This window comes from Nesoenas mayeri (genome assembly GCF_963082525.1).
Source record: "Nesoenas mayeri genome assembly, chromosome: 7".
NCBI lineage: Eukaryota > Metazoa > Chordata > Aves > Columbiformes > Columbidae > Nesoenas > Nesoenas mayeri.
In genome coordinates this window covers 12375399-12447487 of record NC_137551.1, presented here as the reverse complement: position 1 = coordinate 12447487, position 72089 = coordinate 12375399, and the positions used below count along the sequence as shown (strand labels likewise).

The following is a 72089-nucleotide window of genomic DNA, read 5'->3' as shown; positions in this document are numbered from 1 at the left end:
TTGTTTGGAATACACGAAGGAAAATTACAGTATTTGTTGATCAGCATGCTAGCACCTCCAAAACCCATAAAAACCTCTCCTCACCCCACAACCTGCTCTACATAATCAGCCCACCACTCCTGATTCAAAAGCATAGACCTTTTTCAGCTTTCTCAGCTTCATACGGAAAAGCCTGAAAATCTTCTGAGGGCCCTTTTTAAAGCACGGTATTCCTCACCTCCTTTTCCTTAGCACCCTCTCTTTTTCTCAAATTACGGGGCTGTTTGGCATCTGATATCAGCTCCATTATCTTTCAGACAGCATTCACAGTCGCTTTGAATTTCAAGTGGGACTGGGAACCTCTCTTCTTGTAATCATTGCACTATCACTTGCCTTTGTCCCCAGGGGTAAAAGGAAAATCAGTGGTACCAAAAAGGGATTATAATTTTTAAGAGGTCTATTGAGATTTTTCAGACAGGAGCTTGTTTATCTTCACTAAGTTTTCAGAGAAACGGCGTAACTCGGAGTTCAGTGTGGTGAATCAGAGACTGATAGCTTAAAATAATTGAACAGGAGCTCGAGTGTTCCTGTTAATTGCCTGCTGCAGGAGAAATCCCGTGCTGCAGCCTCGCGTCGAATCAGCGAACAGAGACCCAATATTTACCATCAATCAACATTACAAGCATTTAATAAAAAGTTTTCATAATGGAAAGGTTGATGGAGCTGAGATGGATCATTTTCATTAACCGATTCCTCTCCACAAGCTACAACTCCATCACCAGAAGCAACAGTCTCCTGTTCTTTTAAAGGTCAATTTCCTCCTGGAAATCAAAAACAAACCTGCAGCACATAAGAACAACACAAAGAGCAACGCCTTCTTGCATCTTCACTGAAGTACAAGAAGTTATTTGGTACAAAAGAGATGGGTTTTGTTTGTTTTAACAAGGGAGCCCAGGAAAAGAACTGAAAGAGGTGCAAGAAAAAGGATGGGAATGAAACCCCTGACTCAGTCAAACCAGCTGTGATAGACAATACATTTCAAATTAATTCAAGAAAAAACACTGAACACAGGACCTACATTCCTGTAAAAAACATTTGCTTGGCAGAAGAATTTAGTTCTGGATTGTGTGCCTGGCAAAGGGGGTAATAACAGGACTCCTCACCATTATGTACCTGCTTGTTTTCTGAGTTAGGAGTACTGTAGGTTTGCAAATGAAAAATGGAAATCAATTATACAAGTGAATTTACCCTTAGTAGAAGCCCTTTAAACTCAGTTGAGGACAAACAGAAAAAAAAAAGAAGCCTTCAAAGCAATCTAATGTACAACACTGTCTGGAAATATCAAGTACGTGCTAACTTCAGCATTCAAAGCAGATTGCTAATGTCAGCCGGTGAGGCTGCACTGATCCACACTCAGCTCTCCATATCTGGAAGTTATCCATGCCCACATTCCAGGAGTAACCTACCCTACTGTATTTATGTACACATTCATGGTACAGGTGTCTTCCCCAGAAAAACTCACATCTTTTTACTCACACTTTCCCCATAGATATATTAAATAAGAAAAGGATTGGTGGGTATAAAGCAAGGGAAGACTGCTGGAAGGTGAGAACATAATCCAAGTAGAGAAGAGGAAGGAAGTATATAAGCACTTAGAGAAAGTCAAACAACAAGATTGACTGTGCATCAGCTAGCCATCTGCATTACCAATTAGATGTTTGTCTAAGCTATCTAGACCACACAAGTTTTTGAATTATTGTCATCATATATTTTCCACATTTTTGGCAAGAGAAAAGAAACCTTTGAAGGACTCTCAGAGACTTTAGTCAAAAGGCTCATACTGTCTGTTCTTGGCTAGAGTTTAAATGATGACATTACAAAGGATTTTTAGAAACATGTCTGGCATTAAGATGAATAATCAATGGTTAGATAGACATATTATACGCTAGACTATATTTAATAATTATAATATAATTTTACTAATACAGGTATTTGAAACAAAACTATTACAGGTTTATAAATAATATATTGGTTAAAATTCTGTAACCTAACTTACATGTAGATTTCTAGGGACATCACCATCTCTGAAGCAGTGTCAATGCAGTGAATGAGCTACCAGTAGATGAATCTGGGTCAGTCTTTATCAGATATTTATTTTTCTTTATTTATTACAGAAGAAAACGCAAGTAGTTCAGTCGTGTTTATGATTGTTTTGGAAGAAAATAAACAGTGATAATGATTTTTCAAAATATAAATGCTTAGGCTATATTGTCTCTTCCATTAATCATGTCATTATGGAAACAAAAAGCAAGACAGTTAAGCCTTATACTAGTCCAGGAGAATCAAATTGAAATAGACTATCAAAGTGAAAGAAAATGACAAATCTGACCACTAGTTCAGTAAGTGTAGAGCAAATTAGTTAATTAACATTACTTTAAGTGTTATTAATAATGTAGAAGGATAAGCACTATTTTATAAAGTTTACTGTTATATTTATCTCCGCTGTGTACAAATATTGGATGTTTGTATTAAATGCCCCAAAACCTAAAACGAATCATTGGAAATGATTGCTTTTGGTAGCTGCATCAAATACATAAGAAAAGTTAACATGTTGAAGGAAGGGGGGGGAGGTAGAGCTGGAGGAAGACAAGCAAATCACACTGGACACCTGTACATGCCTGGGTACTTGCTTGCAACTCTTCAGCAATTTTGCTTTTATCACAGCCATTCTGTGGGGACACCAGCCATGCTGAAGGGGCACGTTACCTGACCTTCAGCCCTTCCTTTTGTTTGTCCGTAAAATTATTCTGATTAAAATACCATTATTTCATACACAGACAAGGAGTCTAACTTAAGCAACAATCTAAATATTGCTCTGACACAGCAGAACCAGAAAAATTACACCTGTAATTCCAAGATACTAAGAATGGTACAATAACCAAACACTGGTTATCACATTGCTCTTTTCTGTCCTTCGAGGTCAAGAAGACCAAGCAGAAGATCTGACATAAACCTTCTGGGTGGGGGTTTCCCCTCTAAGAGCCTCCACAGTGCATTTTCTACAGCAGTTTAATGAGTACAATAAATTAACTCCGTCTCAGGACAGTTACCCACATTTTCTGTAACAAGGGTATTTTCAAAGCTGTAATAATAGCTAGCAGGCAGCTGCTGGGACAAAGTAGGTCTGTCTGAAGCTGCTTCTAGCTTTCTAGTGGTAGATGTGAAATACTGTAATTCCTCTCTATTTCTGGTTATTATTTTTTATTGGACTGGTTATAGCTGTGTCCCAAGAAAAACAGGGCTAATCCTAAACCAGGTAGAAGAAATGACCATTTCTGGGAATATTTGGGCATTAATCTTGATATTAATCACGGTTTCGTACTGCATTGGTGTTTCTCCTTTAAGAAAAGTGAAGAAACATTTGTGAATGTGAATATACTCATACATGAGCTGTGACTTTCCAAAGGAGACAATTCATATTGAAAGACAGAGAAGAGTGGCAGGTGCAAAATAACTGAAAATAAATATTCCAAAATGGTGGTCCCTTTAAAATACATTTGTTTGAAATACATGTGCATGGGGAGGGTGAGGGTGGCCTGGACTGTTTCCAGATCCTGTGCTATTAAGTGCAGCCAGTTACAGCATCTCTTAGAAACAAAACAAAAACAAAGGTTTCTACAATTTCCTCAGCTTTGCTTTGTTACAAAGCACATGTATTCCAGGTCAGGCATAGGCCACTGTGTTCCCAAGTACTGCATGTCCTCAGCTTTCAACTGGGGTGCTTGCTTAGGTCTCTTTGGCAGCCAGGAATCCCTAAAGATTGTGTAAAAAAAAAAAAATAAATAAATAGAAGTGTACTCTTCTACACTAGGCAAGAATGCTTCACTATTTGTCCATCTTTATCACCATATGGTCAACTTTTCCAATGCATTCTAATTAAGACTACATCCTAATTAGAGCTATATCATTCGCAGTGACTATCGTGCAGTGGGTCTGTTCACCAAGACAGCTCTCTCTAGTTTATTTCCAGAGGATTCTCAAATTGCTGAGGCTGAGAGAGATGTGTTCCATCATCTGAAGCTTTTTCAGCATTTTTCTGCTCAATAGACTGGAGTAAAACCAGACACAAATCAGAGTAAGATGATACTTAGCTTTCTGAGGGCTTAACACATTGCAGGGTGTGATTAGAAGTAGTGCAGTAGAATACAAGCTGTGTCTAGAGGTTCCCTCTTCTAAAAGCATTGTCCTCCTTTCCTGTGTGTGTGGACTCCAAAACAAAGTCCAGACCTTCCTCTAAGAAGCATACCCTTCCTACTGGCTTGTTGCTCTGAGTTTTGAATTCATCTATTAGGCTGGTGGCTGGAAAGAGACAGAAATCAGGTGCAAAGAGAAAGAGCAAGGAAGAACAGAGATGCAGGATGACTACAGCACTTAAGACTGCTCTTGACTTCTGCCCAACTGTGTGTCTATGACACCAGTGTGACTGGAGTTAACAAATCCAAGCAGAAAGACTAGCCACATAGCTACTGAAGCAAGGAAATTCTGATGATAACTGCTGGAACATGTGCTCAGCTATTCATACTAGGTTTTCTAGGACAAATGCAGTGCTCCTGCAACAACCCAGCAGCTTTACCCCAGTTCTGGAGCATCAACAATACACAATAGAGCACACTTGTAAAGCCACAGCATAGATTTGACACTCAGACTCTCTGCAGGTGGCTTCCAACACTATAGTAAGCCAACAGTTGTCTCACCATATACCATACACTGCTTAACAACAGCACAAGAAAGTCATCAGTAAAAATAAGCTATTAGATGTGGACAGAGGTAAAAGAGGGAGGTTAGTGCCACCTTTACAGAGCACCCCCAACTGCAACCCAGCAGCCTTTGAGAGTAACATTACCCTGCCAAGCAGAATGCTTCCTTTGCCTGTGCCTGGCTTTCTTACAGGAGAAGTGGTTAATAAGGAAAAATATGCATGTATTTTTTGGCAGAACACTGTATAGAAGTACAGTATTTATAATCCTACTAAACTGGTCAGCATTACTAATTACTAGTATAATTACTGTTAGATTTTATTGGCAAATACACTTATTTAAAACTGTGTTATAAAGGGAGGGATGTACACAATATCTCATAGAGAAGACACATGAGTTTATTTCCTGAGACTTTTCATTTTATGTGAGTCTACCAACCAATCTTGAAATATGCATCAGTTTTTTGGGGTTTTTTTTTGTTTTTTTTGTTTTTTCCAAATTTGTGATGTTTCCTTTATTTTCCACCCCCTGGACCTTTTTCTAAAGTTACTAAGTGCTATAAAGAGTATTTACACACCTTTAAATGAACTACACATTTCACACTACAATATTTAATCTTCCATGATATCAAGAAGATGCACTCTGTCCTTTGAAGGTAGCAGTACATCTTACAAGTTATTACTAGAAAAGGTCATGAAAAGATCAATATATGCCTTATGCTTACATATCTTACTATAGGAAATTGTCCTTTAGAAGCAGTATAAAAAATTCCCTAAGAAGGAAGCAGAATCATAAAGAATAAGAGTGGTAATTAATAGAAGGCAGATGGAACGGCTTGAACTTTCAAGGTTTGATCATGTGCAGCCTAAGAGGAGAGAACATCCATAATAGACTCTTAATAACACCAAGCAAAGCTGTAAGTAGAGCTGACTAACTAGGAAAAGGGAGGGGCATGGGGGAACCTGCATGTTTGCTTACTGAGAAGTGGATGAGAATATAATCAGCAGATTAAACAAAATTGCTTCCTTGCAATGTCCCACCCATGTTTTGGGGGTTGGGTGTTTTTTTCTTTTTAATAATGGCATAATTCTCTGCTCCTTCTAAGCACTGACTGCATCCCAGAGCCACTGAAAATTTTATTCAATAACTAATTCAAAGGAAGGAGATTTTACTCAATAACTAATTCAATGCAACCAGGTTACAAATATAATTTAAAGTTGTGGTGTGGTGCAAGTCATCAGTTGGTCTAAAGCCTATTTCAATGATGTGTTGCTGCTACTGTTGTTCTATTAGAGTAGATGGGCATAACCAAGAATCAATCCTTTTCTATCGTATCAAAGACTTTGCACAGATTTGCCATTACAGATAACATTTTAAATCTGTTCCCTTCCAACATTTAAGCATGAACATTTTGGCTGAAGAATTTTATCACATCTTCCTTCTTGTGTGGCTGTGACTACCAGGAAATCTGCACACTACTTAATTATTCATGTCCTTTTCACACACAGAAAAAGTGAGGTACAAACCAAATCAAGTCCAAGGTCCAAGAGGGATTTGTGCATTGAAAGTTACCAAAATGTAGGTACCTAAGCCAAAATTATAATCTTCAAAACCCCTGTTCACTTACTGCCTAAATTCGTGCAATATGTTAGTTTTCAACATTTAGAACTTTCCACATGCTTAGAGCTTGGCTTCCACACATTCATGTTGGGCAGGTGAGGAAAGCTGAGGAATTCAGAACTTCGCGGTTTTATCTTGTTGAAACTCACAAATCAAAGTAGTTCCACGTAGTTTAGCTGAAGTGATGGTCTAGTAGGCATTCCCATGCTATGATAAACAAGTTTAACTCACCAATAAAAGTAAGGTTTATCTATCAACTTCAGCCCCAATGACATGCCTCATTCATTCTTTTATAGGACATCTTAGCAATGAGAGCACTCGGCCAGGAAACAAAAACAGCTCTTGGTCTGAATACTTTAAAATTAAAAGTGATTTTATAGGAGTCATCACCACAAGGACAAATTTCCTCCTACAGTACATAACATTCACCCCATTAATTTCCCATTTACTCTGTTTGAATCCAGGAGTCCCTTCTGAATCCCAGCTGCAACAGGAGAGATGGAAAACACTCCACACAACACATCTTCCAGTCAGACAAGGCACAGCTTCAGTGAGGATGGGGGCTGAGCCCTCACCAGACAGAGCAAAGGAGGACTACACTAGTAACCACATACCATCTCTAGTTGCTCCTGTTTCACCAAAGAAAACATTAAAAAATTTAGTGCTTTGTTTAAAAGAAAAAAAAAAAAAATCCCTGCATTATTGGCAAAAAGGATTCCCAGTTATAAAATCCAAATGGATTGGGCAGCTTCCGGAATGGAAATAAGTTTTAGTGTACACTTGTGCAGCTCAGTAGACAACTGTCTCCATCTGTTGAATTTTATGTGGCTTGCTGGGAAACCAAGGTATCTGTTCTCACTAAGGCCCTGGGACTGTCACCTGTACGCCCACACCCAAGACAGAGACAGCTTTCAAAACTGGATTTTCAAACTTGTATCCTGACTTTCAGGGATTTTCTCAGAGTACTGTTATTCTGCTCCTTCTTTGGTAGGTTCTTGTACATTTTGTTCCAGTTAAGTGTATCCATCTGGACTGTCCAGGCAAGAGCCTCTCACTGGTTTGGGCACTAGTTCACCATACCCAGCTGTGACAGTCCTACCTCAGCTCCCGATCCAGACACTTGTCCAAACAGACAGTGTTAAAACAACTCTCTCCACTTTCTGTGTCTGGGGGCAGACCTGCACTGCTGCAGAGGTCAGAGCCCAAAGCCAGGCTTGTGAAGGTGGCAAACACCCCCAATCCCAGCTCTGCACCTTTCAGGAGTACAGAGGATTCTTATCCTCTAATTGTTTTGAAAGGAAGGTTATTTGCACTGTCTACAGTAGGTCGTCCTGCCTTTTATTTTTTATGGTTCACAACACTTAACTAACTAAATAATATGGCATTTTCCACACGGTGTCATTCATATCCTATTACTACCAAGTGACCAACTGTCAGCATGTGGCCATGTTTACTTAAGCTGTCACCTAGAAACTGCTGTGTTTTTCCATCTGGAGTTCAACTACATTGCAACATAGACAAACAATGAGATAGAAGCATGTCAGCAAATAAGCAGCAGCCTGCCTTCAGTACGTTACACCTACTGTTTCACTTCCCATAACCAGTGATTTTTCTTATTGAAATAATTGTGGGCCAAGACATGTTGTAGTGTGACCAAAAAAATCAAAAAAAAAAAAAAATCAAAACAAAATAAATCAATCTCCTGTGTTTTCAGGATTCTCTTGGAAAATATTATATAACTTATTTTGTCCTTTCTCTAGGGACACATAGTCCTGAAGTGTTTTATTATTATAGGCTTGTGGTTTTGTTGTTCAAATTCTGGAAACAGAGTCAGTTCTCATTTTGCGTTGTTCCTTTATTCCTGAAGGAGCATAAATGCCTCAAAATACAGGTTACATTTTAGCCTTTTATTAATAACTAACTACACACATCAAATAATAATTTAATTTCTGTGACACTATTAAATAGGGGCATTGTAACTGCTAACTTCTCATCATGGGTTACCTAAACGAAGCGCCCAGCAAAGACTGGGTAAGCAGCCACTCCTGGTGAGAGAGCAGCCCTTCATTCACTTCAGTGATTCAGAGGAAGTTGAGGGAACTGAAATTAAACAAAATATTGATTTTTAACTTCCATTATTTCTTAATCTTGGTAGCAACTCAATGCACTTTAGACACAGATTTTCTTAGGCCGTGAACAGGCACAAACAATTCCTTTTTTTGTGTTCCTCACTGCAGCATGTCAGACTCGGAAAGCAATAGAGAAATCAATAAAAACCACACACAACTTTCCTGTTGAATGTGAGCAGCCCCCACACATGCGCCCAGACTGAAGGTTGCCTTCTGAACCAAGCGTCGGGCTGAGACTCTCACCTATGTATAGACCTGTAACTGTCCAACACTTTGAAAAGCAATTTTCCTACCAGAGGCTAACCATAGAGAGGTTCCAATGACTGCGTCCAAGGCTTGGTTTCCTTAGGCTAGCCTAAGTAGTATCTGTTTTATTAAGTATAGATATGGGCAGGTAAAACTGGGCAATTTACTTTGCTGCTAGAACTTATTAAACACATTTTATTACACAGAATCACAGAATCGACTGGGTTGGAAAAGACCTCAGAGATCATTGAGTCCAACCATTGGTCCAACTCTAGTCCGTTTACTAGATCATGGCACTAAGTGCCATGTCCAATCTCAGTTTAAAAACCTCCAGGGACGGCGAGTCCACCACCTCCCTGGGCAGCCGTTCCAATGCCTGACCACTCTCTCTGTAAAGAATTTCTTCCTCATATCCAGACAAAATTTCCCCTGGCAGAGTTTAATCCCATGCCCTCTTGTCCTATTGCTGACTGCCTGGGAGAAGAGACCAATTCCCACCTGGCTATAACTTCCCTTCAGGTAGTTAGAGAGAGTGATGAGGTCACCTCTGAGCCTCCTCTTCTCCAGACTAAACAACCCCAGCTCCCTCAGCCTCTCCCCATAGGTCTTATGTTCAAGTCCCTTCACCAGTCGTGTTGCTCTTCTCTGGACCCGCTCCAGCACTTCAATGTCTTTCCTGAACTGAGAGGCCCAGAACTGAACACAATACTCCAGGTGTGGCCTCACCAATGCAGAGTACAGGGAAAGGATCACTTCCCTTGTCCTGCTGACCACGCTATTTTTGATACAGGACAGGATACCGTTGGCCTTCTTGGCCACCTGGGCACACTGATGGCTCATATTGAGCTTCCTGTCAATTAGTACCCCCAGGTCCCTTTGTGTCTGACTGCTCTCCAGCCACTCTGCGCCCAGCCTGTAGCGCTGCAGGGGGTTGTTGTGACCAAAGTGCAGCACCCGGCACTTGGCCTTATTGAACTTCACCCCATTGGAATCAGCCCATTTTTCCAGTCTATCCAGATCCCTCTGCAGAGCCCTCCTGCCTTCCAGCAGTTCGACACTCCCTCCCAACTTGGTGTCATCAGCAAATTTGAGTTCCTTTGTCTTTTCTGGACTACAAGCCTCACAGCCTGGATATTACATACAATTTCAGAATGCTCAGAGAGAAGATTCAGTATCTTCAGTGGGGGTGAACTTTCCCTGAACATGCATTAGACCTCTCCAGCCACTCAGCAATTTTTCCATTTGCTTCAGTTACATAACCACTCTTGAAATAACATATGGATTTACTATAGAAATTCAGTTGCTCACACTGACTGTGTTCGAAAACGAGCACAATCATTGACCTTGGACTACCTCAGCAATATAATTCTATCTCATTTTCTATGAGATAAAAATAAATAGTCTATCAAGATATGGTCATCAGAACAACTCAGATACCTAGGCATATGTCATTGCTAAGAGTTACTTTGCATGCCAAACTTTGCTTGGGGTGTAGATGGAAGAGCGTATGTGTTATTATACTATATACAGGTGCCTTACTCAATCTATGCAAGAGTAAGCTTTAGTGAACAAATGAGTTTGTCTTGTTCTCAGAGTGAGCTTATGCTGTTAAACCAGCATATCTGGTCAATATTTAATTTACAACAGACAGCAACACAGAGCAGACTGATTGTTTGCCCAATGGTTGTAGCAAATTATGTACAAAAGAGCACAACACAAAGAAAGTGAGAAAAAAATACAAATGTCAGCTCTTGAAAAACAGTTTCATTTCTTGCTTCTCTAGCTGAATACCAGAAGCAGGAAACCAGAAGGTTTCTTCTGAAACCAAGAAAAAAAAATAGGCAAAGAAAAATGACCAAATTGTGACATGTCCCCATTGCCTGATAAATATGTCTCCAGCCATGCTAAGCTTATATTACACCCAACTTCAAGTGTATGGAACACAAAGAAAACATCCTTTGTAAAAATATCACCTGTATAAATTCAGTTAAGGTACACAAGAGCTATACAAAAATAAACTCCAGTTCTGTATGCACCTGGGGAAAAAAAAAAAAAAATCAAATTGAGAAATTCATATTGAATGTTCCTGGTATTCCATATGGGTTAGTAGTAAGCAAGGCTGAGAATAAGCCCAAGAGTAATGTGAATGAGGCACTTTAAGGTAAAGTACACCAAATATACCAGCCACTATTTTAGTGGTAATTTCACAAAAGGGCAGGAAAACATGGTAAAATGGATTTTGAAATATTCTATTGATATTCATGAAAATACGGTTCTAAACACAAAAAGTTTTGGTTTTTAAAGGCTCATCCATGAACATGTCTTTCTTTCTGCCCCCCGCCCACCACTATTTATCCCCCTTGTTGTCTACCCATTCACTTTTTCCCCAGAACAGTCTCCTGAATCTCTATTCATGTACTTTCTTTCCCAGACAAACTCTCTCTCTCCATTTGTTCTGAGACACAAAAAGTAGCCTGCATATTGCCCAAAGATTATTAGCTTATGGCTAATAAATTCTGACTGGTACAAAAGAATCGAAGGGAAACATTTCTTTAAAGTGGAAGAGAGTATGCAGATTAATTCAAAGTTTAAATATTTAAAACTGGCTCACAAAAGAGACAAAGAACAATAAAAATCCAGATATTTCAATTTTTAAGGAATCTGCTGCCTCACATTGTCTTCCATTACACATTTTACAGCCAAAATTTGTCAGGTTTAACATGCTCCCCCATCCCCAGCGCAAGACAACTTTACTTAAGCATCCAATTTGTCTGCCATTCATCAATGCCCTCCACGTGAACCTCATGGCATCACAGAGACATTTCTATCCCCTGCATTCACAGTGCTGGAGTCTCTTGAGCCAACAAACTGTCAAATTAGTGCCAACTCATGACAGCTTTATGATATGTAATCTTGTTCACCAGCAAATGGTCTGAGACCCCCTGCTTGCTACTGCTGTCAAATGAGAAATGCTTTTCTGTGTCTCTCTGATAAATTTATATTTTGAAAGGAGATCCCAGCTGGGAAAGTAGTGGTTTTGCCTCACAAAAATCTTGCATAAGCACACTTAATTCCTTTCGCCATGTGTTACTTAAAAAGACGCTTTAAGGTTTTTGCTTGAAAAAGATAAGTTAGGAAATAGCAGATTGGCTTAGATTAATTCAAAATGTACACTGTCCTGCTGATTTAAAATACTTATTCACCTAACAAGCAACAAATAAATCCTTACTCCTTCAACATTCAATTACAACTGACGCAGAGCTAAAAATATTTTGCCTGACCTATGTGGGCTGTAAAAGCCCATGTATCGAAAGCTGAGGTACAGATAAACCCAGTTTATTCAAACATATTCAGAAAGAGAAAAAGTTGAATTCACAAGAGAAACACTTCTTCAGATTTCAAGATGAAAAACACTAGATGACAGAACAACATGGAGAAGTTAGGAAAGTAACACATTCCCTTACATAGAGAGTTATTTAAGACAAGAAATGAGTCGTCCCTTTGCATGTCTTTACAATAACTTTATTCCAGTCATTGCAATATAAACCAGCAAGAATATACTAGCTGAGTTAAAATAATCAGCTTTTACATCCCTTTTTGTAGAAGTGATCTGACAGTAGCTGCCTTCATTTATTTCTTAATTGGTGGCAGAATGAACCACAAGTAGGGAAAGGAAAAAAATAGTGTGTGAGAAATGCTTAAAAGCAAGAATGTTATTTTCAATTTGCTTCATTTATAATTCAACACATATAAAGGGTACAATTCTGCAAAGTTCCCATACAGAGTACATTAGTGAAGTCAGTGGAAACAAAGGGATTTACAGACACAAGCCCTGTAAAGAGGGTCTAAAAAAAATCAAACAGCCCAAGAGCTGCAGGGAGAAAAATTGGGACATTAGGAAAATATCAGTGGTAACTTTAATTTTAAAAGATTAGTTACACTGGTTTTCCCACAGCTGTCACCCTTGCGCTCGGCTCTACCCGCGGAGAAGGACAGTGGCCACTGCCAGAACTTGCCACAGCAGGGAGCCCAGCAGCAGGGCAGGTGCTGTCCCAGATAACCCCCAAAGCTATTCCATTTTGTGTCAAAAATTACCACAGATTGTCTCATGGAAGAGGATTCTGCACTTTTAGATCAAAAGCCATTGCAGATATTCCACTCTTATTTTATAATTGAAGCGAAGATACTTGGGCAGGGGGAAGAGTACTATTTAACATAGTTGATATTAAAGCTCAATAATTGATGGAAGAGAAGAATCTGCAGCTCATCCTGTTTTTACCTCCAGTTTATTTGAAAAAGTTGCTTGTTTCTGTACCCTGGCCAACTAGTGCTATATTGCATTATCTGAAATTGGTTAGGTATTGACAGAAAACTTGATAGCACAAGTAAGCGAGCTTCCATATAACATCTAGCCATACAAACTAACCAATTCAAGTGTACAAAGCCCACAGTTCTTCCATCCTTGCTCTTTCTGGAAATGAAAATATCCGTATGAATTATGATAGATTTTTGCAAAATACTTTGTCCACTGGAGTTTCAATTAGCAGAAGAATTGCCAGCTAGTAGTTGGAATGAGGTATTGGCAAGATAGAACCTCAGAAATTGTTTACAATTCATTATATTTAGTCATGTAGGTTAGCATTTTCTGAATTCATATAAGAATTTTTAGGATATGAACAAAGAACATAGTATTTCCCATACAGCTATTCATACTAATCTGTCTTAAAATTATTTGAATTAATTTTTTAACTAAAATCTCAAATTCATTTAGGTTCATATAGCCAGGGACTTCAACACAACTGAGAATTTGCCATATTACAAGAACCAGAAGCAATATGCCTAACGCCAGGCAATATAGTCAGTAGCTCTGCATATACAACTGGCTGCCTATGAGGAGCTAAAATGTGCTACTTGTTCTTTCTTTCTGGTCATCAACAATCCATCTTTCCCATTTACCTGCCATCTAATAAGAAACAGAAAAGTGACCTTTCCACTTGCAAGTTAACAAATGAGAATTGTTGCTCACTTAACAGGACAGACAAAGACTTGAGCAAAATACATGATCTACAAATGGATTTCAATAACACAAGGTGTAAAGTCAAGCAGGAAGATGCTTTTTTATTAGTCATCTTTTTAGCAGAGAAGCCTTTTGTTGTGAGCCAGATAAATCCCTGTCACTCCTTCCTCTGTATTAACACACCAGTACCTCTCCTACTTAGTGCCAATTTACGGTCTAAACAGAGTTGAGGAAGAGAGAGAGGGGAACACAAGCTTCTTGAAACAGTAAGAAATGGAAGCCCATCTCTGGTACTCCTGCTGAGATGTATTCTTTCACCCTCACTGCACGTCCTAAACAGATATAAAGGTATTGCAGTGTATGCAATATATATAGTAAAGTTTGTATTCATAAATAATATATATACGCCAGTATACTTATAAAATATGCTTAGTCATTGTGGTCTATGATCCTTGCATGAAAGCTGCTGCTCTAAAGTTGCATAAAACATCAACTGAGTATAGGCTGTGCCTTGTCACAAGCCAGGCGGTGACTACACCCTGCTGAGCTTGAACCTCTCTGTGCATGACCTGTGTTTGCAAACTTGTGTTTGTAGTTGAGGGAAAACTGCACAGACCTCCACAGACAGTATAATATGTACTCAACCTTTAATGTCCACTACAGTTATAAACAGTGACATTCACAGCTGTCATTGACAACTGTCAAATAAGTCCTAACAAATAAGGAATGGATCACTATTGCAGACTTTGAAGAAAAGCATTCTGTAAATCCTTCAAATCTCAAGCTGCTACAGAAAAGCAATAACGACGACAACAACAACAGAAAAAAGAGCAAGGAGGAGATTATGGTACATTTGTTCTTCGGTGCCACCTGAGAAAGACTCCTAAGAACAATCTATATCTATCACAGTTGCCAGACTCAAACTTCAGCATATATGCCCTGTGTCCTGAGAGCATGTAAATTGCTTTCATGGAGAAATCAGTTCTGCAGGGAAATCAGATCAATAAAGCCCTCAAAATGTGTCACAGTTTCTTGCTAGCTTTCCATTGCTTGCCATTCAATAGATGAGCATTAGCCAGTCTGCCTTTCCTTGATCAAGCATGTATAATATTTAAGTCCCCCTAAAATAAGTATTCGGCCATGCCATACCAGACGTGCTTTCCTCTAGGGGATCAGAAAGAGCCAGCATTCAGGCATCGCTTCTCCACTTAGAGTTGAATTTGTGTTCAGACTCTAGATGAAGCAAGAAATGAAAACACTACCTCTAAATAAAGAAAAGCATGAATCTCATTCACACTGTCTTCCATGAAAAAGCATTAAAATTAATTCTCACCACTGTGCTAATGCTTCACATTTGTTTTCAAAAAGCACTGTTCAGTATTAATAACAGATGCTCCATCCAACTAATCCTTCACATATCCTGTCATTTGTTTTGGCTTTCAAGCTTGCTGCTCTTAATGGATTCTTTTTTGCTAGTAATGCACATCATCCTAGATGCTGTGTCACTGCCACAGACAGAGGTGCCTCTCTTCTTCCTCCTGCCACATGCACATTTTCTGATGCACCTTTCCCAACCTAGTATCATACAGTGTTAGAAAGGATACACACACAAGAAAAAAAAAAATCTTACTTGAACAACAATATGTTGTACCTGTAGGTGAACATAGTTAAGATATTAGAACAGGACACACAAGACCTGCATTTAGTTCCAGACTCAGCCAGGGTTCTCTTACAGCCTTAGGTAAAAATTCATAATCCTTCAGCTTTCCTATCTATAAAATGAGAATAATTACATTGTCCATATAGTTAATTTATTTTTGAGCAATTTTAAGACTTAGAGTGTTCTTTATTTGTCGATGCCTGATATCTAACACCTCAAAATACAGATTAATAGGGGTCTTTAAACATTTCATGGAAGAATAAGAAGAAAAGCAGAAAAGAATCCTCGTAAGTCAGCCTGTTCCTTTTTTAATTCACATGTATTTATGGAAAAACTAAGAGTTTTTGTTCTTTCATTGCCAGAAATCAAATGGGATACAAACTCTTTGACACAATTAGAATGAAAGTGTGACTGACAGTTCCCTTCATGAAATGATTAGACACAGTTGGAGGCAGGATCATCTCATTTGTTCTTTTCCACTGACAAGATCTGTGATCCATTGCTACATAAATCTCACTCTTTCTCTGAGAGTAATTATATAGATATTGTTTGATTAGACATGTATCTAGATAGGTATTTATATAGGTATATAAAAATTGCTCACAAGCAAAATGTGGTAGCAATATGTATCTTGGTAGACTACATGAATATAACCTTCTAAAGAAATATCCTTTTGTAAAATTAAAATGCCATTCTGCTTCATAAGATAAATTTTAGAGGAAGCAGTATTGAGTTAATATAACAATAAAAACATAGATATGTAAAATATTCTGATATATATACACACATATACACATACACTCACCTGACATATACGTAAAAATGTGTGTTTAAAAGCCCAAAGCTGCACCTCCCATTCACTAGGTAATATCACTTGTAAATTTCATCATCGCTGTCTTAAAATAAGTTGGTAAAAGTACAGGTCAGATGTACAAGAAAAGGAAATCTGCCCATCATATGAAGTAATAGTGTAACAATATTATGATTGTTCTACATGCATATCTCTTCCCTTATTGATTGCTTTGACTGACATTCCAGGAAGGCAGTGCGATCTTCATGTGAAGAATTATTTCTGCATTATTGCAATCATCAATAAACTGACAGTTACGTAGTGTATACATAATTCTACATACATGTGCTCAACAGAAAGTACTCTAGCACCATTCTTGTATGATCCAGTTGAGCATATGCTTAATTAAAATCCCATGCTTGAAGTTAAACATGGATTTGTGTCCTTCATGTAGTCAGTTTAAATAACTATTGGAGGGAAATCTGAATTTTGCTTGATCCTGATTTGGGCTGACTCTGTGCAGAGCCCATCACATACTGTGAACTCTGTCACCTCCTTATAAAATGGTATGAGATTTCAAGTTATAATTAAAAAGCAAACCAACCAGCCCACAGCTGTCGCTAGCAAGGGTACATAAGGGAAAGGCAAAAAAGAAAAGGTAAAATGAGATATGAGTATCACTGGCAATCTTATGCCATTTTCTATGCATTTCATAGTCTCTGAGTGTTAAAGGCACCTGGAAAAGACAGGCTTTAAGCTTTGATAGTTACCTGTAGTTAGTCTTTTGCATAACTAACCATTGACATCTTACATCATGTGAAGGGGAATGCCTTAAGGAGAAGTAGTAGCAACACACACAAATACATATTGTCCGTTGGTTCTGAGAAATTCCCCCACATCGGCGCTCTCTGAGGTAGGTGAGACAGAGTTTAAGACAGACAGTATGCTAATAAAGAGATGTCCTTGACTGCCAAGTTTCCTGTTACTGCGAGCACTGGCATTGCTCCTGGAATGGAGGGGAAGGACAGTCTGTTAAAGTACTGCTGTCCCCGACAGCTCAAACATCTGCAGGAATAATGAGGGGATTTACTTTTCTTTCTCCTTTCTTTTCTCCCACTTCTTGGCCACTTTCAACTACAAGCATTTGCGATGTTTATGTATATGCCATACTGCAATATTGATTTAAATCTGACAGCAGAAAGCCCCAGTTATTTATTTAGTTTAAGCTCATAACACTATGTTTCTGAGGCAGCTTTTCAAATCATTATACTGAGAACTCATAGAAAACAGAATATTTTAAAACCTTTAAAAAAAATCCTACAACCTATTTAATCACAAGGAGTGGGAAAAAAAAAAAAAGCAGCATCCACATAAGATTTTATTACATGTAGCTGGCCATTTTTCACTGTTGAAATTAAAGCTTTGGAGAAGGCTACAGAATATAAAATCTAAGTAATGTTTCCAAAGTGTTTGAAGATGTTCCAGAATTAAGCTGAATATGTGAATATATCTAACACTGATTTCTGTTATAAGTTTTGTTTTATGTAATTGAAAACACTAAGACAGAGTCTTTTCAGTGGTTGCATAACTTCTATGCCACACGAGAAAGAGATCTTAAACAACTGTTTTTAAAACACACATCTATTTTAAAAATATACATAGTGCTTCACCCAGAAACTTACAGGATTCATCTTTCATGAATAACAATGGATGTTGAAAGACCTTAGACTTAGTCAATAGACTCAGTTCTCACAAAAATGATTTTGTGAAGCATTGCAAGCATAGAAACAAATTGATATCATGGAACTCTAACTGAAATAGTTCTAAACTGGTGCATTATCTGAAGCGAGATATAAACATAATCCAGTTTGTCACCAAATGCCATGCTAGCTCATGTTCTGAGCATCCTGGTTGTAGTGAAGTATTTTTGCTCTCTTCAGAAGGTACATACATCTCCATTTCTTAGCCAACAGCATTAAAACTAGTATTTAAGAAATAGAACAATTTAACATGCGAAAAAGTGAGTTAGTCCTCATATGGGACTAGTTTAAATAGATCAAGAATGGATATTTACCTAAAAAAAAATATGCTCAGCCACACGTTGTGGCGTCAATGAAGAAATCACAGGATGAAGCTCTGTATCACCAACTCCTACAGCAGATTAGACCATAATGGTCCCTGCTGTCCTCAAAAATCTATTCCACTAAAAAAAAAAGTTAAAAACACCTCATCATACAGACAAAATATAAACAAACAAAAATACTGCCAAAACCATGTATATAGCACCTGACTCATTTTACCATTCTGTAGTTCTATTTCAGAATTTAGCTGGCTTAGGAGGGGGAATGGATGTCTTCCTAGTTACGATAAATCAAGTTTTCATCTCAGAGAACTTTTAAAATGCATCACCTGCAGCATTCAGACATGAAAAGTGTCTAGCACACATGCCTTGACTGTGTTAGATGCGCTTTCCAAGCTTAGACATAAGAGTTCAGCTCCCCTCTCATTTCTCAGGTCAGACAGGGCTAACGGGACTTCAAAAGGTAGCACATGCTCTCAGCTGGATAAGTTCTTTCACTGTGGGGGGAATTACAGTCCCAAAGGAAGATCCTTTCTTCTATTAAAAGCAGAATTATTGGCTGCTGAGGGAGGCAGAGCTGTGGGAGAAGATTTTTAATGAACTCAAGTAGAAATTGCGTGAATTAACAGCTGTGTCACCGGATCGGGAGTCAGGAGAGGCATGCTCTATTTCTGGCTTTGTGACCTCTAGGCAGATCAGTTTTACTTAATAATTACTGCACTACAAGTAATTGGTAGGCAAAAGAGCTTGTAATGTAATACTCACATGTAGTACTGTTCGCCATTTTGTGTTGCTTTCAGTTTAGTAGCAAATGAGACAAAAGATGTCTCAGCCCTTCTGAAAGATGAAGCGGTAAGAGAAACAAAACCCAGGACCTGGTTTGCTGGGTGCCACATGCGGGCGCAGTGAGTGAACAGGCAGACAGCAAGTGAGAAAGAAATCAAAGAAACTGGAGTGTCTTAGCCATGCTGACCAGGCACGGAGTAGCATCCAGATCATCCCATTTCCAGGCATTTCCCCTTTCACTGGGCTATGAATTTGTCTTTTCCTGGTGCTGTTTCAGTGGCCTCACGGCCAACAGCTAAAGGATTAAACAGAAAGTGAACAACCTTAAAAAGAATAATGGCAAGCAGCAAATACCATCTCCTTCTACTCAGTCTTTTCGAAAGATGTGAGGTGTCTCTTGCATCTTTTTAAGTGCAGCTCAAAGCAACACAAAATATTCAATGGTCACTACTGCAGAAGAAACTGGAATAGTGATTTTTTTTAAAAAAAATAGTAAAAAAAAGAAATTAAAAAACCCACACAACTGGAAATTGTCAAGCATTTTAACACCACAAGTCCAACAAAGTCACAGAATTGTCTAGGACTTTGCTGGTCACAATGTCAAGCATATTTAAGGAAACCTAGTGAAGTGTAGCAAATTGTACATGCCATGGGTCATTATCTTGCCTTCCAAAAGCAGCATGGATAGCTAAAAGTTTGGAAAGGGGAAAGGATTGTTAATTCTCTATAATACTCTTTTCAGATTCCTGGGAGACCTTATAGCAGTTTTCCAGTACCAAAAGGGGATCCGCAAGAAAGCTGGAGAGGGGCTTTTTACAAGGGCAGGTAATGATAGGACAAGGAGCAATGGCTTTAAATTGAAAGAGGGTAGATCTAGATTAGACACAAGAAATAAATTCTTGCCCATGGGGGTGGTGAGGCCCTGGCACAGGCTGCCAGAGGAGCTGCGGATGCCCCATCCCTGGCGGTGTTCAAGGCCAGGCTGGACGGGGCTTTGAGCAACCTGGTCTGGTGGAAGGTGTCCCTGCCCATGGCAGGGGGTGGAACTAGATCATCTTCAAGGTCCCTTCCAATCCAAGCCATTCTATGATTACAAGACTATTAGTCACTTTGTTATATATTATAAAAGAAAGACTAGATCCCTGGACCCTAATAAAATTTAAAAAGACATTCTACATCCTCCTCCCTCCTGGTTTTGCAGTCTTTCCCCTGCTGGTATTAACCCAGACAACCTGTCTTTTCACATTACCTTCAAGCTACCCCTAAGCTCTCAGTGCACCCTGGGTAAGAGATTTCTGTTCTCATCCTGCACCTTAACCAGTAAAGTTTCCAGTTCTAATGTCAATATTTCCTCTAGGTCAGGTCAATATTTGATATCTTGGCTTTCTTCATAAATGAAACTAATACTGCAGCATGAAAAAGCCCTCTGAGTTTCATCAGTTTTGAAACATAAGCTCAAAAAGGAAATCTCAGGCACCCTTTGACAACAGAAGAAAAATATCCAAGCTATGAACTTAAGACAACGTTTATAATTTTTAGTATCTACCTATAATTACAATTCAAAAATTATTTTATCTAATATTTTTCAGAAAGCTGCCCCTAAGTATAAGGTTACATTAACCTCATTTGCTGCAGATAGGGGGAGGGGAAAAAAAAAAAGGCATGGGAAACCAACAACTAGTTTCCTGCTGTGCTGCATCGTGAAACAATGTTGTACAAAGTAATAAATGTAAGATATTTAAAATAACCTCTGCCACAGATAATTCAATTGAGCAGAAGTTTCTCTTTCCTATTGATCTGCAAGTTGGCAGGCTAGATATACCACATATAATGTTTGCTCTGTCTTTCCCCTTCTATATATATATTTATGGGGCTAAAGAATTTTTTCATTGAAAAGCTTGTTACAGCATAAATCCTTCATCAGAAGAATTAGCTCATGCCAGCATCTCCTGTTCTACCTGATATCTAGCTGAATTAGCAGGTGTTTACCACAGTTCTCATGTGTGGTGTCATTTGCCATAGTGAAAACAAAAAGGAAAAACAAAAACCCACACAGCACTTTTCAGCTATAACTTTGCTACACAGAAAATGGTGAAGTGTCCTGTTGTGGGGTAACAGAGGCACACAACATGTTCTCAGTGGACAGGAATGATCTCAGCGATGAGCTCAGACTCGAGCACAGCTCCAGGCTGGGTGTCTCAGCGCTGTGACAGCACACACACTCAGTACAGGTTGGTTCTCTGCACCCTAGGAACTAAGGCAAAACCTTGTTATCTGAAGCCCTCTTCTCTCCAAACACATCAGCACCTTCAACACCTACAAAGCATTGGCTTAAATCCAGCAGCATGAGGAGAATACCTTCGTAAAAGAATTTTAAGCTTCAGTCCAGTAAAATCAGGTTGCTCGGCTAAATGAAAAACACTTTTTATGTACCACTCAGCAACAGTTAAGTTCATAATGTACTCAAGCTAGGAATTTGTAGAAATCTCATATTTAATTGCCAGTATATGGAACATCTTTTTTCTTTTCCTTTTATAATATTCATCACCAACATACAACCATGCTCCATGCAACACTATTGAAAAACAGTGAGAACAAATAATATGTTTAAAAGATACACTTGCTATTTGATTGCAGAAGTAAAACTATAATGGAGTTTGCAAAGACTGAAATATTTCAATTATTTTTTACGGAAATGAATTTAAAGTGTTTTATACTTTTCCTACCTTTCCTGCCTTTATATGCACAAACTTTGTTGAAAGATATCAGTCCTGGCTTTTCTAACAAACCAGAAAGGTTAAAACCTCATCTCAATACAAAAATAAACAAATTAAAACTGATGGATCACGTGTGCTGGTGCAGGCACCAGCACATTTTAGACAATGGAAATTCTCCAGTTCTATTTTACTTCAGTAGTATTTGCAAGAATTAAGTAAATCTCTAACCACTTCTCCAGTAACATGATAAATATGAACCATTCCCTTAAGCAGTAAAACACAAAGAACCCTGGTGCAGTGATAGAAGCCTGCAAGAGTCAATGTGAACATCAGGAGGTAGAAGCCGGGCAGAGCCAGGAAAGCCCCGCGCCTGAGGGCTTGCCTGTGGTGTAAGCCAGGCTCAACTGCCTGCCTTTGGCCATTCTTTGCACCTACCAAATGTTCTTTTGCACCATGAGTTTCCTTCACAGAGCACGGAATAAAGAGATTACTTCAGTTAGTCTCTTTTGCACTTTAACCCTGCTAACCAGGGACACACTTCAGTGGGTAGATGACATGCTCTGGTTTTGGTTTCACACTTCACAAGTAATCGGAACTAAGACCAGTAACAAGCTCAATGTGAAGTCACATGTCACAGAATAGAAACACCCAGCTCATGTGCCCACTCAAGAAAACCTAGTATTAGCCAAAATATAAATCACTAGTATATGTAACCCCTGTAAAGAGCATTTCTAGATCTACTTCTCAGCGCCCAGCAGGTCAAAAGATGCTTCCATCTCACCAAAAGAAATCAGTCTGACTTCTCTTGCTGCATTGAGGAGGGCTGATTCACAGAACAGGAGCTACAAAATTACTCATGACAGTCTTTGTGTTGGAGGCAAGAGCTCTGCACATGCTGGGGACTGCAGAGCAGAAGGTGACCCCTCTTGGTGCTGCCCCACGTGCAGCAGTGGCCGAGAACCCCCCGGGCATCCTGGGCTGCCAGCAGCCCCTTCTGCCAAATGGGCAGCTACTGCCTGATGCCCCACTGGGCGACAGAGGGGGGAATGTCATGAAACAGCAATGTCTGGGGAAAGAAGCAGCCTGCTTAAGTGTATACAAACCTGATTTCCTTCCCTTTCCTCCCTTCAATAAGGCACGGCTTTATTACATTACTCGGCAAAGAGCAGCTTGCTCAACACAAGGGCAATTAGCTTAAATTTTTCTGGGTAGGAGCTTAAACCAGCATTTGTTAGTGAATCCCTGAAATCCAAGTCCTTGTTGCTTTCAGCAGAATCCTGACTGGAGGTTAGAGGTTCTGTGCAGGAACCAGTGGAACAGTGCTGTTTACTTACTGTGTGTGCAGCCAGTGACCAGCCAGCCTACTGCTCACACTTGCAGGGGACCAGACATTTGGGACTTCAGCTACCACCTCACAGCAAAGTGGAAAAATTGAAATATATCAACAAGATTCCCCCCTTTCTTAACACAAAAGGGAGAAAAGGACTTAACTGAAACAGCACAAGTGTCACAGCACTCTTCTTCTCTGCCTTCAGATCACAGTTTCAGAAAGCAATCTGGATTACAGTAAAACACTAGTGATTACTTAGTTGCTGCTCTGAAAAATGCAGACTCTTTGCCTCTTGCGGCCCTTTTCCTGTGTTTCCAACAAAAGACTTCATAACAGGAGACCTGACATCTTCATTTCTTTTCATTGATGAAATACTGCTCAGGCTAAACACCTTTAACAGAAATTAAGTGTGATCACCAGCATGACTGAATATCATAGACAATACCTAATACTGTGCCCTGTAACGAGCCGTGGATTTTAGCTCTATCATATCCGTTTGTGCCAACATTTGTAATGGAGATAATTTAGGAAGACAGAGAGGATTTAAAATAGTTCACACAAAAACCTGGCAAAGTACTAATCAGTAATAAACCAGCTGCAGTCCAGCTCTCAGGCTCTTTTTAGGGAATGTGTAAAACTGGTCAAGACTCTCAGCCTGTCATACAGAAAGAGTGTTCCCAGGCAAGCCCAGCAGGTGTTAACCCAGATCTTCGTCCAAAGGCCAGAGAGCAGAATGGCTGTATGGTCATATGGAAGCAAACTGCTTCAATGTCTACACTAAAAAGCTGCAAGAGACAATGAAGGGTGTTGACCTTAAAACAATGCTTTTTAAGAGACAGCAGTAAAAAGAAATACTATAGCAAAGCTATATTGCCCAGGTGAATTAAAAAAAAAAATATGTTCCTTCAAATAGGGACAGCACGTAATGTGACTGGGTTCAGCCAGATCAACCCAGTCAGCTAAAGCCCATCACTGAAGTCACAGCCATTTCTCAACTACTTGACAAAAGCACCTCTCTCCCACTCTGCTGAGAGGGCAGCTCATTCTGGAGTCCCTGATGCAATTTCATCCATGGCTCTACTCTCACACTTCCTAACCCACTCTGGAGCTGTATGGCTGCACACTCTGGTCACAGTGAGACTTGTATACATATGTACATACGTACACCTCTCACCAGTCAGGATGTGTGTCTTGGGAAGTGCTACACCATGTCTCACTGGACAAGGCTGAACCTCAACAAAATGCCAGATGGGTTTACCGGTCTAAAGACCAAAAATGTAGGCTGACAATCAAACCTTAAACATTTTCTGAAGGAGAGTTTCAGGCTGATGGTGCAAGTCTCCAGGCTAGCCATCTCTCTGCAAACAGTATTTCTCAAAAGGCAACCGAGAAGCATACACTGGCCTGTTTCTACCTCACATTTATTACACTCTAAAGTGAATAAATCTTAATATCTAAGAAAAAAAAAAAATGTAAACTTATTACAAATGCATGGTTTATGAACTTATTTTTAGAAGCTGGTCAAAGCATCAGGGGTTTTTTTCCTGATTTTGTTTCCATTTTTTCATTCCAAATATGCCAGTGACTTCACTAACAGGAAATCCAAGACAGTAAAAGTTTGTTGAAAAATGACCTTCTTCTTCCTGACAAAACACAAAGTATTTTCAGAATACTGAAAAACAAAACAGAACAAAAATAAAACAAAACAAACAAAAAACACAAAATAAAAACAAAAAAACACAAATAAACCAAAAAAAAAAAAAAAAAACAACCAACACAATTGTAATATTATATACCAGGACAAAAGAGTTAAATTCGCCTGCTGTTTATTATTTACAATATTTATTCAAAATTCTCATGGACTTAGACACACAGCTGAAGGTACAGTGTGGGTACTGATGAAAGAATAAACATAAATCATGGCTTTTCTTTACTACCTTACACTGCACATCAGGCATCATTCCTGCCCCAACACTCTGGCAAGAGGCACCAGCCCCCCTGTGCAGCTGCTCGGGGATCACCAAAGGTTCGGTGTGGGGAAGGGGACCCCAACCAGAGAAAGAGGAGAAGGACCTGAAGATCCAGGGTTGGTCTGTCTGCTTTCTCAGTTCCAGGTCTGCCAAGACACATCCCCACATTTCCTATCTCTGAGCACCAGCTACTGCTCCTGCAGCCATGTTTCTAGATTTTCCTTCTAACAAGAGTCCCTTTGCCATCCGAGCACAATAATTCCATTCACCTCAGGCAAATGCAGTCACTTCTGCACCAGAAATTGCTTCAGAGCTGCATTGTATTTGTAAAACAAACCAAATGAAAGAATCCTCTGACCACAAACTTGCCCTCCTCAGAAATACTCATCCTTAACTCTTACAATGTATTTTTCACACTGTATTATACCAAACCAATAGGCTTAGAATGAAAGTTTGGAGGTGGGTGCCACTCTGTTTGTACAATTTATTTTATCCAGTACATAGCATTTTCTACAGTTGCAGCACCATATACTACCTTTCTCCCTGCAGAATAAGTATTCCTAACCTCCAAGAAAGCTTAGGTTAAAGAGCCCTCTACTGAAACCTGTATTTTCTCACAAGTTTGCTACCCTCCATAACTTTCCTCTCTCTTCCACATGTCTCAGAGCAGTTGCATTGATAATTTGAGACATAATAACCTCCCTGCATAGCTAATACTGTCAAACACTCAAATCCTGAAGACATTCACTTTCTCTTCTGCTGACAGTAACAGTGCTCACTGAACTCTTATTCACCCAATGTAATCGGAGAACAGCCTTCAAGGTCTACATTTAGTTAACTAAGCTTATAAATTGGCATACACTTAGGTGTTCTTCAGGCAAATGAGAAGAATATGTAGTTCTTCCTCCAAAAATTTTACAACACATATCATTCCAATCACTTTATTTGGAGAAAAAAAAAATGAAAATAAGTTATGGAGTATAAGAGTATGGATGTTTCCAAATTTTACACAAAATAAATTAAAATCCATTTCAGTACAAAATTGAACATAAAAAAATATCAGAAATTACCAAGTAAATTGCATGCAAACTTTCCACTGATCGCAACTGAAGAAAAAAAACCACACAGTTATCTGACACACAGAAGGTTAAGAGGACAAAAGAATGAATTGGGTGGACATGAAAAATTGAAGGAAAGACAAATTCGGAACTGATGTCAGGCCACACATTTTAATTGCGGAACTGCATGCCAGATATTAACATAGAGCCAGGGTCATTCAGAGAACAATCAGAGGGCACTTGGGGGACACTGGACATGGGGGTGCAGCAACTTTCTACAGAAAATCTTACTAGTCTTTACTTGCTTCTACTATCGCTGTGTTATTTGAAATAGCTAGCATGGATACGGTGCTCCTGTAGAAAAGAAAAAAAAAAACACACACAAAACAAACAAATAAAAAAACCCAACACATAAAGGAAGAAAATAGTCCTACTATTGAGGTTGTCAATCATAAGCAGGAAAAACCACAGGCATTCAAAACAAACTGCCCCTTCGGAGCTGAGGTCACCTTGTCAATATCAATCTTCTCATTTTGATGCACATTAAGAGCTATTGGAGTGTCCCCTTTTATCCCATGACTGTGAATTGACCTTACTGACACTAGTGAATACAATATGGTCATTTAAGGATGTGGTAATTATTGGTAACCACACTAACCAAGTTAGTAGCACACAGGACGTCATTGCTCTGGCTTGTATTGCCACCTGGCTTTTATTTTAAGAGATTTATTCTGATTTCAAATGCCTTGACTTAAACTATATTCACATCAATCCTTTATTTACTGTTATTTTCCATTGGACTCCCATGACAGCTTACACTAAAAAAGATTTATTTTTCACCTAAAAAAAACCTTGTTGCTTTACAAATTTCAGTTAAGCCTATAAAAGCTCATACTATGCAAACACAAATACCTTTAGTCTCCTTTGTCATAGCACCATTCTGCATTCTCTATTTTTAAACATTATGTCAAGACACTAATGGAAAAAATGCTGCACTCGTACTATCTTGCAATTTGTAAAAGAGAAGAGCTTAGTGGAGAGAGAGGCACATCTGTGAAGCGCTATTGAGAGTATTATATATATGCCATTATGCCATGATACAATGTGCTTGCTAAACTTCAGCTCTTTAACAGAAGCACTGAGATCACCCGCATGCAGAGCAGCACCAGTTTAATGACCTTGATTTAGTTAAAACAATGTGTGTAGGACCCACTTATCAGTTTGAAGTATGGAATGAAAGGAAGTCTGTTCAATAACAACTTAAAATACGATTCATGCACAAAACTATGAATCTAGCGAAAGAGGTTTAAAATGTGATTAAAAAAACACCTCACATTGATTGTGCATTGCTTTGTATGAACTTCTTGATTATGAATAGCAATTCTCAAAAGGGAGTACTTTGTGTGCACTGCTACATTCATCATGATATTAAAACATTCTTTGTCATCTCACCTTTACTCCAACAAAAACACTTGCAAATCAATCAAACAAGACTTCTGTCAAAATACAACAGAGGAACAACTCAACTGGGTCAAGAATGAGACCTCTTGCCATGAGTGTCACAGCCTGTCACTGGAGAGGTGACACGACACACACCCCAGCACCACTGATATGCACCAGCTCACCAGAAGCAAAACCGATGAAGCTGCAGCGCCCCTTTCTCTGGGATCGTACTTCACTTTCAAAGTGAATCAAAAGGTAAACCAGCCTGTCTCTAAGACACGAGACTGGGAAGCACAGGTGCCTAAGATACACACACATGCTCATTTTTGAGTGACTTCCAAGCAGCTACAGCCTTGTGAGCCCAAGATGTGGCCTTGCTGGGAGGACACAGGTCAACCTGGGCACACACACCAGCCCCTGCACTGCTGCCAAGCACAAGCCACAGCACCACTTCCTCATGTGGTAGCTTCCTTCAGCATCAAATCAGCTTTACTAATGAAGATATATATAATGTGATCACCACAGAGATGACTTTTTCTTAAAAGGAACTAAAAAAAAAAAAAAAAAATCAATATTAGTTTGGGCTGGAAAGGGACCTTGGAATCAATTTGGAGATGACATGCTGGGCTTAAGCCCAAAGCAGAGATCCTGGCCAAACAGAGTCTAATATGCCTTTCAAGTTCATTTAAAGATGACCCCAAATTAAATTTCCAGTTGTAGGGTTCTAATTCACTCCAGATTGTTTAGAAACACTGTTAAGGAAAAAAAAAAAAAAAAAAAAATCCAAACACAAATATCCTTCTGAGGTTTTGGAGTTCAACTTAATACATTTTTAATCAGACCTTGTACATCCCTCCATGCTTGTTCACTTTTGTTGCTATAGGTTGTCGCATTCTGTTAACCCAGCAGATCAATAAGGAGACAAGCTTCTCTGACAGCTTGCAAACACTACTGTTTTCTTCACGCTGTTTCTATTCAGCACTACTTCTGCCATAGATACACCCACATTTTTAAAGCCATTTATTTTCCCCAAAAATAAAGACAAAATAGCATAACAAGGAAAAGGCACAATGCTCCACCTATTTAAACTAAGCACCCACAAATATCTTGCCTAGTTTTGCCATATCACAAGCCAGACTTGAAAAGTTACCTGGCTTTACAGATTGCCATACGCTCATCCCTTCAGCCTGCAGCAGTCTCGTCACATCGGATTCATCTGCAGTGCAGTCTTACCTGCAAATTCTGCCAGCAGCCTTTGCTTTGCAATTGTGTGAAAAGTGAGAATAAACCATGTGCTGATGACCCATCAAAAGGTCACTGAACCTGGCCCTGCTGTGAAATGCCACTGTATACATCCAGGAAAAGATCCAGAGCAGCTTTAGCAAGCTGAACAGTACCTTTTGCAAATTTCTCAATGCCAAAGTCCTAGTGCTTACCTAAAGCATCACTCTACAAAGATAAGGGCAATGAGGCGAGCAGGGAAGGAGGAAAAGGGGAAATAAAGGTGACAAACACTTCTTTAATGTGAGCCATACTCACTTTGATTGTGGCTTCAACTGTGTCTTGACAATTGATGCTGGATTTTCACACTACCACTCATTTGGCAGAACATATTTAAGCCAATACAAAACACAGATTGGATTTCAAATTAGCAAGATCACCAATGAATTACATGATGAGAACGATAGCAAGTCTGTGCTGGCACCAGGCTTTGGCATGCCACCTGGTATTCCAGATTGCACTGATCCCAGCCTGTGCTGATCCCCACCACCTGGTGCCTTGCAAAGTGCCTCTTCTGCAGTATGGCAAGGCTTCCCGAGCAGCCTGCTTGGAGGGAGAGCCCTTCTGTTTCCAAGGTCACCCACGTTTCCAAGAAACAGCCTTGCAGAAAGGCTGCTTGGCTGAATCAGACCTTTATTTGCATCTCAGCACTGCAAGAGTTATACACCATTTTAGCCTGCTGACTGACCAATGCTTCTGACACTCCAGTCATTCTCATGCCCAGGACTACTTTCTCATGCCCATTCTGCTCATTGAGAGCAGACACACCCAGACACAATGCACAGCGAGCACCCCCACTCCAAAAGACCATGCACGCTTCTGCCCAAATTAGCTTCTCCTTGCTGCTTTAGTGCTACTATAATTTCACTGCATACAGCATTGAGCTTCAAGTCTACAAGAAAAGAATCACAGAAGCAAAGGTTGTTATTGTATCCTCACAGCTCAACAGAAAAATAGCTCTTATGGACCATCTGCTTTCCTCCCCTGTTGAGACAGTTTGCACAACAGCCCGTCCCTGTTCCCTGGTCACGGCTGAGGCCGGGCCATGAGCTGAGGCACGCCCAGCACACAGCGTAGCAAGCCGTTGAAGGCACCTTGTGCTGTATCATCTGACCAAGAAACAGAACTGCTCAAATCTGAGCAGGCGAATTTGCTCACAGAAACTGACCAGGCGAAAGTCCATTGCTATATTTAGCTACAGATAATTTTGTAAGTCCAAACATTGACAAAATGATCAAGTGTATAGCAGAAAAGGTTAGATATCTGATCTGTGTTGATGAGAGGAGGGCAATCATACAAGAATCCAGCCCAGCTTCCCCACAGAAATCTCACTTTTAGCAGGAACAGGTTACCACTATTGTTGCACACAGGCAGCTCTGCATTGGTGTTTGTCTTCTTAAAAATGGTCAGCAAAAAGCTCCAGAGGTGAGGATTGAATAAAAATAGGCAGAGGCTACAAGCTTTGGCCAGGGCCCCTCCAGAAGCACTCACAGGGGCACAGCACACAGTATCTCATGCTCCAGCCCTTGCTACCCCCTGGTGACACATGGCCAGCTCAGCCCCATGCTAGAACACAAGACACAGCAACCAGCACCATCTACAAAATCGGCCCAGCCCATCCATCCCTTCTTGCTGCACATATAAAGTACAAAGATTGATCCAAAATTCCTTTAAACAACATACTTGGCTTAGAAAGCTTTTTTCTTACATTAGCCAGTGGCTTCTAAGGAGACTTCCAGCAATGTTAGTGAGTAAGCAGTGCAAAGGAGCCTTCTCACTTACCTGGCTGCACCACTATCCTCCAGCTGCAGCAGTTTTCATGACCAGCTTCAGCCACTCAACTCTGAACAGCTTTGATGCTGAAACATCTGCAAAACAAGGTGCAGTAGATCAGTTAATACTCATCTTAATCAGAAAAGCTCGCATCTCATCTGTTAGACCAAAGAGCCCTAGCAAATTTTCTGGGTTCTAGCTAGCGTAACAGTGGGGAGGAGAGCCAAGGGACTGCCAGGGACACACAGATCCTGCCTATGTGAGCTGCAGTGCTGGCACACCAGCCGAGCTCCTTGAGCAAAACAAGCACAGATGAGCAAGAAATTACTTGTAAAAACATTGGTAGAAGGTCTGGTTGTATACTGGGAAACAAAAGGGATAAATGAACTGGAATAAAATCTGCCAAAATTAAGTTAAATCTTTATGACTGAAAAAAAAAATAATAAAAGCAACACACATTTTGACTGATAGGATAAAAATATATGGAATTATTGCTTTGCATCTCACAGCTACAATGTTGTAAGTTCAGTACCAGGAACACTACAGCACATTGTCATGCCATTGTTCTGTTTCCTACCTTGGCAAAAGGAGATAATTTATGATCACTCTGCTATCAGAGTAGCTTAGAGTCTTCTTACACTAACATGAGTAAAAAACATTGAGAGTCTTACAGGGAAGGTAGAATAAAAATGCAAAATATATCCACTCTCCATATTAGGTATGGCTGGAAGGAAAATGGGAGGCTCAGCAGACTAATTGCTGTATTCAGTACAGCAAATTATCCATTCCAAAAGGCAACTAGTGGCACGAAAATAATAAGTGAACGCTAGAGAGCATTAGCAGAGGTGCAAGAATTCCCTACCATTAACAGTGCCGGTTTATGCTTTTAAATTTACAGTAAATTAGCCATACCTTTCTAAAGCTTATCAACACTTCTCTCTCTAGAAATTAAACCTTGAACCCTAAAATATTGGCATCTCTGCCATTTCATTATAACAAACGTTAAACTAATACTTTTCTGTAGTGGCTAGGAAAAGGCACTTATTCAAATCATGCAACAGTAGCTTCAGAGGCAAAAGTCCACTCCCCCTTGCCTCTCCTAATATATGCTCATTTGCTTCAACGGGAACATGAGCACTCAAGAGCAGCCAGATCTGCTTCACCTGCTTCAATTTAGCAGAGAGGCTGTGTTGGAGGCTCAGCTGAATGCTGTCACACAGGCTGCCCTCAGTGGGACACGCTGTGCACGCGTGGCCGCGTGTGCTCCAGCCTCTGGCACAGGCTGGCACGTGTGTGCTCGGGGCCCCAGGGTGTCAGCGAGGTGGAGGAGCATGGAAGGCTCTTGGATAACGTGCTGTGGGTTTGAATGGGGTTAAGTTACTTGATACTGTGAAATGGCCACAGAGAAGTCACTTCTGGGCTGGGACAGCAAGAGGCTGGGTGAGTCTTGCTTTACACAATTAGGCAAAGTTAAATGAAGGGCACATTTACCTAATGAGCCCTTTTATCCCTGTAGCAACAGGATGGATTATGTCCAATATATATATATTCCAGTTCACTGCTTGAGAAGATTAAAATGGTATATTTTAGTTTTCCAGAAGTGAAAAGCTGGATCACTATCTTTCCCACTTGCGAAGCCTCTGGAACTAACAGGCATCACTCCATCTGGGAGACAAAAATCTGCCCTTCCAGCTGAGACCATAACCCTCGAGTATTGATCAAATGTCCACCTCCCTTCCACATAATAGAATTTCCTGGTGAACTAACTGTTTTTATTTCTTTCATCTCCATTAATGAGGTCAATAGCAAGGACTACGAAAGAATTACCTCCAAGTGTTCTTGTCTTCAAAGCAGGAGGAAACAGAGCTTCGAGATTTTGGAGAGTGCTGAGCAGGGTTTAAAAAGCCCTGTGGGACCTTCCAAATATCTGAACCTAGAATTGCTTCAGCTTAGGACACAGCTTGCCTGCACTGCCCAAGGATTTGTGCTTTCTATGTCTGCCATTAGGATGTGGCAACACCACTTGTGGGTCAGTGGTGGCCTTAATTCACGCTGTCCCTCTAACACTGACAGGCTCCTCAGCTCCTAAAGCATCTTGTAAAAATGCACAAAGATTCACAACAGATGTGGAGGCTGGCAAGCACCACAGCACGTATCGGGGCCTCATCCCTGTCACCATCTGCCTGCAGTGACAGAGCTGAATGGCACCTCCTGCCCCACAGCTCTGCGGTGTGCAACTGTAAGCGAGGCAAGGAAGAGTGGGAACAATGCAGATTAGAGCATGTGGACATACACTGACATCAGGCTTATGGAAAGGAAAACTGAACCACCAGCAAAGATGTGAAATGGCAGAATTCAAACCCAACTCTCAGAAGAAAAGCAAGTCCTTTGGATTTCTCTCCCAAAGCAGTTATGATTCTCTGAGGTCTGGCCTTTAGCCCTCCTCACTTTTTTCCCCCCACACACATAGGCACATGTCCTAAATCAAGGCTTTTCCCTGGGTAATAGTGCAGTTTTCCACTGTAGATTTTAGATAAAGAGTTCAGCAGCAAATTAATTGCTTGCCCATCCATACCAGCAGAAGTCTGCAGGTGTCCATCTCACGTCATAATTTCTGATTCTTCGTAACACTTCTGCCTGTAATAACTATGCTATAAAATGTATGAGACACTTATGAGCCCATAGGAGTTTTATATGTGTCTGGTTTTCAGTTTTGTGGGTTTTGGTTGGCTTTGGGTTTTTGGGGTTTTGTTTGTTTGTTTCATTGGGGGTTTTTGTTGTTGTTTTGGGTTTTTCATTTGTTTGTTTTTAATACATGAGAGGCCTGTTAGGAGACAGGGTATCTCCTAGTCATTTGTAGAAAACAAAAGGTTTATTTATGTTATCTTCTTTATGTCTTTCTTTGAAAAGAATCTGCATAACCAAGTGCACTGTGAATTAAACCATGCAGTATAAGTAGTTTCATATATTAATGTCCTAAATGTCCTTGTTCTTCTTTGCTTATAGAGAATGTGTCCTGGAATTATCTTGTTAAAATACAGCTAAAACAGAGCAGAAGGCAGTCCTTTGTATAGGACAGGCACCTGCCATCAAGTGGTTTCCAGTAGGAAGGAGAGTAATCAATCTGATACCTTTCAGGGACACACCAACACGCAGACCTGAGAGGTTCTCGAAGAACAGGAGTTGCCTTAATCCATATTACAAGCAAGTTTCAAAAATATGTTTACTCAGAAACTATTTTACAGCAACTCAGAAATCTGTGCTTGTTGAGATATCTGATTTTACTCCTCCAATTTTCATTCCAGCTGCTAACATTCAAGCAAATTGACACTGGTACCTACAACCTTTTTTCATACTGTAAAGCAAGCTTATAAATACAGCATTACCATGCACAGAGTGTGGGACTATGGTGGGTCCTTGAATTCCCTGATGGAGGGCATGGGAACAGAAATTAGCCTTGAAGATATTAAGGCCTACCTGTGAGAAATATGGGAATAAAGGAGTATCTGGAAATGTTAAGGATGTACCCATGAGAGAGAAGGGAGTAGAAGAGTAACATTGATGATAGCAAAAATAGCCAATGAGATGTTACTGCTGTAACTTATAACCAACAGTGAAGAGACACATGAATTGGCAAAACTGTATAAAAATGCACTTGTGGCAATGAACGGCATCTACTACTTTCATCCTAGAAGAACTTGGTCTATGACATTTTCCGTCTCAACCATGACAACAGAGTGATCATTTTCTTCTAAAATTAAGATTAAAAGTACACCTACTATCACAGAGTTACTTCCCATATTTTGAGAATAGCTAGAATTGAAAATAAATCATGTTGCTAATATAAACAATAAGAGCAAAACTTCAGTTCTACAACAGAAAGATTGAAAAAGAAAAAAAAAACAACACCCACCTCATCTTTGTATACAGCACAGCAAGCACAGCCCATATTTTTCTATCTCTGAGGCCAAGCCCTGTGAGACCAGCAGTCTAAATGCTGGTTGCACACAGTGAAGCCTCTGGCACGTTCAGGGCTATCACAGCATCTGCTTTACAGCCCTCAGGTTTATGCTGGTTCATAACTGCCCAAGTACAAGACAAGGTGGAGCAGTCAGACCAGGGCTGAAGCTTCTGGAGGTCTCAACCACCACCTCTGCAGGGCAGGAGGGAGGAGGGCTCCTCTCCAGGTGGGCAGCCAAATAACCAACAGGTGGAAACACTTTTACTTTCCCTCAATCAGAGCAAGACAAAACTCAGTGCTGGAATTCTCAGCAGTTTGCTGTTCCTCCCTAAAACACTAACGCTGCAGAAATCAGTTTTGCGTTCTGGAAAGATGTTTTTTAAGCTAAGCTCTGATTTTGTGGAGTTTGCAGAGATGACCTTTCAAGAGACAGAAAAGACCTAGCAGATATTACTGCGGTACCCTGTCCTCAGGGACTGGCCCCCATTAACCAAAAGCCGCAACACAAGTACGGTCAATGGTAGCCCAGAGTCCAATGTTTGTAAAAGGATTCTGCAAAGCAAAATTGTTATGGGAATCTTCCTGGCACATCTACGTATATCTTCAGCACATTGTTGCCAGAAAGGATACCTTATAGAATCTAAAACCACCCTAAAACATACGCAGCTCAATTCTGGGAGTAATTTTTTAAAGCCTGTTCCTTCCTGGATGGCAGCAAAGGTTATTATGTGTCTAGAATAGATACAGTCTAGACAGATGGAGCATCATGGGGGGAAGAGGACTGAACTCATGATCTGTTTGTTTCCTGAAGTGCCTTTTGTAATGAACTTTGTGAAAAGCTTTTTTGTAAATCCAAGTGAATTAAATTGCTTTATATAGCACTGGGATAAACAACTTATTGACAATTAGATTTTTTTAAATTACTTAAACTATGGATGCTGGAAACAGATGAACAAGCAGGAAAATTTGGATAAAATAATTTAAAAATATACACATTCCAGTAGGCTGGAAATTAATTCCCTTAAAAAAAAAAAAAAAAAAAAAGTGTTTTTAATTTAAACCATGCAAGCAATCCCATTAAAGTAATGGTTTTAATATTTTCAGGAATAAAGATCTCAATCTTTCTTTTCAGGCTATGACCAGTGTCAGATCACAGAATCATCTATCAAGATCTTCCATAATCCATCTCTTGCCCTGCATTGATTACTGTCTGTAATGAACAATGTGCCCTAGAAACTATTGCACGATCCAAAGGCCTCCGAACCTTTAACAGTCTGCAGCTTTGTAAGATTTGCAGCCTCTCTTGCCCATTTTCGGAGGAGCATACAAAACTACAAACACATTCTGAAAAACGGAGCATAAAGGAGAATTGAGAATTCCTATAACATAGTTATGAATTTGGGTTTTGTCTGGCATCAGATATATATTATTAAAAACAACAATGAAAACCAATCAACCAACCAGAGCCAAACCAGAGAAAGAGGAAACCTGAGACAATCTTAGCAGGCCTGATGAGACTGAACTGATCTTCAGCTATAGATGTTATTTCAACCTATCTTTGTTTGCATCCTTTAACCCGGTAGTGGCACAAAAGCCATATTCTTCTTCCTGCACTGAAATGCCAGGTTTGGTGCAAATCCCAGATGGAAAATAAGAGCATGTTTCAGTTCAGTCACAACTATAATATAGCCATTTAGTAGCCTGCTGAATCTCTAGCACAATGGATATTCCTTTTCCCTCATCCATATGGAAGGAACTCCAGCAAGGCAGAGTAATGGGTTCATGAACATTCTTTCAGCTCTTTCCCCCAACATGGTGGCAGAACTTCTGTCTCGAGGTCCTTCCAACTGTTCTTCTCCTAGGGAAGGAAAAAAATTAATGTGTTCAGACAATTCAAAGTAAAAACCTACTGCAAATATACAACTTGTATTCAAGTTAACTCTTGAGTTAGTTAGTCTTTACTTTGTTTTGCTTACATTCAGGCTATAATCTTCTCCTACATGAAAAAATCTTGGGAACTCCTTTATAGATATTATCCACAGATAATTTAAAATGAGGCTTAAATGGCAACCTGTTTATACCACAAAATGTGAAATTAGTAAATGGATAATACTGTAAATAATTCAGCTAGCTTTAAATATTTAATTTCTATGGATCACAAGTTTGTTTCATAGTTCCTATGAAACCTGCCCTCAATAGTAAGTAAAAAAGAATTACAATATCATTCTTCCAACATCTGTGTTGGAATGGTAACTGCACTGAGCATGAGGGGCTGCAGCCACCGTTTAATGAGGTAGTAAAAACAAAAACTAGCTCAATGAATTTGCCCCCTCGTCTGCCTCCCCATGAGTTTTTACCAAAGCAGATGACACACTGAGTTGTGCCACGCAGCAAACTGGAGCAGAGAACAGATCAATGTTAAAAGTACCTCCCCTGTTTCTTTCTGTAGACACCACTGAAGAAGGAAACCAGAAGCACTCACTTGGGATTACTATCCAAATGCCCATGTCCTTAGGCCATAGTCTGAAACCCTGATTTTGCATCTAGGAAACCTGGCATTTAGAAACAGAAATTCAAAGCCAAAGAGCCAGTTGCTCCAGACTGCATCGTCACAGATGACCTGTCTCAGGTTCACTACTAAGTTACCTTGCTGCCAAGTCAGTTTTCAGAAAAACAGCCTTCCAGCGTAGGAACTTGAGAACCTCCAGCATAGAAAAACAGAACCCAGAGGGGGAAAATAAAATTAAAAAATAAAATAAAATAAAAAAAAAATCTGACTATATCCAGGAATATCTTGGTGAAAAAAAGAAATGGATGAAGGAAAAAGTTGTGGATAGCTCGTCATCTGATTTGATACAATCAGGGTAGAAATGCTTTATCAGCCCCTATGATACAAGCAACGCAACATTTCTAGTACTATATATAAGAAAAATCTTTTTTTTGTACTAAAGAAAACAAATTTTAATCTATTTCATCTGTTTCCTACATTCAGGCAGTGCTTAAAACATCGATCTTCCATGCATTTCCATTTTCTCCACTAATACATTTCTTATAATTGGAATGAGCTGCTCTGTTAAGCTTCTTAATAGATTCTATGTTCTCAAAACCCAGTAACTTAAGGACAATACATTAAAATAGATAACAAATTAAGCTTGGTGTTTGCGAATGTGAGGCCCCATCAACAGTGACCTTTAAAGCCACAGCAAGGATGCTGTTTAAAATTGCTTGCAGAGAAACTAATTGTATTAGTTTGTGTCAATGCTACAACACCCTGAGAGTCTTTGTAAACAGTTTGTTGGTGGTCAAGAACAAGTTACAGTCTGGATATGAAGCAGGCACAGACACGTCCAGATGCCAATGAAGTCACTTAGAGCTGTGGGTCCATAGCAGTTGAGAAAACACCCAGAACCTCTGTATTTACCTGCATCACCTTGCGCAGACACAGCCCAGTTTGAGCAATGAAATCAGGACTGGCCTTAGCTTCGTATATGCAAGAAACACTGAGCATTACACATAGCACAAGTGTCTTGACAGTCTAACATAGTTATTTTAATTCTATCAGTTGAATCCAATAACTATGCCGTAATATCACATTAGCCTAGTCTGAAATACTATGTGAATGGAGGTTTTATTTGCAAACCATTGCAAAATGTAATTCCATTTTAAGATGGCAAACAATATAAAATAATTCTCTCAAAGTTAGTTAGCCCTGGTATTGTTCCTACCTCCTCCCATAGCTATCCAGCCAGCTACTTTCACATGTATTTCATGCTATCTCTTAGTCAGTCAGAGAGTTTTCCACCACACATGAAGAACAAGGTGAGCTGACAATGTGTGAGGTGAAGTCTTGAACATGTGAGGAGCAGCTGAAACCAGGGGAGGGGGCCACCTAGACAGACACTTTGCAAACCGCTAGAGTGGGTATTTGCCAGGTATCCATCCCACAACCCACCCTCTAGAAGAGGGCATGAGACCTCATCTGCCCTGGTATATGTATCACCAATTCCAGCTGGAAATCACACTGAAGGAGCACAAAGAGTTAAGAGAAATGAGGCCTAATCCCTGTAAAATTAATCCAGGTAGTTAATCCAATACGGAAAACATTCTTCATCTACCCTTATGTTTCCTAGGGAAGGTTTTCTTTAAAAAGCCAGCTCCTAGCTGCTCTTCACCTAGCAAAAGCCTTTGCTAACCCTTTGCACAGATAGCACCATGGGTGACAGACCCCATCAGCAACACAATTGCCCTCGATTGTACCCATCACACCCTCACATCATCTATTTTTAATTCTAATTCAGAACTACATATGGCCTGCTTCTTTGCAGTTTCAGTTTCTCTCCCACGTTACACATTTCTGCAGCCTCATAGGTTGAATCCTTGCTGTTGAAATCCCCTTGCTCACAGGCAATTAGAACCCTCTCCTAGGTGAAATATTTTGGGATACAGTTCATTTTGCATCACCCTGCCTGGAAGACCTGTATGATGCCTTATACCAGCAGATTACCTGTTTTTTTTTTTCCTTTAACACGGAAATAATTGTACAAAAGACTTTGCTTTGGTTGCAGGTTTTCATGTTTGCCTAGGGCTTAATCACGAACAAGACTACTAATTATTTGTATCTCCCACAGCGCTGACTGGGTTTATCCAAGATAAGAACCGTTCGGCCCCTTGTTCCGCCACCTGCCAGCACGGGACTGTTGCCAGTGATTCTCTCTGATAACTCAGGCTTTTTTTTTTGTGGTTAATGAGAAGTAGCAAATATCATTTTTGTTTTCCTAGCGGGCAGTTTTACTTGGTGGCTGCAGGAGGGGACACAGCCTGTGGGGCTGGCGCTGGCCTCACCTCTTACCCAACACGCAGGTAAGACAGCGTGAGCCGTGGGTCTGGCTCTGCAGAAGGAAAGGGGTTTCTGATGACCGGGGGAGGTATTTGGGGGTATAAGTAACTTTGGGGGTTACTCCACACAGTGCAAGGCCCTCAGTTTCTGCAAGGTGGCTCTCCAGAGCAAACCACCCTCCACCACAGCTCCCAGGAGCTGCCAAGCACTTGGTGCAACTGTTCCAGCACTAACCCTGCCCTTCCATATGCCGGGGCAAAACTGAAACACAAATGTTAAAAACAGGTCAAAAGCACTATTAGAGATCACTGTTACTACTAAAACCAAGGTTTTATTTACTCTTTCTGAACAAAAAGCAAATACCTTCATTACCAGGACTGGTGGTTCTCCTCACATGCAGCATTAACATCTCCCCCAGCTACAAAAGGCACTAGCACAGTTGTTATTTTCAGACTAACACCACAATGATTTCAACCTGTGTGCTGTGCAGGACAGTCCCCTCAAGCTGGAGCAGATTTAGTATAATCAGAACAAGCGTAGTCTTCACAGGTGGAGCATTTTCATGCTCGGTTGGCTCTCTGAGTGGTTCTCTCCACAACAAAAACAAGCCTGAAGTCACCGTTTGCCCATTTTTGGTTTTGGCAGCACTACTATGAACAAACTGTATCAAAATTATTTATCATTACATATAAATAGCAGATGTGAAACCTTAAGTCAAGTGTTGCAGTGGTAATGTCTCAGGAGCTCAAAAAAAACCAAACCAACTACTTGTCACACACGAATGCATGGAAGATGCAAAAACCAGCACACAAAATGGAAGTTTACTCACAACAGCATAAAACCAGGATTAATAGGAAATGTTTCCTTGATGGTTTAGATTAGACCCAGCCTAGCGCAGTATGACAGAAGAGGAAACAACTCTGCAGAATAAAGTCATGGTGGAGCATCTTGCCCCACTCTGTGGGGCAAAAAAATCCAACAGATTTGTTGTAATTCTCTGAAGACAGAGGTTGTCTATTCAGCAGAGAATCTTCAATTATTTAAGCATAAATCACGTTTTCATATTCACGTGACCTCAGCTGAATCTCATGGGGGAAAAAGTTACTGACAAATTAATTTGAGCCAGGCTTCAGCCCAATATCATACAGGCAGACAGATGCATTAGAATTTCAATACCAGTACACAGAACATTATGAGATTAATTAACAAAATCCTGAAATGCTAAACATTCACAAAACAGTCCACAGCCCCATTCAGCAGAGAGCTTTTGTTCGAGGCAGCCTGATCCCACATGGGTTCTCCCATCTGAGATAGCAAATATTACTACAGTGTAATAATAATGAATTTTGGCTTGAGGATAAAGAGTGAACTCATTCAGGAAGGAGACTAAGAAATTACTGATGTTATCTGACCCACTGCCTGTTCAAAGATGAAGTATTAAAAAATACGTATATCACAGTAACTATTTGATGCCATATACGGCATAACAAATATAAATTCCTCTGCTCTTCCAACAGAATGATTGTTCAAAGTCTCTTGTGATGCCAAGAAAAATTTCAACTCTCAGTTAATTTAACAGGACTGAAAAAAATCTACCTCTTCCTCTCCATTCATACTAAGAAATTCTAACACCATATCATCTAGCCGAGCTGGTTGGACATAAGAAGGTGTTCTCAAAGGAAGCAAATTACCCTGTCTGTGCTTACCCCACAGAAAATCACCAAGTAGTTACACACATTTGAGAAGGTCTGATACTGCTTGCCCAGAAACCTGCAGTCATTGAGGGATCTCCTGACAATCTCAGTGTGCTAAAACTGGTCAAGTAACAGAAGATCTGGATGGAACACTGTTTTGAAGATCTGCTTAATATCTAGTGAGATGTGGAAAAAAATGAGATGCTTTCATGCAGGACCAGATGATCTACTTACAGGAGTGAGCTGCGCTGGTGGCACCTGCTAGCACATCCAAGCTAGAGAATCCAAAACTCCTGCCCAGTAACAGCTTATCTTCATGCCTTTTAATGGAAGACTTGCCAAGGGCAAAACTTAGGCAATGACTCTGAGTACTACCAACACAGAAGCACATTCAGAGATATCCAGAGGAGTTTTGTCTCCCACAGAAGTCCACTAAACGCTAAGACAAAACAATATTCTGTAATTGACATTAAAATAGTTTATTGGATAGACAGAATGTGCAGTATGGATAGAAATATACTAAAATACAAAGTCCTCTGGAATATCATGTAGAAAAAACACAATCCATACTTCCACATCTTATTTTTATATACATTGCCAAATGTACTCAAGAGCTTGAATAAGGACATATTTGCATTTTTTCCCCAGTGTAGTCCAAGGCCTTTTTGTTTCTTCAACACAAAATTGCACAGCTACCCTATTTCCTCACTTGGCCTAAAATCTGATTAAATTTTTACATATTCTTCTCTCCCTTGCTAGATCCTTTCAAGCTTGACTTCTGCATCTTTTTCTCCCTTTGTCCCAGGATGCGATAGATTTTTTTCTTAGCCTCCTTTTGCCTCTTGAATTTCTGTTCATCCTCCTTCTGCTTAACTTTGAGATACTCTTTAAGCTGTTCCCGATGTTTCACTTTGGCTTTCTTTATCTTGTAATTATTCACTGTACTCAAAGCACTGAGCAGAGCTGATATCTAAAACAGAAAATAAGAGAATCAATAGACAAAGAGTTCAGTTTTGGTGATCAAGTAACAGTTTAACCTCAGAGAGCCATATAATGAATCAGAAATTCAGGGTAAGTTCCTTATTATTTCTGCACCTTCTAAAATGGTTTAATCATTTCAGTTATTGGGAAGTTACTCAAAGGTTGAATTTTTGTGAACTCTGATTTTTTGTTGGATGCTATTTAGAAAGCTGTGCCTGATTGCTACTATAGACACTTAAACTTAAGTTTGGATTTTCTTGGCTTTGCAAGCACCCTATAATTCCTAACTTTTGAAGCAGAGTATTCGCTTCAAGTCCTATCTTTGTGAATAATATATGGCAATGACAACTCAAATAAAAGACTGCAGCTGCCAATTTAAGTCACCCATAATGTGAGAGCACTATATCCAACAGAAATGTAGCACTCCATCCATCCTCTGACAAGGACAAAAGTCCTACGTATGCTTCAGGTGACCTACTAGTTTAAGAAGTAGACACAATCCACTCAGAGCCTGTTCCACATGCCAAACAGAAACAAAAGAAATTGCAGGTGATTATATTTCACTAGAGGCATGTATGCCTTTAGCACTAGCAGTAGCTTCAAGTGCTAAAACAATAGTTAGAAAAGGTCTAAGCAACACATTTACCCTTCGGGAGTCCTTGTTTCAGAATAAGTGATAATTACCTTCTTTTCATGAGGCTCCCTGATAACAGCTGGTCTCCACTGGTCTTTTGGAGTCTTGCCTTTCTTCTCCAGATTCTTAGGCTTGTTCTTAAAAGGCAGTGCCTTCTGCAGTGCTTTAGGAATGTGGAGCTTATTGAAATGCCTTTTCTCCCTCACAATGGGCTGAAAGAATGGATATAGAATGTATATAAGCTTTTATTTTGTTTTCCACCTTTCAGAAAAAAACAAACAAAAAATCCACCAGAAACAAAGAAAAACACACACACACACACACTCCCCAAACAAACCACCACCACCCCTCCCTACTCCCCCCCAAAAAAACAACAAAAAAAATCCCAAAATCAAAAAATAAACAAACAAAAACCCACACCACTTCCACCAAACACTCAAAAAAGTGTTCCCTGACACCCTTGCACCAAACTGTGAATGTAATGTTTACCACTATTTTACCATGACCAGAGTCTCAGTAAGCTTTTGGAGAAGACTTCTCCCCTACGGATTGCTTTATAAACTCTCACTGACCCACAAACACCTGTTTTGCACTGCTTTATTCCCTGTCTCATGCCAGGAAAGACTGTGCCTTGTGGATAGAAATATGAAGTCACACATGTGTATGTATGAACATGTATTTAGCTACTCTCAGTCTGCACAGGTCTGAGGCAGAGTGCAAATCTGGCTGTGATCACTGGTTAAAAAAAAAAAAAATAAGACTTATCAAATATACCTTATAGAGAGAATCTTGGTTTTGTTTCAGTTTGATGCCTCGTTCATGCCTCAGCTGGCCTGTTGTCTTCATTCCACTCCAACTATCTTTCTCACCCGCTGGCTTCAGCAAGGATGTCACAGGATTATAAAATGTTGGGATAGAAACAGGATACCAAGTCCTCACAAAGACAATATCTAAAAGAAAACAAAACATTACTTGGCTGTATAACGATGCGGTTCATCACATGCACACTTTAAACAAAGATTGCCTGGATAGAATAGATAACACCTAGACCACATGATAGCACTCTGTTTGGTATATATACCACATCTCTTCAATGTCAGGCAAAAGCAAAGTAACTATTTGTACACTTGGATTCTGCACATCCCCATAAAGTCATAACCAGTACATACTCCCAAAAAGCAGCCAGCTGAATACCACACTATTCATTATTCATGTACAATTAAAGAACTAGCAACAGAGTTCATAGACATATCTGTACCTCTACTACTACTAACAAAAAATTATTTGCTTTTCATATGCCTGTTTTTATAAAAGGACTAACTTGCCTTTATTTTGCACTATGCATAATTTTGATAGGTTTAGGAAAACAGAGGTCATATAAACCCAAATAAGCATAAACTCATGTTCTCAACAAGACAGTTGACACTAAGCAAACACAGGAGATCACTTACGCATATCCCCTGTATAATTTCCCCAAAAGGTTAGGGAAAAAAAATTAACTAGAGTTACAATGCCTGTCTCGATTTCTCAGAAAAAAAATGCCCTTCTAACACTTGTACCACTAAATACAATTCATCTTCACATTCAAGGAGAAAAGTGAAGACACTTTAAAACACTCAGAGAAACAGGCCTCCAAGACAAACCTTTCCATCTGCATACTATGACTTCCGTGTATAAGTGAAAGAAACTCAACACAAAATCTACTTTTAAAATTTCCTTCTGCATCTCACCAGATATTCCGTTCTCTTTGTATTCACATCTCAATTATCAGATCCCAGAGATTCTGAGACATGGCTTTTCAATCTGTGAAGCAGGATGAAAGTTGTGTGATAACTTCCATGGAAAGTGCAACTTACCACTCATCAGCAACTTGTCTTCAAATGTTGCCCTGAAAGCACCCACTGGAGTTCGAAGGGCCTTTTTGATCTGTCCTCGGATACCACTCACAGTACGAATCGCTGCACCTTCAAATTTAGCCACTTCCAACTGAGAGTTAAACATTCCCTGCAAGTGTGAATTACCACCATCATTCAAGGTGCTAAGTCTCTCTCTGTGACCTACATAGGCCACAAAACCATAAGTAATTCCCACAGGCATATCTTCTAAAGAAACAGGAAGAACATAACATTGTGTTTATCCTAAGAGTGTTGATCATACCAAAAACCTACTGAGCTGACTTTGAGGTAAGCTACTGAAAATAATCTGCTTAAAGTCATATAGCACAGGCAAGGCTTCTCAACATTAAACATATACATTGAGAATTCTAAACAGAACATACTGAAGATGATCTGTCCAGTTCTCTTTTAAAACAATTTGCTGGAACACAGCCTATCTTAAAAGCAAGTAAGCTGCCTGAATTTGCTGGCTGTGAGACTCTAATACAATATATCTCTCCAAGTGTTGTGGTTCTTTCATAAATCACAAGGAAGACAGACAAAATTCTGTGTATGCTTAGTGCAAACACTTGAGTGCTTCACTGTTGGGATTGGTGCTTAGTTGCTTCTTGTCCCAAGTACAGAAGAAGCTACGGTCAATGAAAATTCACTTCTGCAGCACTTCTTGCCCCAAACCCTTTTGTAACTGTAATTGTGAAGTTCTACACACTGCCAGAAGTCATCTTTGATCCCAGAGCTGAACTGAGTGGGATGAAACTGCCTGAATGACACCAGGGACAGGTTCTCATTCTCTAGAGGTATCTGCCACTGTGGGAAGATAATCAGTGGGTTTGAGGAAGGAAGGGGAAAAAAATAAAACAAAACAAAACAAAAACAAACAAACAAAACCACACCAAACCGCCCCTCCCGAATGTGAGCCAGGAGACTGTTCCAGAATTTTTGTCGGGTTAACAATAATTCATATTTGTTGGATAATGATCAGTACCTGTAGCTGATGCAGTGAAGAGAACTCAAAAAAACCCAAGCAGCTACTGAGATCCAGAACACTATGCAATAATAACAGGGAACTTCTGCAGATGGACAGACAGAAGTCCCAGGTTGCATTCCTTCCTAACATGGGTACATGTGGCTCTACAGTATACATACCTACCTTAATAAAACAAGTGTTCTTAAAAATTTTGAATGGAAAACCAGTTAGCTTTAATTTCTTCACAATAGTTATGGATTTATCTAAATCGAGCACAACTCCTGTCGCAGCAATCCGGAAATCAGGCTGAAACATAGAGATAAAAGACACTGCTTAATGTATGTTTACCAAATAGTGAAGAAAACATTTCACTGATAAAATGTCACTGCTTTTTAGAGTCGGAGTTCAGAATTTATAACCTTTACAGGAATACAGCAGCATGACAAATGTGAATGGACTTCATACAAACTAGTTGAGGAGCTGCTGACATAACATCCCTCCCATTCACTAATGAGATTTTCAGAACTGCCATTCTAATTACCTTGGAAGTAATCTAAGAGTCCTTCTTATCTACCTTACTGTGTTCTCATTACAAAACAGAATCTTATTCAGACAGAAAGTCTCAAAGGAGAAGTGCTTTTTGCACCGCTGTAAATCACTATATTGTACCAGGGACACACGATGAAAATAGCCTTTTAATACATGTAACACGATGACTGTGCAATAGGACTTAAGGCATTTTTTAGGAAGGAGGTAATAGTCACCACTCTGATTACTGTTCTACTCATTACAATGCCATGCAAAGCTTCTGTTATACATTCTTAGTAAACACAGATTTACCTATGGGTAACACATATGTGACAAAGATCATACTTGATAAATACTGCTTTAACACTAGGTAAATTAACTCAGATACCCATAAACATTCTAACAAGACGGAGAGAAAACACACTGAAGGCAAACTTTTTCAACAGGAACATCAGTGTCTCATCCTGTATAAATGTTAAAAGTTATATAAATACCTAGTACCTGAAAATCATGTAGGTATAAATCCTTCCATAGAAAATAATAAAGCAATATTTGTCATTTTCAGTGTCGCAGATGAAAATTGTTAAAAAATAAGCACCTCCACCCAGTTTCCTATCTTATCACAATACACGTTCCAAAAGCTTGTGTCCACCTGCTTTCTCAGCTCCTACAATATCATCGCTTTACCATATGTAAAACTTCTTCCCCAAATCTACATATTTTACCAAAGACCCATGGAAAGCAATAATCAACGTCTTGTCATAACAAACCTACCGTTGTGCCACTGACAGACTGAACTGCCAAAAATCCTGTCCCCTGAGGAGTGATGGGCCCTACAAGAAAATGAAATTTGAAAATTTGTGAAAAGCTTTACAACATCCAGCCTCTCTTTAAAGTCAGAAAAAGCTTATAAATAAATGCCAAATATTATCACTAAATAAAACGAAAGAAAAGGTAAATAGAGCATTCAACCCATTACTCACATATACAGCCCCATGAAAGTTAAAGGAATGGTTAACAAGAAGTTACTCATGTACAGAAGCATCTGCAGAGCTGGTCCCATAGTGTGTACAAGTGTCTCTCTAATGTAGCCAACAAATAAGGTTCCTCTTTGATACAACACAGCCTAGCAGAACGCTGAGAATTTGATTAAAAGCCAAATAATTAAAAATCATTACTCAAAAATAATAGGCAACTGCCTGTTTTCCCTTAATATTTGGTGTTATTTTATGTTCCACAGGGAAGACAGCTTTTTAAAGACTTCTCATTCCAAAAGATACTGGCTGTGTTTCCTGATACATCCTCCAAAGCCTGATAATTCCATAATGCTTACGTGATACCGGATAGTAACTCCAGAATGCTCTCACCCCAAAAGGTGGCTCCACAATGCATATGTTCTGGCGTGTACTTCAGAAGCCTGTGACGTCCATTGTGATCTTCAATGTAGAACATGGGGATAGTCTGAAATCGCCTCCACCCTAATGAGAGGATTAAAGGATCACGTGTCTTAAGTATCTTCTTATACCATCGGTGCTTCTTCAGGCGCAACTAATTAGAAGAGAAGATGAACAATGCTATTACAGGGTAATAACATTAATTCTGAAATTCAAGCCTTAATTTTCAGGAATGATTGAAAGCAACTTCCATCTGAAAGATTTTTTTTATTCAATACACTTGATATCTTCAAACATCCTCATTAACACTAGGTTGACTGGAAAGATAAAAGCTAATCAGTATTTCACTCACTTTGAAGTCATGTTTGTATGCATCTGAGCTAGTATTATATGAAATATGTATATATGTGCTAGTAACTTTTCTATAGGCACTTGTCCACAGACCATGAACCTCAGAGCACAAATTATGTTTGATGTTTGCAATTTAGCAATCATAATATCAGACTTTAGTCCTGAGACTTCTCTGAAGATGAACATTAAACAATAACTTCTTCCAGTTATCCAGTCAAGCCTGTAAAAATCCATTGTCTGCTACTGTAGTGTTAATTGTGTCAAAAGCAAATCTCCTATTCCAGAAACAAAGATGAAGGTCTCTCTCTGTGTTTACTGTATCTTTAATAAACAAAACAATAATACTAACTCAAGTCACCCTGAAATACACCCATACTGACATACAAGTGTACTCACAGCTTTGGCTACATACCTGTACGTATCCAACATTTCCTTCACTGTTGCCTAAACCACCCAGGATAATGGGATAATGAGGGTCAAAATTCAGGACAAATTCACAAGGGACATTCTCAATCTCTATTCGAACATACATCCCAGGCCGGAAGCCCTCATATTGCACTCTGGTCTCATCATCTTGGTCTTCAAATTCTGCTCGATTAAGCTATGTGCCAAAGAGAAAGACACCACGTGTTTTACAAAATTCAAGTATTAACAACTTGTTCATGAGCTGCCAGTTCTATTTAAAACATGCTAACATTTATATAAATCTTTCAGGAATGATCTAATACGTTTTGTGACTTTTATTCAGAGCAAGATCTCTGCCACCATGAATTTCTTCCAATTTGAAATCCCAAGTGGGCCTGTTAGTCTACTTGAAAGACAGTACCCAAGAGAAGCAAATGACTGAGTGACTTCTGATATACCTTTCATAATGGTGACTTTGGATTTTAAAGATACAACTGTCAAAAATACATTTTTGATTTAGAAGCTCAAGTACCTTTTAAAGTTAACATCCTGTGCTTTAAGGTGTCACTTTATGAGGAGGCTCGGCTCCTATCTACTCAGCAGCTTAAAAATATTTCCGTGCATCCTCACACTGTATATCGTCAAAAGGGTCTTTTAAAGCTCTTCTGTTCCATATTAATGCAGATATTGTGTAAATATTTAACAATATAACCTGGTGAATAACAGAAGCCTCACATTCCTATTCTAGCTCCTGATGTTCAGCTACCTATAAGATGCCACGCTTAAGCAAACTAATTATTAATTTCATTTCCCAAGGTACTGAGATATGGAACAGATCTTGTGGTCCAAGTTTATTTTTTTAGAAGGTTTCACACATCCCCATTTTGAGATCCTTGCACTTCCATCCTGCAGGAATATTGCTGACATGTTTTCTGTAACAGACCTCAAGTGAAACAGTTGTAAATCACCTTGTACACTTTTACTGGAATGTCCTTCCTTATGCTTTAAGTGCTCTTGGTAAGTACATCAGCATACCAGAGCTCATATGATCACTTATGACAGAAGCTAATGTAAAAAGGTAATGATTAATTTAATGACTATTTAGGGCAAGATTTTGTCAGAAAAGAAGACAGTGAAGTTATTAGCAATGTAAGGCAATGTTCTCCCAAGTCAGCCAAATAAAGAAGCTACCTTTAAGCTTACAAGACTTTATCTAAAAACCAAGGCCTGGAACCAAATCAACACCTCCAATTCTGAATACAGGTACCCTGAAAACTCCTACCACATCTACCAAGCAATGGTCATCACTTATTTTCTCCTCAAATCAACAGTTTGATAAAACAACTGCCACACAGAACTTACTTATCTGTTAATAACATTGCAAAAATTGTAGTAAAAATAATACCAGTAAAATTTTGGACAAAACTTAGTATGAGAAAGATTTTTTCCTTCCTATACATACAAAGATGCCTTTTTTTTTTACTGCTCCTTCATCCCCACTATTCCCAGAGGGGAAACTTCTCTCTCATGTTTTGGGATTATTTTGAGACCTGTCATGCTAGTTCCACCACTAAGGGACAAACAGATAACTGTCAAAAACTTTTAAGTAGATAAAGTTGACACATAATGACTTATGCAGTGATTTAGAATATGGTTAACCACTTAAGTCAACTTAAGCTTTCACTTGTTTGGTTTGTTTGCTTTCCATCTAATGGAATAAAAAAGTTAAACCATAAAAAACTGGCAAGCACGTGCTTCTTTGTGTGTACTTTTTCAAGTAGCTCCTGAATGTCATGTTTATCTCTAGGAAAAAAACTTTGGGTAAACTCGATTTTTGAAGATGTACAGTAAGATAAATTGCCAGGTTAACAGTTTGTACCTGTGCTTGTCTATGCATTTCTTCTTTAAGATTATCAAAGTATGTGGCGTCTCCTTCATCATATTCTGCATCAAACATTTCTTTCAGTTTCCGTTTCTTGTCCATGCGCTCCTTTTTCTTTTCTTCCTCCTCTGGATCTGGTTTGGACATTTTTTCATCTTCTTCCTCTTCTTCACTTCCAGACTAATCAACAGTCAAATACATAAAATGCTTCACTGAAACTAAACTATCCTGATTAACAGTTTAATACGTATTGTTAATTTGTTATAATGCAAATTATTAAACACATTAAAAATATTTCATTTTTTGACAGAAATTAGTTAAGATATTCATGCAAGAACATGTAACTTCAGTAATGACTAAGACATTTCATGATCTAATCATATCCCTCTCCACAGAGAAAATTTCTTAACATTTATTTTAATGTCTGGGAACAGACCACAGAATTGACCTGTTATTCTATAACTAAAATAAGCACACATAATAAAAGCGGAAAAAAAAAGTAATTGTTGATAGCACTGAGTAATACTGCATGAGTAATACTACTGGAAGGCAGCATGCTAGAGGCCAGACAGGAGGAAGTTTGTTCACAGATCATTTGAAAGCCACCAAAATGACACCATTACCCTCAATTTTATAATGAAATGCAAAGCCACCATGTTGCTCAGTCCAAAAAATTGTTGATTTTTCAATCTGCATTGTCACAGACAACTACAGCTGTTCCTGGAAGATATCCAAGTCACAGGATAAAATTGCTTCCACCAGCATAAGAGGCAAAAGGAGGAAACTCTGTCAGTTTCTACTGACAGCTCTGTAATATTCTGTATCAGATGAAGTGACATAGTACAAACAGTTATGATCACATTTGGTTTTAAAATACTGCTCTCATACCTCCAGAACCTCCAGTTCTTGTTTAAGCCTGACACCTACTGTTACATAAGTGAAGGTGACTTTTCCTACATAATTAACTTTAAATAATTCAGTTTGAGACTAAAAACGTGCCATTCTAGATATGTGTAGATTCCAAGGACCGTAATATACATAACTTTTCTCCCTTGTTCCCATTGATTTCTTTCCTATCGATTCATGAAAACTACCTTTATTACATAGAAAGCCTATCACTTGATCAGAAACTCATATAAATGTACGTTGCTAAAGAACAAACATATACAGGCCAGACCTCATCTCCTTCAGCAGCGGGCTTTCCTTTGTGCACAACACCCGTTTCAAGATCTTCAAAATCTCCATACAGCTCTTCTGCAACAACAAGCACCCAAGATATCTGACAGTTAACCATTCTGTTATATTGCAGTTCACCATTCTGTTGTGTTGTTCCATACAATTGCTCATACTTTCAGTACTGTGTATCTCTCAGTACTGCTTTGTATATTAGTTTCAGCCCAAATATTTCTTCTTCCCAACAACAGTTTTATAAGTTTGTTCTGCCTTCTCTATAGTTCCAGCTGAAAATTCTCAGCTGAACTCCAGTGGCTCCTCCTTTTTCCTTTCAATGTCTTTATGATTCCAAAAAATTAAATAAAGTTTAGATCATTCTACATGACCACACAGCACATTAGTTAGAACTCTAATGACACAAGAAACCAGCAAAGCAATCAAGCTTCTATCTTTAATTTAAAAAAAAAATAAAGTTAATTAAAAAATTACATATAGCAGACAATTTTTAAGTTAAAAACAAAAGCTTACGGAAGCCTGTGAAACCCCAAATCATTTTGCATATAACATACGGCCATATTATTAACATTTTCTAAATATTTCCTACTTCAAACAAATACAAATACCACCTCCAAAACATCTGAACAAAACATCTCACTTTTCAGCCCAATGTCAATGACAAATGTCTTATGTAAATGTTTGTCTTCCCATTAAAAAATATTTTCTGCTTGTTTTTACCAAGACTATCCAACAGAAGAAACCATACATAGAGTAAATAGCTAAACTGGAATATATATCTCAAAGTTGGCACATCTAAGTGTTCACTAAGCACTCCATTTCCTAATTTAAAATATACACTCTATTTTTCAGAAAGTAAATTTCCAAAACGTCCTTCTTGCCTACTGTTTGTACAGAGATTTACAGTGATGTTTAATCATATTAGTATCTGCATGATACTTCAGGCAATATTTTGAAAAAATGTGCAAGTGTATGACTAATGCAAAACATTCATAACTATAAAGCCATACTTTTCTTTAAAATTCTGTGTACATTAATAATTTTTACAAGTCTTACACATACCATCTTCCTGCAGTAACTTTGCTGCATCTTTGTCATCTTCCCACTTTCCAGTAACAAAGCAGTCCCGAATACTGCTCATAACCTGCAAAATAAGTGTTACTGCCTTGTACAGTTACAGCTTATCATCAACAGAAACATTCTCCAATACATTCGCCACTCCTCCATCACCTTCCCACCTCAGAGATAATTTGATATTCTCGTGCACAGTTCCACATTAGGACATGAATTACCAAAACTACACAACATCTCAGCAAAAGCAGGAATGGGAAACCAACTCAACTCTTGCCCAAAGGTCTTTACTCTAACAAGGTCTCTACCCTGCATCACATTTTCATTCATGATTCCCCTGCTTTTTACTTTTCGGTAAACAAATAGCGAACTATGATCCAGCAAATAGTTAAGAGAGCCAAGCATTATATTGGTGTCCAGCGGGACCTGGACAGGCTGGAGAGTTGGGCGGGGAATAACCTAATGACATTTAACAAGGGCAAGTGTAGAGTCCTGCATCTGGGCAGGAACAACCCCAGGTTCCAGTATAGGTTGGGAAATGACCTATTAGAGAGCAGTGTAGGGGAAAGGGACCTGGGGTCCTGGTAGACAGTAGGATGACCATGAGCCAGCACTGTGCCCTTGTGGCCAGGAAGGCCAATGGTACCTGGAGTGTATTACAAGGGGGGTGGTTAGTAGATCAAGAGAGGTCCTCCTTCCCCTCTACTCCGCCCTGGTGAGACGACATCTGGAATATTGTGTCCAGTTCTGGGCCCCTCAGTTCCAGAAGGACAGGGAGCTGCTGGAAAGGGTCCAGCGTAGGGCAACGAAGATGATTAAGGGAGTGGAGCATCTCCCTTATGAAGAAAGGCTGAGGGAGCTGGGTCTCTTTAGTTTGGAGAAGAGGAGACTAAGGGGGGACCTTATTAATGTTTATAAATATATAAAGGGTGAGTGCCATGAGGATGGAGCCAGGCTCTTCTCGGTGGCAAACAATGATAGGACAAGGGGTAATGGGACCAAGCTGGAACACAAGAGGTTCCACTTAAATTTGAGAAAAAACTTCTTCTCAGTAAGGGTGACAGACACTGGAACAGGCTGCCCAGGGGGGTTGTGGAGTCTCCTTCCCTGGAGACATTCAAAACCCACCTGGACATGTTCCTGTGCGACCTCACTTAGGCGTTCCTGCTCCAGCAGGGGGATTGGACTAGATGATTTTTTGAGGTCCCTTCCAATCCCAAACATACTGTGATACTGTATTCTAACTTTCCATTCCAGACCTTGGAATCTGTCAGCTAGTGAATACTTCTAAGGACAGCAAGCAGCAGATGTGACACTCTGGCCATAGCTCCCATAGGTCTGTGGCAAGGACAACTCAGCAGCACTTTATGAGATGCAGCCAGGACATAACCAGTCCGGGATAAGCAGAAACAACTATCCAATGATTATTACCTCTTCTAAATCCCAATCTTGTGGCTTTTCTATCAGAAATTTGGAGCAGTCAAGAGCATCAGCCTTCTGTTTGGATGCTTTGTCTGGACGGCTGACACGAAACAAACCTCCAACTTCATCACCTGCATCCTCACTCTCCTGGTCCTCATCCTCAACAGCTAAATGAAACATACAAGCTGTGATTATTTCCCCCACAGTACCTGGATTACATTCACTAACAACCTCCCTTCTGTCTTATGTTTCACAACACCTGCAGTAGTTCGAGGAAAAAAAATACGCAAACTTAAAATAGTTTTAAATATAGACAACTGATTAAAAAGGTTCACTGATCCAGTGTAAAATTAATACCCTCACAAGAACAAAATAAGGTTAGCAGCAACCAGGAAGATACTATACACTGTGATCACAGTGAACTGCAGTTGTACAGCTGTTCCAGACACAAACAAGTAATTCATTTCACAGATTCCACATAGTTCCAATTTCTTTGAACAATCTGAAATCTGATTCTATTTGCATAACTGGAATAATCTGAAAAAAAAATTCCCAATACATAAACACAGGATGTTCGTTCAATATCATAAGCAGAAGCAACATGAAAACTAACTGTGAATAGAAACATTAACCTAGTCTCTAAATCAAGAACACTCCAGAATCTGTCAGCAAGTCTTCCTGCACCTGCATTGCGCAAGGTTTACAAAGATGAATTCTCATTGTATTCTATAGAGGTTCTGCACAATGAGGTTTGTGCACTCAGAAAACTACTTGAAAATTTGCAAATTAAACAAGACGAGTTATATACATAACAATTTCCTCTTCCCTTTGAGACGGCTAGCTTTTTTTCTTTGACAAACACCCTTATTACAGACATGACAATACTAAGTCATGTCTAAGAGAATATTCCCCTCTCAGTCACTGTGAGACAGAAGCTCCTGAAAACAGCCAACAAACAACATCTCTCTGTGAAACAAGTCAATTCCTATTACAAAATGGATTTGCCTAACAACTACCAGATACTTATATAAATTATCAAACTTAAATATTTGTGGGGAGATAGTCATACCAGAAAACATGAGTAAAAATCAAGTAGTTCTGAAAATGAGCTCAAAATGCTTTTTATTGGAAAAGTAAAAACTGACTTTATTCAATTAGTGAAAATGAGTATCGGCAATTTAAAAAGTCATAAGTATCAGCAATTTAAAAACCTCTGAAGCCTCCCACCAAAAGGAAATGCTCAAAGATACAGACTTGCAAACTTGGCAACAGCTAAAAAGCTACCTTATATTAAGACAGTACAAGTTTCCAGCCAGATTCATACCTGTTCCGTATACGAGTTTACGAAGATTGGGGGTTGAACGTTGCTGTCTTAGAAAGGCCTCAGCTGCCTTCTGTGTAAGGTCCTCTTTCCACTTGAGTGCACCTGAAAAGAGAAAAAAAAATGCATTCTACCTCCAAAAAAGGACAATAATTAAGAGGAGACAAATAATTTAAATAAGGACATGACCACGACAGGCTTAAGAAATGTAGACACAACCCACAGTTTCTTTTTTTCCATACTCCATATATACACAGAAACACGAATTGTGGCTAATAAATTATATCACTGTTGGTTTGGTTTTTTTCTGATTAATCCTATTTTAGGTCAAAATTTTAAGAGATTATAAGCAATAGTAACAGATTTGGTTATTTTATGATACATGTCTTCTTCGCAGACTCACAGACTGTTTGAGGTTGGAAGGCACTTCTAGAATTCATCTTGTCCAGCCTCACTGCTCAAGCAGGATCACCTGGAGCAGACGGTTTTCAAGTATCTCCAAGGATAGAGATTCCACAACTTCCCTGGGCAACTCATTCCGGTGCTCAGTCAGTAGTTAATACATTTTAGTAATACTCTCCAAAGAATGTTCTTTTCTTATTAAATGTGACAAGAGCATCATAACGTGTTTTACACACATAGCCACAAAGACTAAAGTGCAAGAGAAAAGTGTGCAGAATCAATGAAGTTCATAAAATAAACAACCCCCATTTTAGAGGAAGGAAACTCAAGACCTGCATATTACATTGCAAATCAAAGGCTTAAGAGCAGATAATCCCAGGTTTTCAAACTTGAGCTTTGCGACTTAACAACTATATATATTAGAGGGGCAACATTATATAATATTTATAATATCCATTAACAACGAACTCAATTAAAAATGGACAGCAAAAACTTAATTTAGAGTCTACCTGTTGTGTCAGCAGAAAAATCTATTTTTTCTTCATACTCCTCTTCCTCTCTCAGTAGATTCTCCACATCATCATCCTCAGCTTCTACAGATTTAAGTTTAGTGGGCTTAATACGACCAGATTTCTTTGCTTCAGTGTCCCGAATCCCCTTCCTCTTTGACTCTTCAACTTCTGACTCATCATGTGATCCTTCTTCATCATCACCCTCATCAAGGGAAGAGTTTTCAACCTCAGATTCTGATGCCTCTTCTGCTGTGCAGTTTCCTGAATCTGTAGTGAGCACTGCTTTTCTTTTCAGACTGTGATCTGAGATTTGTGATCTCATTTCCGTACCTTCACTATTTATTTCATGCTGCTTAGATTCAGCTACTTTTTTGCTTGCAGACTCAAATTCACTATCTGAGCTCCCATTTTCATAAGTACTTTGCTCATCCTCCTCTTCCTCCTCCTCTTCTTCCTCCATCTCATTATCTTCAGGGGCACTTGTTCCTTCTTCTCCCTCAGAACTCATTTCAAGATCATCATCACTGTCTGCAAATGCTGGCAGTTCACTAACAGCTGCTTCTTTAGCCATCTCTGTTTTTAGACGCTTGGTTCTCCTGAGAGCCATCTCTTCCCCTAATAGCTCTCTGTCACTTTCTTCCTCAGCATCCTCATCATCACCATCACTTCCATCTTCAGACATTGCTGCTTCTTCTTCTTGGTCATCTTCTTCATCACTTACTGCATCATCATTTTCTTTCTCCTCTTCTTCAAATAACGCCTTCCGACGTACTCTCCCAGTCTTCAAATCGATCTGTCTCTCTTCTTTTGGCATCACAAACCTGTTTTCCCAAAGATCACAGTCAGAGTAAAATGGCAAAGTGCAAGGAAATTTTAATGAAACAATGAAGCTTCATGTTAACACTTACAAATATTTCAAACTTTTGCTTTAATAAAAAGAGTATGGTTATGGAGAACATTAAAAAGGCAATGGAGTTAAGTACAGAACACCTTTTAACTCAAGAATACATCTCATGTTATAGACATAAATAATTCTAATAAATTTCTTCATTTTCCATGGAATGCAAATAGGTTATACAATGAATTTTACCGAAGATTATGACCACCATTCTCCAAAACTCTGAAGAGAAATAGAAATTTGCTGGTTAGGGCTATATCCACAAGGAATTCCTGGAAGGCAGAACTGTGTTGCTTGCTAAACTTTTCTAATATCAATTATTTCTGTCTCAAAATGCACATGTGGCATATGAGTAGTCTCAGAAGAAGAAGAATTAGGCACTAAGCCATTCTACTAACTGTGCTCTGTTGAGAATTTTAGCTAAATAAAGAGCCTGAAATTAAAGATACATTCATGCTCGAACACTGCTCAGCATTCAAAACTTACTCTTGTCCTACATCTTCTGAACCTAAGGGTCTGGAGTCCATGAAGAGAGAGACCTTGCTTGACGCCATCTTGACATCAATGGCTGAATGTGTGGAGATGAGGCTCTGAACTAGTTCGTGATTTGGTCTCACTTCCTCCTGGAAAGTCAAGATGGTTTACTTTTCAATTAAAGCGAATAAACAAATTTCTAATGAAGAGGTAATAGAGTCATTAATCTGCCTAAAACAGCAGAAATACGCATAAGCAAGAAAAAAAAAATGCCAAAGCATTTAAAAACCCCTCATTTTCTCAGAATAGCAAGGTTTCCCTTCCCCTCGACATTTCAAGAATGCATACAACATTAACCCAAGAAAAATTACAGGGGGCCTCCTTCACGGTATGCAAGCACTATAATAACCATCAGCAAGCACACATTATCCAGACCCAAAGGTATTTAACATTTGGCACAATACAGGGGAAAACAATTGAATTTGACCTGTTTGTATGCAAATGTTTTCCACCTCTCCCCTCCCTTTGAACAGTCAAATGCTCTAAGTGTCCTCCCACAATCACCCTGCCCTGCAAATAAGAGTGATAATATCCCAGTACCAGAAGACTTTATAAATCTAAAGTCAACACTTGGGAAGTTTAAGAAACTAACTTTAGGTACTTACTAACTACTCTTTCAAGTACTTTACACAGTATTTTACAGAGATAGTAAAAATATCCCTCATCTGAAATCACTTAGAGGAGGAAAAAGAAATTACCCACTATGGATATAAGATTGGTTATCTTAAAGAAGCTTATTTTTAAACATTTGTTTTGACTCTAAGGATAAAACCTACAGTTTGGAAGAGAATTCAGATCACCAACAGCATCCCCTCACCTCTTCTTTTTCATGAGCGTGGCTTCCACCAAGGTCAATATAAACAGCATCTTTATCATACACAATGCCCCCAACTCCTGAAAGAGGAGCATACACCAGTTTCTCTTTCTCATTTAAAGAACGCTTCTTCTGCTGCTCAGGTAGAGCACAGGGGTCTGGTAGGAAACTCACATCACTCACAGTAAAGTCTCCTACACCTGGGATGACAGACAAGCAAAACAACAAGGTTTCCACAAAGTTTTGCTCCTGGAATTTGTACAATTCACCATGAAAAAATGAAAGCAGCCACACCACACAAAAAAACATTGTAGCATTCAGTGATTCATCAACAGCAAGCTCTGTAGCCAACATCCAATTCTTCCGCCTTACTCAACTTTTGAGAACCAAACATGAGTTCACTCGAATACTGCAAAGCTTTGGGTTTCCTTGCCCGTTTTTAAATGAGAAAACTAGTGACTCACTTCTCTAAGTAGGTCTGTACATTTATTATTGAAGTATTTCTCAATTTAAGCTTTTAAGTCATTCACTTAAAATATTACATTTATTCAATGAATATGAGAAATTTTACAAAAGCCAGATTTATTTTTCACTATTAGGGTTGGAGTGTTTTGCACTTCAAGCACCTTTTAAAATCTTCAGATACTGCCAATATTGTGTTTAATGCTGCAACAAAACTATTTACAGGGATTTTTTACAACATGTATTATCAAAAAAAAAAATCCTAAAAGTATAACATGTATTTAAGAAGGTAAAAAATCAGTTTAAAGATATAAATCATTCCACAATAAAAATTGCAACAGCTATGTTGTTATTCATAGATCAGTACAAATCCAGTTTTAAGAATCTGTTAAATTACCTGGCATATGAATTTGACTTTTGTTTTTCAGGTGTGCTCCTCTCAAGTATCCATAAAGTGATATCTTCCTGTCACATTTGGGATTGATTCGAACATCTTCTGGGTTTGTCAACTCTTCCATTCTACCCAACATTAAGGAAAAAAAAAGCGTTAGAATATCCAGCAGTCCTAACAGTAACTTTTGAAAAAACATAATGTAGGAAAAGATAATTACAGCATCAGTGCTGCGACTGCGTGCCCTGCAGACTCTAATAATCAAAAAAGAATGATCATAAGAAAAGAATTCACAGAAAAAAAGTATCTTTGAAAAATACTTTAAATTTTGTTTTAAAACTAGCAACACGACTAGTGAAGGGACTTGAGCATAAGACCTATGGGGAGAGGCTGAGGGAGCTGGGGTTGTTTAGTCTGGAGAAGAGGAGGCTTAGAGGTGACCTCATCACTCTCTATAACTACCTGAAGGGAAGTTATAGCCAGGTGGGGTTTGGTCTCTTCTCCCAGGCAGTCAGCAATAGGACAAGGGGGAATGGGCTTCAACTCTGCCAGGGGAAATTTAGGCTGGATATTAGAAAGAAATTCTTTACAGAGAGAGTGGTCAGGCATTGGAATGGCTGCCCAGGGAGGTGGTGGACTCGCCGTCCCTGGAGGTTTTTAAACTCAGATTGGACATGGCACTTAGTGCCATGACCTAATAAATGGACTAGAGTTGGACCAAGGGTTGGACTCGATGATCTCTGAGGTCTTTTCCAGCCCAGTCGATTCTGTGATTCTGTGATGTTCAACAATATATTTCCAGAAGACTTCTTGACATTTCACTGAACATCTACTGCTTTCTTAGCACATCTTAATTATTGTTTATATACTTTCCACACACAAATCCTCTTCAAATCAATTTACAGAATAACCACCCTAAACCAGCTGAAAGATGCATTCCCTGCAGCCACACAATACCTTCTTTTTCCTAATAATGGCAATGATGGCAATAATGGCAATAATGAGGGAGAAACTCCCTCCAGAGCTCCTTTCTACGCTGCACATGGGAGGAAACACAAACACACAGCCAAGGAGGGGATGGGACACACGTTCTGGCTGCAGATCAGCTTCAAACTGGCCCAACAACCAACAGTTACAACAACTTAAAAAATGTTACTGAATGACTACAGAGTATTTTTTTTCTCATTTTTCCTCATTTTGCTTTGTGTATTTTGCAGGACTTTGCAAGATGCTTACCTACTTCTCTGACAGTTTTTTCTAAAGAATTAGAGCTTTAAAAGAGACTTGTTCTAAGCACCTTGGATTCTTGTGGGAGTTTAGTCATAACTGCAAGGATTCTGGCAATAAAATATGAAAGGTGAGATAATTTCTCAGATAGGCACAGCCACCATCAAGATTCCTTCCACGTTTCAAAGAGACTGTGAAGTAAATGCTATACGTGGAGATGGAGCAGAAGTGATGTTCCAGGAAACTCAGAGGACTAATTTGCCAGCTGTTGATAAACTGCTGGAATGCTATTCCTTTTCCACAGAAATTCAATATAATCATCAACAAGCAGAATTGCTTTTAACTCTTTTTTCAGTGTTTCAAAAGTGTTTACTATATACCAAAGGCCTATCTACATGATCTGATGCAAGTGAAAACTGAATGGCGAAAGTTATTGGCACAAACCTGAAGCATATGCTTTCATTTCCCCAGAGCCATCCAGATAACTCCACATATTCATTCACACATAGAGCTGACTGCTCTAATATTACAGTTCTTTTTAAGCAGCAATGCACTACCTACACTAAGATGGATGAACAGAGAGAAAAGCACACACCTGTCTGCGAGAACATACGGGTGAGACGTCTGCCAAGTAAGAGGTCGGAATTTCATAACTGAGATAAAACGCCCCAAATTGTGAACTTCCTGCTTTTGGTATTCCCCGTGAACCATTCCAGACAGATAAAACAGCTTAGCACCCTAAACACATTAAAGAGGCATAAAAACATTAAACATCAACTTATTACCTACAAAGCTAAAAACATAACACAACTGTAATTTGTAAATTGTAACCAGAAATTACAGGTTACAACTGGTTGCAAAAGAACAAACTAACTAGTTTACTTCAACATGAAAGTTGTCCCTTACATCTTCAGAGGAAAACAACCCAAATACAGAAAACTTCATACAAAGGTTCATTTGTCTCTCAGACTTATAAGCAGATCCTCCTTGCACAGTACCTGAATAACACATCTTTTTAGTAGCATCACATGTTTAGTAGCTAGTCACACTGGGGTGGAGAATAATTAAACAAGTATTTTAGCAAATGGAAGAAAGATTACATAATCTGATACAACACCAGCACTGTCCATTTGTAGTATTATTTAAAAGATGTAAGAACATAACAAGTATTTAAGTATTGCCCCCCTTTTAATTTAGCTTCCATAATGCAAAATGTATGGAAAAATTAATGTTGAATGTCATACCGGATATACTTCAGTCCAGAATCTGTGCTTTAATTTCTTTTTAGTCTTCTTTAATTGTTTGTTGTTCTTGAATGTATCCAGGTGGGTGAGAACTCCCATAATTTTGGGAAAGCCATGCACCTGACAAATGTTCAGGAATTCAAATGTTTCCATCTCAAATCCAAAGCTGGCATCAATAAGCATCAGAACCTGAAAAGACAACATCAGCATTTCACTATAACAACACCACAGTGCCCACATCAGGTAATTTCAAAGACCACACCTTTAAAGTCATAAGCCACTTGGGACCCAAAATCTTGCGAAAAGTTTTGTTCTTTATTTTCACATAACCTGAAAACCAACTTTGGGACCCAAAATCTTGCGAAAAGTTTTGTTCTTTATTTTCACATAACCTGAAAATCAACTTTGGCTTTTTAATTAAAGTATAGATTAAAGTATGGATCTTAAATGTTTCAGAAGTTAGTGAGGCTTAAGAAATCAAATCTCTGCTTCCAGTCAATCAAATCTCCTTTACATAGGTTTGATTTGCTCGTTGTCTCCAAGAAAACTACAGAAGAATAAGACTGCTCTATGAAAGCAATAACATACAGGATCATGTTAAGGTCTGCACAAGTGTTCACTTGGTGAATTAAAATATGCAGTACTGAGTATCTTCCAATATTTGCAGGAATGTCTGAGAAAATTAATAAAAACTGTATATCTCTGTCTTGGATGCACTAATGCCTCTAAGGCCAAATCTTTCAACTAAATGAGACAAACTTACTTCATACATTGCAATTACTGTTATGCATCACTAAAACACACTGACAATGAAAACCAGCACCCAACAGTCACATGAAAATTGAAGTCAAGACATCTTAGGGCCTCAGCAATCAAGAATTTAAAACACATGGGAACTGATGACAGAGATCTGCAAGCAATTATGTAATCTCAGCCTCCTAACAACACAAACGAATAGATTATCAGCATCACCACGTGCATGAGAATCTCAAACATCCATCGTATCTACTACCAGAAAATTTTTGTAATTTTTTAATATATCTCCCTTCCTCGAGCACAAAACATGCAACAGTATATATGTATTAGTGCATGCATTTAGATAGTTAACATTCAGATAAGGATCCCAAACCCTAAGCAGCTGTGAATAATATATCCCAAATCTACACATAACGTAAAGTTCTAAAGACACAAGTGGATCATGCAGTGGGACCCCAAGATCCGTTGACATCGAGAACTGAACCAAAAGCTACAAGTAAATTACAATGGTGACCACACTACTGAAATCAGTCATATTGCTACACTGCAATCTTCAAAGCTGGAAATATCAGAGTAGTGAACTAATAAACTAGTAAACTAATAGATGTTTCTATTAGTAAACTAATAGATGCTTCTACCTTATATATTAGTTGAAAACTTCCTGACTAAAAATCATTTTCAGATTTTACATGGTTTGACCAAATCCCTTAATGAAAAGTCATGTTATCACCTTGGCTTGCAATAAGATCTTAATTAAAAGTTTACCAGTTGCATTAGCAATGAAGTTCAGTTGCATTTCCATCCTTCCACACCCTCCCCACCACCACCACCACACACACACACGCTTTATTTCTCCCCACATCCAGGATGAGGAAAGTCCTAGGATTTGTTCCAGAATATTAGGTTTATTGTCAAGCTTAGTCCCATTCTCTCTGAAATGAAAGAAAGTTTTGCCTTCGATAGCAGTGAATAGAGAAATCAGACACTGGTGCAGTCCACCCAAAAGGAGTATTTTCAATATAATTATAGTAGAAATCACACGCCATTGTTAACTTACCAAATCAGCAACTTTAGCCAGGTCAATCATAGTGTTAATGTCACATCCACATTCAATAATAGTTAGCCTGCGTTTTTTACCTGAAAACAGTATTCAAAAAATGAAACAGAGGGACCAAACTTTTATTTTCAGGTCACATTCCTGAAGTTCCTAGAATTTGAGTCCCAGATACTTTGTATCTAACACACAGAAACCAGAACCCAGCGGAAAAGGAAAACTTAGGGCAAGTTTGAGGGATGGAAGAAACTCTGGGAAGAAGGAAAAAAAAAAAAAAAAGGACAAGTCCTTCAAAAGCCCAAATCTCACTATTCTTTTACTAAGCATGCCTGATAACGCATCCAAATGATTTCTTAAAAATGGCCAAAAATTACAATAGTAGGCACATATCCCAGCTCTAAAATCCAGACAAAGAAGGAATGCAAAATAAGCATTTCCACTGCTCATATATTTGTTCTCACCTGAAACAATTGTAACAGGACCCCGGATTTCAACCAGTTTCTGCCTTGTGAAGTTCTTAATGAGACATTTTATTAACGTGCTCTTCCCAACCTTGGGAGGGCCAACTACAACCACTACCACAGGAGGTGGCTCCAAAGGAGTACGGTCAACCACAGGAATGTGATGTTTTTTAGTCTTCAAATCCTGAGTTCTGAGAAGAAATTTGTAATAAATAAAGAACTTTAAAAAGAGTAACATTCATTCTTTGAAAATCTTCAGTATTTGCAAAAGGCTGGACACAAAGGTTCGCCAAGAACCCAAATACTACTTTGTATATGGAACTCCCACTAAGTCTAAGGAGATATACACATTTTTTCCCGTTAAGACTAAGTCAGCTGTAACACAGTATCACAGTGTCATGTCACTGTGATACTGTGACATGACAGAGATGCAGAAAGCATCACACCGCTGACATGCACATAAACTGCAGCACGATGGGGTGAATGATGAAACCCATGTGAGCACACCAGTGAAAACTACACTATGTATATTTCTACACAGAGCTAAGAAGAAACCCCAGCCAACACCTGCCCATCCAGCCAACCCTGCATGTTCTATAACCAATTCCCACATCTTACCTATGGAAAGTTCTGGCCATCCGCACCGCAGACTGGACTGTAAAGGCTTTGGGGTTTCTCTTCCGAGCATTCTCCTCATCTCCTATTCCCAAGTCATTGAGATAACGCTTCCTTTTTTTCTCTGCCTTTGGCCCACTATGCTTTGCACGATGCTTCTTCTTCTCTTTTTCCTCCATCTTATTCTAACAACTGTTTACAATCGATATGATGTGGGTAGCTCGTGTGACACTGTGCACAGCTGACAGGGGAAGAAAACGCAGTTAGCACAAACAGGAAACGCACAGCAGCATCGCGTAAACATCGCTTAAACACCTAAAATAGCATCTAATTCCTGTCTTGTCTGGCCGCGCACGACCTATGGGGAGAGGCTGAGGGAGCTGGGGTTGTTTAGTCTGGAGAAGAGGAGGCTTAGAGGTGACCTCATCACTCTCTATAACTACCTGAAGGGAAGTTATAACCAGGTTGGGATTGGTCTCTTCTCCCAGGCAGTCAGCAATAGGACAAGGGGGAATGGGCTTCAACTCTGCCAGGGGAAATTTAGGCTGGATATTAGAAAGAAATTCTTTACAGAGAGAGTGGTCAGGCATTGGAACGGCTGCCCAGGGAGGTGGTGGACTCGCCGTCCCTGGAGGTTTTTAAACTCAGATTGGACATGGCACTTAGTGCCATGATCTAGTAAACAGACTAGAGTTGGACCAAGGGTTGGACTCGATGATCTCTGAGGTCTGTTCCAACCCAGTCGATTCTGTGATTCTGTGTAAAGCGGCGCCCCAGGCTGAGCCGCTCCGGGCCGAAGGGCTCGGCCCAGGCCGGGCTCTGTGCCCGGCAAGACGCGGGTCTGGGGCCGGCCGGTGCAGGGGCTGCCGGGCACACCGCGGGCCGGCCCCGCTCCCCCAGAGGCAGCGCAGAGGGTTCCCCACCAGGCCGCTCCCCCGGGCCGCCGCCACCCACCTGTCCCGCCGCGCCGCAGACTCCGCGTGGAGCCGCACCGGCCGTCCCGCAATAGCGGCCCCCCGGAAACAGCGGCTGCTCCTGCAGTTCCGGGGGAAGGGCTGCGGCGGAGCCCCATTGCCGGCGCACACGGCGGCGGCCCGGGGGATGCGGTCAGTCACCGCAGCGCCCACCAGTGGCTGTCCCGGTACCAACCAGCTGCCGTGGCCACAGAAATCAATGAGAAACAGATCATTAAAAACAAAACTAAAATAAACAAAAGCCCCACAAACCAAACAAAAAACACAAAACAAACAAAACAACAACAAACACAAAAAAGCAAACACAAACATGGAATGTCATAGAATGGTTTGAGTTGGAAGGCACCTTGAAGATGATCTAGTTCCACCCCCTGCCATGGGCAGGGACACCTTCCACCAGACCAGGTTGCTCAAAGCCCCGTCCAGCCTGGCCTTGAACACCGCCAGGGATGGGGCATCCGCAGCTCCTCTGGCAGCCTGTGCCAGGGCCTCACCACCCCCACGGGGAACAATTTCTTCCTTATACCTAATCTAAATCCACCCTCTTTCAATTTAAAGCTATTACCTCTTGTTCTATCACTACATGCCCTTCTAAAAAGTCCCTCTCCAGCTTTCTTGTCGGTGCCCTTTAGGTACCAGCAGGCTGCTATAAGGTCTCCCAGGAGCCTTCTCCAGGCTGAACAACCCCAACTGTTTCAGCCCATCTTCACAGGACAGGTGCTCCAGCCCCCTAATCGTCTTCATGGCCTTTGTCTGGACTTGCTCCAACAGATCCAAGTCCTTATGCTGGGCGCCTCAGAGCTGCACACAGCACTGCAGGTAGGGTCTCACTAGAGCAGAGGGGAAAATCTCCTCCCTAGACCTGCTGGCCACACTTGTTTTGATACAGCCCAGAACACGGTTGGCTTTCTGGGCTGTTAGCACACATTGCTGGTTCACATTGAGATTCTCACCCAGCAACATCCCAAACTCTTTCTCCTCAGCACTGTTCTTTGTCCATTCTCCATCCAGACTGTATTTGCACTTGGGATTGCCCTGACCCATGTGTGGGATCTTGCACTTGGCATTGTTGAACTTCATGATCCTTACTCAGGCTTTTTTGGGGGCTTTTCAGTGCCATCAACTCAGAGGAAAAGTATTTAGATGGGGTCTTTTTTTCAGACACCAAGTCCACCACCCCATAAGGACATGACTAGGCATGCAGGAGTCAGGGCACTCAAGGTGAGAAGTAGTTGTTTATCTCAGGCCTGTGCCTACACCTTAGGGAAAGTCCTCCTGAAGTTATTTATAGGTACAGGCCCTGCTTAATTAAGTGAATAGCCCTCTTCTCAGAGTCATTTTCTTTAAGCCCAGGAACAGGGAGGAGCAGAGCTGCTAAAGAGGTGTCCGGGTCATGAACTGCTGTCTCTGTGATGCTGGCCAGATCTGCCATGCGGGCGGGTGGCTCCCAGCTGAGGAGCTGCAGGGGCTGTGGCTGTCCCTCTGCTCCTGTTGCAGGAGGAGGTGGCTGGGAATAAAGAAATGTGCTTTGCAGGCTCACACAAAATGAGGAGTTCAATACACCTAGCAGTGGGAGTAGGCCCAGGCTGACTATAACTCTCTTTGACAAGTTACATGGAAGAATATAGAGTTTTTAATATTCAGGATGTAAAATCCTCCTTTCTTCTGTGAACAGGAGCATTTTACAGGCAGTAGGAGAGTAGTCCAATACTGAGCACACTTGGTTCCTGCCCCACCTCTTTCTCAGCATCACCTCCACATATCACAGCAGAGATGCTTTTGGCATGCAAGTCTGAGGGCAGCTACTAGTGCTATCACTGTAAAAGTACCTCTTATATGTTAAATAAGCATGTAATTTGTGTTCTAGCATTTGCCACCTCGTAGCAAGGAGTGAGAAGTTTGCAAAAATGTCACGAGTGTTGCACTCGACTGCTCTGCACAAGTTTTCTTATTTGTGAAATACATGCTAGGTAGGTCTGTTAAAAAGCAACTTGTAACAAAATAAAGAAAAACAGTAACTTATAGACAAGCTTAACCCTGAGCAGTAGGTAGCTCTGTGATAGGACAATGGTTTTGGTTGTTTGGTTGTTTTTTTTTTCTTGGACTTGCTCATGAGAAGTATTCAGGGTGTATTCCACTTCAGTGTTGGAAATGTGGGTTTGCTGATAAGATGACCAGACAAAAGGCTTGTAATGCCTGGTATTGTTAGAGCAGCTGGGAGTGACAGGTCCACACAAACCTCTCAACACCGCTGCCCTGGCGTGGCTTTGTGAGCTGGGACAGAAGGGGATGTTTGCAGAGTGAGAGGTGGATACAGCTGGATGCACTGCAGGGACCAGGCTCCTGTAAGAGAATCTGTGACAGTGACTGCCCCCCTCCCACTATTTACCTCAGAGCCCTTTGAGATTCGAGGGTGCTGGTTACTTTGAGATCAGCAGGGAGGACACCATGGGAAGGGCCAGTACTGCCTGCCCCATGGCCACCAACTCCAGGGAAGGGCCAAAGCCCACATCCCACCCTTGTCTGTTTAGTGGTATATATAGTGTATATAGTGGTTTAGTTAGCACTATTTTTTCAGATGCCCTTCTTCCTCTTCATCTCACTCTATGAAGCAAGGCTGTTTTACTAAACACCAGTTTCTTGTCTTTTCCATGGATAAATATTATTCTTGTTCTCTCTGTGCCTGGGAACAACTCCCACTGCTCATTAAGTAGGTCTTATGAGGGAGAGGGTATATATATATAAAGAAAGAAAGAAATCTTAAAGCAGTTTTTTAAAAAGGAGTCATATATACAATCATAAATACAATCATCACCTTGTGCTTAGCTCACAGATACAACTTTCAGTGTTCAGAGCCTTGCAACTATTATGTGAAGCTATGGTTCTTCCATAATACATGAGCATGTTGCAATTGCCCAGGTCAAGGCAGAAAAGTTAAATGACTTCTCCATAGCCACAGTTTAAAATTACTGATAAAGGTCAGAACTAATGTCCTGGACTTCTTGTGTACACAACTCAATAGACAGCTTCTTTACAGAGATATCAACTTTATTAATAAAATAATGGTCTGAGTTTATTTTTATTATGTCTCTTTTGTTCTATAAACAAAGTAATTATAACATACATATTAAAAGCTAGGGACAGTTAAAATATTCCAGAGCCACATTTTAAACACAAAAAAGGATTTGCATGTATAGTTTTCAGCATCCTAGGCCTGATGTTGCTTTAATACACAACCATGGCAGCTCTCCAGAGATACAGATGAAGAACACTTCCATGATTACAATGGCCTTCCAGATAGCCATGGATCTTGAAAAGTCTAAAAATAGGCTCAATGTGTGAATGCAAAGACAGAACTCTTCTCCCCAGCCCCGTGAGTGCAGTTCTACAAGTTCATTATCACTCAGGTAGAAAACCTTCATTTGACAAATAAAAAACTACAATTTGGGAGAAAAAAGAAAAAAAAAAAAAAAAAAGACAATTTGAAAAAAAAATAAGTACAAAAGGAAATCACAAAAAATATTGCCTTTTAAAAGGCTACACGTAGTCATTTTAAAATGAAAACACTATACCTTAAGTATCTAGAAAAATACCAGTGTTCTTTATCAGGAGCACACCTAAAATGCAAACACACCCAGTGAGCCATCCCCTGCCACCACCAAGGCTGTTTTTCCCATGCTTCTCACGTTAACACTTTCTCCACTAAGAGCTATAGTTAAGTCTGTTTTCTACAGATTTCTTAAAGTAAGTGAATTCTGACCAGAATAGAGACAAAACTCAGTGCAGTAAGGCCACAAAACCAATGCCATAGTCCCAAGCCTCCTGGCAGAATTAATACAGTACAGTCTGAACACAGAAAGAGTAAATCTTCAGTACTGTTGTGTTTGTGAAGATCAGTCTGTATGTGCAAGTTAATGCGGTGCTGCCAATAACAAAATGTGTGCAGGAACACTGCAAGCAGCTTGGTGCCAGTCCCCGTAGGATGGAGGTCGAGGTAGCACCATTCAAGTTATTCTCCTGCAGTCCTTGCTAACTTTGCTTATCTTCCTTCCCCTTCCAGACAGCACACGAAACTCAGAGCAAGCACCCCACATTTACGACCTGCAAAACCTCTAGCCACTTTGGCAAAAAAAACTCTACGTGAACTTTAAATCAGGCAAGCAGACCTACTGTCACTTTCACGTGTAACCCAAATGACAGGTTGAACTCTGGCCATCAAAAGCAAAGAGGTAACTTTTTGGCCCACCTTGCTCCCCGTTTTGCTCATTCTCAAAGAGTGAATCTAACTCAGTCCCCAAAATTTCATTTCTCACGCCCAGCCAATAAGGGTCATAGTCATTTACTGTCTCCAGCAGCTGCTGCCCGTGTGTTTGGGCTGGAGTGGCAAGAGTCCCTTGATACTCCCCTTCATGTTTTGGAAATACCAAAGGAGGACTACCGTGACTAGCTGCAGCCAGAGGTGGACTGTACTTTACCTGCTCAAGCTCAAGCTTAGACTCCCCTTCACCATAACTACAAGTGGAGCCCTTCCTAAAGGGAGAAGTGTTGGACTTGACATACAAATAGTTCTCCTCACCCAGGCCCTGGTTAGCGTTTGCGTAGTTTAAGACAGGCCTCCTATACATGTTCTCTTTAGCTGCCAGGTACTGATAATCTTCTGTACAAGACTGGAAAACATCTGCATCTGAGTAGTAACTTTCAGAGAAAGATTTCTTCGGGTATGGATATTCCTGTGCCGGCTGCACAGGGAGCGAGAGCTGGGGGAGCGTCGCCATGCTCCCCGCACCCACGGGGGCCCCTTTTCCCACGCAGTCCAAACCAAAGTGGGCTGGGGTCTGACCCAGGGCTCCAAACGTGTTATCCAGGCTCCTGAAGTGAGCATCGAGCCTCGAGTACGGCTGCCCCGAGTAGGGCGACGGCTGAGCGGCGAAACTCGGGTTTCCTCCCGGCAGGCCGGGCTGCGGGTGGAGGACGCTGCGCTCCGGCCGGTGACCCTGCGCCGTCCGGGGCCGCTCCTGGCAGCCGCCGCCGCAGCGGGCCGGCTTCTCCTTGCCGTAGGCCGGCCTGGGGTAGGCGGCGGCTTCGCTCTTCTTGTGGTTCAGCTGCCGGGCTCTCCTGTTCTGAAACCACACCTGCGAGGGCAGCAGAGACTGAGCGCCCGGCCCCGCCTCGGCCCGGCCGCCCCGCCGACCGCCCCGCCTGTCCCTCTTACCTGGATCCTGGACTCGGGGATGTCGGTGAGGCCGGAGAGCTGCTCCCGCAGGGCGATGCCGGGGTACGGCTCCTTCTCGAAGGCGCGGACCAGCAGCTCCAGCTGGGCCTTACTGAACGTGGTTCGCTTCCTCCGGCCGCCCTCCCGCCCCGCGCTGGGCACGAGGGTTCGCGCCGGCGCCTCGCCCGCGGGCAGCGGGGAGCGGCGGTCAGCGCCCAGCCGCGCTCCCCCGGCCCCGCCACCATCACCGCCAACGCGCCCGGCCCCGGCCGCGGCCAGGGCAGGCTCACCGGTGGGGCTGGGGGGCAGGCTGGCGAGCTCCATGCGGCCGAGCTCTGCGGGCGGTGGGGCTCACAGCCCGCTCCCCGCCTTATGAGCCCTCCGCCCCGGCCGCTAGCGACCCCCACCCGCCAATGGGGCCGGGGCCGCCGGGACTCCGAGGGTGACTCACAGCCGTCTCCCACACGCCCATTGTCATCCCATCACCAAAATACACATAATGAGGTCTCGCCCCATCGAAGGAGCCAAAGCGTCTCCCAGCGAAGCCCCCACTGCCGCCACAAACGCGTCCACCTTTCTTTAATTCAAATGGAGAGTGTATAATTTAATTAATTTATCTTTCACCTTCGGGCCGGCTCTCCAAGAAGACTGCCCATCTCTCTGCAGCACAGGCCTGGGCTCTGCTGGAATCACTGGGCTCCGCTGGATGCAGGGAGGCCTCCACAGCACCCTTCTCACAAAGGGAAACCACCCCAGCTCTGATCACACCCAGGTGATGAGCCCTCATCCTCCCTGTTGAGTTGCCCCACTCCTGTTCCCGTCCATGACATGTTTCTCGTCAACTTCACAGCAGTAAATGAAACACTGCTGGTTTACTAGACATTGCATCAAAACCCACCGTACACAGCAAGGACAAAGCTTCCCCCAGCACAGTGTGCGGTCACCAGGGAGAGACGGAACAGTCTCCCTCCCAAGCGAGTCCTGAAGATCTCAGCACAACCTTTTTCTCTCCTAGGGCTGCTTTTTCTTTTTTTCCTCCAGGCAGCTCTACTCATCCAAGTCATGCACAGAACAAACAAGGTCTGTGCTTTCAGCCCAAGGTGAAATCATGACCGACATATTAATCCAAAAGAGAAATATTATTTAAGAGAGCCAAGAGTGACATAAGTACTTACAGGGAGCAACAGTTGCAATGCTGAAAAGGATTAGATGTTAGAACAGGATTAGAACGGCAGCAAATCAATTAGTCAATGTAATAATTTGTCAAATGAGGCCATCAATGGCTATCACTAAAGGTGTTCAAGAACAATGGCCTCATTACTTCATGTGTTTTTCATCTCAACATGTCCCCGTTCATTTTTCAGAT

At 40.3% G+C, this 72089-nt stretch overlaps 1 protein-coding gene across 1 annotated transcript; it reads right to left on the bottom strand.

Moving 5' to 3' along the window:
• Positions 1–41610: 41610 nt before the first annotated feature.
• BMS1 (BMS1 ribosome biogenesis factor) lies at positions 41611–66103 on the bottom strand. Its single transcript, XM_080347860.1, has 23 exons — positions 65492–66103; positions 64541–64778; positions 63923–64113; positions 63465–63544; positions 61652–61840; positions 61003–61145; positions 59187–59308; positions 58331–58527; positions 57466–57602; positions 56079–56902; positions 55171–55272; positions 53856–54013; positions 52416–52497; positions 51343–51419; positions 50163–50345; positions 48291–48479; positions 47501–47681; positions 46908–46966; positions 45789–45911; positions 44600–44747; positions 43518–43693; positions 42794–42955; positions 41611–42098 (listed from the first exon to the last, which is right to left on the bottom strand). Exons 2-23 carry the CDS (start codon positions 64714–64716, stop codon positions 41862–41864), a joined length of 3936 nt encoding a protein of 1311 aa, XP_080203986.1. The 5' UTR covers positions 64717–64778; positions 65492–66103; the 3' UTR covers positions 41611–41861.
• Between the last annotated feature and the right edge of the window lie 5986 nt (positions 66104–72089).

What these genes read in the sequence shown, in the direction of transcription:
- BMS1 (XM_080347860.1), bottom strand. Translation starts at nt 64,716, where the DNA reads ATGGAGGAAAAAGAGAAGAAGAAGCATCGTGCAAAGCATAGTGGGCCA. An exon ending in TCAGAAGATGTAGGACAAGA is followed by an intron (nt 56,903 to 57,465) that starts GTAAGTTTTGAA and finishes TTGGGAAAACAG; the next exon opens with GTTTGTGATGCCAAAAGAAG. An exon ending in ACCAAGATTCTCTCTATAAG is followed by an intron (nt 42,956 to 43,517) that starts GTATATTTGATA and finishes CCATTCTTTCAG; the next exon opens with CCCATTGTGAGGGAGAAAAG.